The sequence below is a fragment of the Symphalangus syndactylus genome, chromosome 16 (genome assembly GCF_028878055.3).
Source record: "Symphalangus syndactylus isolate Jambi chromosome 16, NHGRI_mSymSyn1-v2.1_pri, whole genome shotgun sequence".
Lineage (NCBI taxonomy): Eukaryota > Metazoa > Chordata > Mammalia > Primates > Hylobatidae > Symphalangus > Symphalangus syndactylus.
Window position 1 is genome coordinate 13,278,203 of NC_072438.2, and position 71,740 is coordinate 13,349,942.

Here is a 71,740-nt window from a genome sequence, read left to right on the forward strand (position 1 = left end):
TTCCCTTCTCCTCTCCCTTTCTCGGCACCGTTCTGCTGTTTCTGGTGTTGCAGATCTTGTTAGCTTGGTGGCAGGAGGTGGAGGTGAGTGTGCTTGCCGAGGCTCTGGATAAGCCTTAGTCTTAGGTTGGCTGTGGCCCTGGTTCTTGGGATTGTGGCCTTCTCGGATCTTCTGCTCTTTTCCAGCCATAGTTGTGGGCTCAGTCCTCAATCCTGTCACCCTCCCTGAAGAGTGAAGTCCTCTTTCCCCAGTCTCCAATGCGTTTTCACGGATGTCCTGCTCAGGTTTAGGCTCTTGTACCTTGACGGACAGTGGGGAGAAGAGCCTGGCTGGAATTTCACACCCGTTCCATGTGGCTGCTCAACCTCTCTCCGAGGTCCACCGCAGTGGACAAAACTTGGGGATTTTTCCAGACTTTTCTGTGAGCATCCAGCGGGGTTTGTGAGACAGAGCCAGTAGACGATGGGGAATCCTCCAAATTCTGCAGCCGCAGGAGTCTACCCTGTCCTGCCAGCCTGCGCCTGCCTTCACCGATTTGCCTGCCATTCCTGCTGAACTCTTCTTACCAACGTGCTATCGTAAGTTCCCAGTGAGTGTGCTCAGTCTCCTCTCTGAGCAGGTGTGGGCTTGGCTCCAAGGGCCCTGCTGCCTGCTTCTGGCAGTGCCCGGGACGGTGCCGCAGCCCCTGCCCAGTGCCCAGAGAGCAACGCTGAGGTCCAGAGGCTCAGCCCTGTCCTTGTGAGAGCCTTCCACACAGGGCCTGCATGGTGGTCTCCGTTATTATGACCACTTTTGGGGCGCAGGAACCAAGGTGCAGAGAGGTTTAGGCATTCACCCTAAGGGCTTCAGCACTAGCCACATCTCAAGCCTGCCGGCTTGGCCCCAATGCCTTGTTGGCCTTTCCTACCTTCTCCTTTGTCCACACCATGTGGGAGGCAACAGCACATCCAGGAGCAGGGCCGGGCCGTCCCACCCCCCGCCTGGGCAGAGGGGTACCATGGAGCTTAATCTGTCTCGGGGAGGTGACCCGTACGTGGAATCTGTCGGGCAGCCCAGGGCTTGCCAGTTTAAGGATGCACGATTTTACTCCAGGTCAATCATCCCCCAGGCTGCCCGAGGCTTTGGAGCTTGCTGAACAAACTCCTGTTCTCTTCCCACGGACTGACTCATCTGGAAGCTTCCATCTGGGCAGTGGGCTGGGCTAGCTCTGGGAGGCCACGTGGCGTCACCCCAGACGATTTCGCGCAACCCCTACAAGGGCTGTGCCATTCAAAGAACACTCCTGAGCCTCTGGCTTCCTCCGAATAATGAGGCTGTTGTTACGCAAGGGCCCGGGTTAAATTGCCCCCAAACGGGGACTGGGATGCGCTTACTGCTGCGCTGCTGCTTGGTCAGCCAGCATCCGGGATGGGAGTGCTCCTGCATTTTACATGACTGCGGGGCCTGTTCCTTGCGCCTGTCTGGTCGCGTCACATCATGGAGGGTTTCTCGGGGCGGCCGGCCGCCTCTGAGCACAGCCGGGGTGGTGTTTGCAGCACAGCTGCTGCCTAGGCCTTGCTGCGGAGGTGCTGGGCCACGGCCCCGCGGAGGCAGAGCCGAAGGGCCATCGACATGTCCTTTGAAAACGGGCATTTCCCCAAGTCATGCAGGTGGAGGGGAGAGCGAAGCCAAATGGGACACCAGCCCCCACACACTGCCCCGGCTCCTGCATGTCCGGAGATGGAAACGTGGAGAGCAGCTGGGGATGGCACATGATTGCCTGAACCGTATGAAGGCTGGCACTGTATGTGTGAACGCATGTGTGGGGGAACGTGTGTGTGCCTGCACCTGTGTGTATGAATGTGCACATGTGTGCATGAATGTGTGTACCTGGACCTGTATGAATGTGTGTGCACACGTGTGTATGAATGTATGTGCCTGCACCTGTGTATATGAATGTGTGCACACTTGTGTCTGAATGTGTGTGCCTGCACCTGTATGTGTGCACATGTGTGCATGAATGTGTGCCTGCACCTGTGTGTGCACGTGTGTATGAATGTGTGTGCACATGTTTATGAATGTGTGTGCCTGCACCTGTGTGTATGAATGTGCACATGTGTTTATGAGTGTGTGCCTGCACCTGTGTGTGTGCACATGTGTGCATGAATGTGCCTACAGCAGTGTGTATGAATGTGTGCACATATGTGCCTGAATGTGTGTGCCTGCACCTGTGTGTATGAATGTGTGTGCACATGTGTGTATGAATGTGCCTGCAAATGTGTGTATGAATGTGTGTGCACATGTGTGCATGAATGTGTGCCTGCACCTGTGTGTATGTGTGTGCACATGTGCATGAATGTGTGTACCTGCACCTGTATGAATGTGTGTGCACATGCGTGTATGAATGTGTGCCTGCACCTGTGTGTGTGCACATGTGTGCCTGAATGTGTGCCTGCACATGTGTATCAATGTGTGTGCACATGCATGTGTGCCCACACCTGTGTTTATGAATGTGTGTACACTGGCATGGAGTGTGCATGTACACGAACGTGCGTGTGCATGCGTCTATGTGTGTGCATGGATCTGTGTGCATGTGTGTGGAGTGTGCATGTGCATAAAGGTACATGCATGTGTATGTACGTGCATGTGTGCACCCATGTGTGGAATGTGTGGGTATGCATGTGAATGAATGTGCACACACGTGTATTGTGTGCACGTATGTGCACAAGTGTATGGGTGTATGTGAATGTATGCGTGTGTGTGCATTGGGTGGATTTGTACATGTATGTGTACACTTGCGTGTGTGGGCCCACATGTGCATATGTGCATGGTGTGCATATGTGTTTGAGATGGAGAGAGAGCTTCTCATGGGCACTGTCCATGCCCAGCAGATTCCCAGCAAGTGAATCAGCGCTGGTCCCAGCCTGGCTGAGCGAGCATGTGTTCGCCCAAGACCTTTCCCCTCCTGCCCTCGTGGAGCCTCCACACAGAGTAAACAACCACTTCTGTGAGCCTTGATCTCCCTGTTTGTAAAATGCAGATAAAACGCCTTCCTAGCTGAGCAGTAGGATCGGGGGCCGCCCCCAGCTCAGCACAGGCCTGGGTGCAGGAACAGGAATTTTCTTTCTTCTGCTCTGTGAGCCTATCTTTTTAAGGGTAGGGTCCGTGATTTCTCCGTTTCAGGGTCCCTCACAGCATCAACTCTATGCCTTGCAGACAGCGGACACATAACACAGCCCCGCGGTGTGAACATGAGACCTCTTTTTTCCAGAATGTGCACGGTTTCCACGACAGTGCCCACCGCACGCCTGATGCCCTCACCAGAGAGGTAAAGCAGATGCCAAGAAACTTCCCACAAACGGGCTGGCTTGCTAAGCCCAGGACCGCCTGTCCAGCTGGGGCTGGGGGCAAGGATCCCATTTTCTGTGACTCTTTTTGCTCTGATGGTCAGGTTCGCCGGCCGTACGTGTAATCTGCAGCATTCGGTAGCGATCTAATTAAATGTTAACACATCATTAAAGTGATTTGCGATAAGCACAGTTAACAGTTTGATAAATCCAGTCTGGGCTGACTCCATGCTGAAAACAATCACTCCCAATCAGGAGTGGGCTGTTGACATCCGCTGAATGTTGAGGGGACGACCCCCGTACAGCTGCCATGTGCCCAGCCCCGGCGTCGGTGCCCAGGGACGCTGGAAGGGCTGTGTGTGGACGTGGGGTGCTGTGGTGGGGTGGGGGCAGCAGTTAATCCCAGGGCCGCTGGTGTCTGGGTGTCCCAGCAGCAGCCTGCATGCCTCGCATGGGATTAAGGAAGATCTTGGTTAACACTCTGTAATGAAGGCGGCCTCCCGATTGAAGGCTGTGAATTATTGCTTGTTAATGGGATTAATTGCCTCGGCAAGTAACTCTGCATTTCTGTGCATCTGGTGATGCGGGCAGAGGGATAGGAGCTATTTTTGTTTGAATATCAATACTGTGAGTTGGAGGCAGGAGAGAGATGGCACAGGAGGGAAGCACGTTTGCTCGGGGGAGACAACAGCTTCAGAAAATGCAAACGGCCTCGTAGCAAAGCTCTAAATAAAGGACACATAGAGAAGTCCTGGAAGAGCAAAAGGGGCCTGCAGAAGATCAGGGCCTGTGGGAGCTGGATGGCACTGAGAGACCACCTTAGTGAATCCTCTTCATTTGACAGCCAGGGAAACTGAGGCCCAGAAGGAGAGACAACCTCACTGTGGAGGTGGGGAACATTAGTGCCAGGGTGGGCCTGGAACCTGGGGAGCCATGTTGCTGGGGAGCAGGTGCAGGCTGTGTGTCCGGAAGGCTGGGTGTGGGGTTCAGCTGGAGGCTGGTCCGGGACTCCAGTGCCCGCCACCTGGTGGAGTGGAGTGAGCATGACAGGCGGTCAGTGCCCTGGGAGTCCCTCCCCCACCCCCTCCACGCGTGGTCTGGCCTTGCTGCATGATTCCAAGTTCCCGGAAGTGAGATCAAAGATTCCAATCTGATCTAAGGCTCACTTTTCAATCGCTAGGTCACTCGCCGGCGAGTTCAATTTGGCTGAAAGATAATTTACAGAGCACCAACCATGTGCCAGGCACCTGGGTGGGAGGGCATTCATGGTGCCTTCCTCTCTCATCTCCACTTGAGACTCCACTCGAGGGAGGGGGCACCACCTCACTCCCTCCTGGACTTGGCCGCATAGGTCTTGTAGCGGCGTGACCTGTGCTGGGACCACACACATCACTCCTGACACCTGGGAGCTCTGTACCCTCATCTCTCTGGCTCCTGCTCATTCCTCCTGTAGGTCACGGCTTCAATGCTGCTCTCCAGAGAAGCCTCCCTGACTCCCAAGGCTGGACTAGGTGTCCCCATGTGGTCCCCTGCAGCCTCCACACTTTACTTGGCCCCCTCCCCTTCATTTGCCCATGTCTTTCTTACCTGACTGTGCACCCCTGCCAAGGCTGCCCAGCCCTGAGGCCAGGGCAGGCTACTTCTGGAAGCCCCAGTTTCCTTATCTGTAAAATGGCAGGAGAATAGCCCCTACCTCACAGAGCCTTTGTGAGGATTAAATAAAATCATGCATGAGAAGCCCACAGCACAGTGTCTGGCACCAGCTAGGGCCCACCGATGTTAGCGGTTGTTACTGGTACTGTTCTTAGCAGAGATGGTGTCTGTCAGGTTTGCACAGTGCTATCCCAGGAAGGGAATTGCAATCAATTGCCACGTGGTCCCTTCTCTTGAGGAGCTCCCTCACAGTGAGAAGAACAAACAGACCAGGACAACAGTGTCAGGGCTGCGGGAAGGCAAGCCTGGGGTGGTGCAGAGCAGAGGAAGGAGACAAAAAGCTTTGTGGAGGTCTGTGCTCCCCTAATCTGGGCCTTAAATCATGAAGCAGGCAAGGGATATGAGAGTGTATGTGTGTGTATTTGGAGGCAGGTGGAAGTCAGGGAGGGGGATATTCCATGCAAAGGGAACAGCATGAGTAAAGATGCAGAGGCCTGATGTTCTACATAGCTGTGAGCATTTTGGTTTTTCTGGTGCACAAGGTGCAAGGAGCGTAGGGTCTTATGGAGGACTTAAGGTGGAAGGAGACCATAATAAGCAGGAAGTTGACATCTCTGCTAAAGAAGAGGAACTATATCGTATGTCATATACAGGATATGTGGTTTGTAAAGGATTTTATCCAGTCTGACAATCTTGTACTTTTAGTTGGAAAATTTAGTCCATTTACATTTTATGTAATTTCTGATATACTTGGATTATATTTACCAACTTACTACTTGTTTTCTATTTGCCCTCCCTTCTCTCACTTTCCTTGCCTTATTTGAATCAATCTTTTAAAAAAAATTATATTGTTTTCCTCTATTAACTTATTAGTATTAGTGGTAACCTAGAGATAAAGATACATATTATTCACCTATAATAATCTAATAGAAATGATTTCTGTTACTACTTCCCTGATGCTGTTAGAGCCTTGAAACATTTAGTTTTATTTACCCTTCCCATCGTTTACATGATCACTTTTCTGCCTTTTATTTATATATGTTTAAAACTCCATACTACATTATTATGATTGCTTTTTGTTTTTTGTTTGTTTGTTTTTGAGACAGAGTCTCACTCTGTCACCCAGGCTGGACTGCAGTGGCACAATCTCAGCTCACTGCAACCTCTGCCTCCTGGGTTCAAGTGATTCTCCTGCCTCAGCCTCCAGAGTAGCTGGGATTACAGGCACCTGCCATGATGCCCAGCTAATTTTTTTTTTTTTTTGTATTTTTGGTAGAGACAGGGTTTCACCATTTGGCCAGGCTGGTCTCGAACTCTTGTGGTCTCAAGTGATCCGCCAGCCTTGGCCTCCCAAAGTACTGGGATTACAGGTGTGAACCACCATGCCTGGGCTATTATGATTGTTTTAACAGTCAATATTCATAAGCATATTTATGCTTTTCTTTTGAGATAGGATCTCGTTCTGTCACTCAGGCTGGATTGTGGTGGCACAAACATGGCTCACTGCAGCCTCAATTTCCCCAGCTCAAGAGACCCTCCTGCCTCAGCCTGCTGTGTAGCTGGGACCACAGGTGTGCACCACCACGCCTGGCTAATTTTTAAATTTTTTGAAGAGATAGTGTCTCACCAACTTTCCCAGGCTGGTCTTGAACTCCTGGACTCAAGTGATCCTTCTGCCTCAGCCTCCCAAAGTACTGGGATTATACGCATGAGACACTGTGCCCAGTCTACCCCACTCTTTTTCTTTTTTTTTTTTTTTTGAGACAGAGTCTCACTCTGTCACCCAGGCTGGAGTGCAGTGGTGCAATCTCAGCTTTCTGCAGCCTCCACCTCCCGGGTTCAAGCCATTCTCCTGCCTCAGCCTCCTGAGTAGCTGGGATCACAGGTGCCTGCCACCACGCCTGGCTAATTTTTGTGTTTTTAGTAGAGACGGGGTTTCACCATGTTGGCAGGGCTGGTCTTGAACTCCTGACCTCAGGTGATCCGCCTGCCTTGGCCTCTCAAAGTGCTGGGATTACAGGTGTGAGCCACCACGCCTGGCCTGAGTATTTCTTTTGGTGCAAATATGCCAGTGACAAAGAAAACAACAATTGTTGTTTGTCTAAAAGAGTATTGCACTTTTATTTTAAAGGATAGTTTGTCCGGCTATAGAATTCAAGGTTGACATGTCATTCCTTTCAGTGCTTTTAAAAGGTCATTCTATTGTCTTCTAGTTTCTAAGGTTTTCTTGAGACATCAGTTTGTTTTCTCCTAACTGTTTTCCTAAAGGTAATGTGTATAATGTATTATTTTCCCTCCTGGACGTGTTTAAGATTTTCTCATTGTATTTTTTAAAAATATTTTTCTCTGCCTTTTTTTGTCTTTTTCTCCCCTCAGCAGTTTTACTATGATGTGTCTAAGTGTAGTTGGCTTCATTTTGTTCTTTTGTATTTCTCCTGGAAATACCAAAACAAAAAGGTTAGGATTTGCAGAGCCTTTTGAATTTGTGAGTTTATTTCTTACAACTAACTTAGAAAATTTTATGCCGATATTTTTTCAAATTCTCTTCTCCATGATTGTCTCAGTTTGCTTGGCTGGTGTAACAAAGTGCCATAAACTAGATAGCTTAAGCAACAGACATCTATTTCTCACAGTTCTGGAGGGTGGGAGGTCCAAGACAAGGTGCTGGCCCATTTGATTCCTGGTGAGGGCCCTTCTGGTGGTTTGCATTTGGCTGTCTTCTTGCTGCATCACCACATGGTGGGAAGAGAGAGATTTGTTGTGTTTCTTCTTATAATGGCATTAATGCCATCATGAGGGCTCCACCATTAAGATCTAATTACTTCTCAAAGGCCTCATCTCCAAATACCATCACATTGGGGTTTAAGGCTTTAGCATGTGAACTGGGGCAGGGAGACAATCCAGTCAGTAGCACCTATTCTCTGTCTTTTCTCCTTCTGGAACTCCAGTTACAAGTATATGAGACATCTGTATATTGTCCTCCATGTCCCCTATGCTCTTTTATGCATTTTCCATTATTTTTTCTCTATGTGAAATAATTTAGGTATTCTCTGTTGACCTGTCTTCCATTTCTCTAATCCTGCCTTCTGCTGTGTCTACTGTACTATTATTCCATCTATTGAATTACTAACTTTAGACTTTTCATTTTTAAATTTATATTTGTTTTTATAGATTCTAATTCTTTTGAAATATCCCTTTAAAAATCTATTGTTGCATAATGAACTCTTTTCAAGTATCTATTAATGATAGTTACTTTAAAATCTTTGACAGCCAGCACCAGTATCAGGATAAATGTTGTGTCTGTTTCTATTATGCTTCCCTCCTCAGCTTTCATTCATATCATTCTGTCTCTTGGCATCCTAATAATTTTTTATTTATTGGCAGATATTTTATATAAAGATTATAGAGGTTCCATGTGGGCTTTATTTTCTACCAGAAGGAGTTCCTCATTTCCTCTGCTAGGCAGATAGAGCGTGGAGTGGATCATCGTAGGAGCTAAGTATTAGGCTAGGTTCCAGATTTGGTGAGGTTCAGCCTGCCTCTGGTTCACCCCTTTCTCCTAGAGTAGCCCTCTGGGTCTTCACCTGAGAGCTTGCTGTGTTCACTGACTCACTCACCCTGGTGAATCTTTGCCCCTTTAACCTCAAGAATGATGGAAATTCCATTTTGCTTTTCAGAAGCCTTGGCCTGGCTTTTCAGCCTTTCTGCCCACTCCCCAGGCAGCTTCGGAACCCAGCAAATGGCTTGACTGGGGAACTGTCTGTGCTGGTGAAGCCCTAAGGCTTTTGATTTTGTCACTGCCTCTGCACACACACCAGAAGCTCTAGTAGCTTTTTGGCCCTCCCTGCCCCAGCAGAGCCTCCCTCCTGGGACATCTTCTCAGTATCTTGCTTCTGCTGAGAATCAGCAAATTCCCCTGGGAAAATGTGCTGGAGGTGGTGACCTGTCCATTACACAGGCCTCTGCTTTTGGAGATCACAGCCTTCTTAGTCCTGTTGCTTCTGTGCCATTCCTGTGCCTTCAGACAGATGACTGTGTACTGGGCCTGCCACAGACTCCTCCACCCCATGCAGAAACTGCAGATAGGCTTAAGCCAATGAGTTGCACCAACCGTTTTGGACAATTTGGATTTTTTTTTTCTTTCTCTCTTTCTTTCCTTTCCCCCTCCCTTCCCCTCCCCTTGACTCCCCTCCCCCTCCCTTTCTTTTTTTGAGACAATGTCTCCCTGTGTTGCCCAGGCTGGTCTCAAACTCCTGGGCTCAAGCGATCCTCCTGCCTTGGCCTCCCAAAGTGCTGGGATTACAGGCAGGAACCACCAACTTAGCAATCATTTGGTTTATTTACATGGTTTACCACTCTTTCACAAAAATGACCTCCTTGAGTCTTCACAATGACATTGGAGATGCTCATCTAGGGGCTTCCCTGGAATTCCCTTGCTCTGTGAAGCTTCCTTAAGGACCCCATTTAAAATTCCATGCCCTCCCCTGCCCTGTCTCCCTTTCTTGCCTTCTTCTTCCCCCGGCCTGTCACCATCTGATAGAACATACATGGTACCTATTTCTTTGTGCAGTGTCTCCCTCCAAGTTCCACAGGGCAGGAAGTTCTGTTTTGTTCATGGCTGACTAATAGACCAATGTCAGAACCAGGTATGTAATAGGTGCCCAGTAAATACTTGTTGAATAAGTGAGTATTGTTAAATCTGTTTAACAAAGAAGTAAACAAGGGCCAACTTTAAATAACTGAAGCCAAGTTCAAGTTTATCTCATCAATGCAACTTAAATAACTAAAAAGTTACTGTATTAATCCATGTTTATGCTGCTGATAAAGACATACTCGAGACTGGGCAATTTATAAAGTAAAAGAGGTTTAATGGTCTCACAGTTCCACGTGGCTGGGGAGGCCTCACAATTATGGAGGAAAGTGAAAGGCATGTCTTACCTGGCTGCTGACAAGAGAGAACTTGTGCAGGAGAACTCCCATTTATAAAACCATCAGGTCTCATGAGACTTACTCACTACGATGAGACCAGCATGGGAAAGACTCACCTCTATAATTCAATCACCTCCAACTGGGTCCCTCCTACAACACATGGGATTTGTGGGAGCTACAATTCAAGATAAGATTTGGGTGGGGACACAGCCAAACTATATCAGTTACACAGCAACAAAACCAGCGATTTCTATCTTAGACTAGAGAAACTGGATTGGACAGACTCTGGCCACTCTAGGATCCTTCCTAGTAGGTTTCTGCTCATTAACTATGCCCCTGATGTTAACATGTACTCTTTCATGTCTTTTCTTTCTTTCAAAAGTTGGGCTAAAATTTTTTAAAAAATCATTACTGGGATTAAGGACTCTGAGAACTAAATCAAGATGTTTAGTATAGAGAGATCCAAAACCTTCCAGCAGGTGGTTCAAACCAGTTGTTCATTAAACAGTTGTTAAGAGGACTGTGAGGCTCAGTGGGGTAAAGAGACTGGTCCTAATTTGCTGGGTTTGACATTAGGACATTAAACTATATGATGAGATGACACCCCATTCACAGAGCTGATAAGACAGTGCTCCTGCTTTGTTAGCTCTACTCAGAGGAGGTGGCGTCTAAGTTGGGTTTTGAAGGATGAATAGGAGTTTGCAGTTGAAAATGGGAAGGACATTTCAGGCAGAGGGGACAGCATGATGAGGATACCAGAAGAAGCGTAGCTAGATGGCAGGAACAGGAAGAGATGTGAGGAGAGATGGGGCTGGAGAGGGACCCAGTGCATTCATGACCCAGGGAGTTGGAGGATGGAAGATACTTTTGGTTTTAAGGATGGCAGAGGTGTGAAGTCAAGGAGAGTAGTTAAGACAGGGGTCCCCAACCCCAGGGCAATGAACCAGGACTGGGCCACACAGCAGGAGGTGAGTGGCAGGCAAGCGAGCAGAGCTTCCTCTGTATTTACAGCCACTCCCTATTGCTTGCGTTACTGCCTGAGCTCCACCTCCTGTCAGATCAGTGGTGGCATTAGATTCACAAGAATGTGAACCCTATTATGAACTGCACATGTGAAGGATCTATGCTGAGCATATGAGAATCTAATGCCTGATGATCTGTCACTGCCTTCCATCACCCCAGATGGGACCATCTATCTAGTAGCAGGAAAACAAGCTCAGGCCTCCCACTGATTCTATATTATGATGAGTTGTATAATTATTTCATTCTATATTACAGTAAAGTGCACAAGAGATAGAATGTACTTGAATCATCCCAAAACCATCCTCTGTGCCCCCTGACTCCCCACCATCCACAGAAAAATTATCTTCCAGAAAATGGTCCCTGGTGCCAAAAACGTTGGGGACTGCTGGGTTGAGAGATGGATGTCACAGCCAGTAACCAGAGCCCAGAGCAGGGCGACAGTGGTGGTGATGGAGGGGGACTGGTGTGGGGTCTGGGGCTGCCTGGCTGGGGTGGGGCACTGGGAGGGGGTATGGTGATGCTGGTGGTGAGGGAGTGAGATTGGTGTGGGGTCTGGACTGCTTGGTCAGGGTGGGGCACTGGGAGGGGGTATAGTGATGCTGGTCGTGATAGAGATTAATGTGGGGTCCGGACTGCCTGGTCAGGGTGGGACACTGGGAGGGGGTATAGTGATGCTAGTCGTGATGGAGGGGGCCTGGTGTGGGGTGCAGGGCTGCCTGGCTGGGGCGGGGCACTGGTAGGGGGATTAGCTTGCTTGGGCTGCCATGGCAAAGGACCACCAACTGCATGGCTTAAAGCACAGACATTGATTCTCTCACCGTCTGAAGGTCTGAAGTCCAAAATCACCATGTTGGCAGTGCCATGCTCCCTCTGTTGGCTCCAACGGGGGCTCCTCCTTTATGTCACCCACCTGGATGCAGTCATCCATCCTTGGCACTCCTTGGCTGGCAGCAGCACCACTCCAGCCTTTGCCTCTGCCCTCACTCGGACTTGTCTCCTGTGTATCTCTCTTCTCTTCCTCTAAGGACACCATCCAGTGTGACCTCATCTTAATTTGACGACATTTACAGAGACTGTCATTCCAAATAAGATCACATTCTTGGGTATGGGGGTTGAAGATCTCTTCTGGGGAAACTCAATTATCTTTTGGGGACAAGAACACAGTTAGCTGTCGCTGGGCCTCCCTTCACTCCCTGCAAGCTGTGTGCTGCTGGAGGATGAATCCGTGGGCTCTGACTGTGGGCCACCCCAAGCCCCACCCACACTGGCTGCTGTGGTCATTCCTCAACACTGAGTCCTGCTTCCGGGCACTGGGGACCCAGACAGGCTGAAGCTGCATAGACATTTGGAGGAGTGGTGAGTGCTTCTGGGACTGGCAGGGCAGGGCTCACCTTGGAGACGGGGATGCCTCCCCAGGAGACACCTCCAATGAAAGGGGCTGAGTCTGGAAGCACAAATTCCCCAGGGACGGAGCAGAGCTTTGAGCCGTGGGGGCTGAGGGCAGCGCAGCAAGCAGGAGGTGGAGTGCATGGTAGAAAGAGGAGGGGGCTGGGGGAAGGCAGGCCCGGGATGTCCATGGGGGTCAGGTTGCAGAGGGGCCACGTGCCTGGTCCCTGACCAGCACGACGGGTGGGCCCTTTCTGAGACCCCTAGTCCAGCACAAAGGAAATGCCGGCACCTTGGGAACAAGCCAGGTGCGTCGTGCGCCAGGGAGGGTGGCCCACCATGAGGGGCAGGCTGAGGGTGCAGCACTGGCCTGGGTGTGGGAGAGGGTATTGATCCGGGCGGCCGGGGCTGCAGGAGGCAGGCTGATGGATGGGGCACTCGGGCCCCTGGGTGCGCAGGCACAGCGTGCCCACATTAGGCTGCTGGCGCCAAAATTGTCTAGAAAGCCCATCACAGACGGCGGCACGCAGCGCACTAGAATGGCAATTATGGGCGAGTCATGAATTAAAGAAGACCAGCTTTTCACAACGACTCTCATGAAAACATGCTGCTGGTGCATCTGTTGATTCATTCAGCCTTTACTGAGTGTCTGTGAGATGGGAGTCGGAGCTTGGGCACGGAGGCACGGGCCTGGATTTGGATCCAGTGGCTCCAGCAAGAGACATGAGCTCTGCGAACTGTGGGAGCCGGCTGTGCCTACCGGGTAATACAGCACATGGAGGGCCTGACCCATGCTCACTCCCTTCCCCTGGGAGGAGGGTGGACGTAAGCAAGAGTCATGGCCTGCAAAGGACTCCGGTGCCATCAGGGACTGGGCAGGGGGCAGGCGGACCACTGTACCCGGCTAGCTAGGAAGGAAGGTGTGGTAGAGCTGGGGAGAGTTGTTTCTGAAGCTCAACCTGCACTTGCTGCCAGCTCTTCCTAAGGCTCAGCCCTCACGGCGGGACCACCCTCTGCTCCTTCAGAGAACCTAGCCCACAGCTGCAAGGCCCCAAGGCCCCAGCCCACTCCACCCTCCCCCTGCCCAGCCTGCACTCATAGGACCCATCCAGCCCCTGCAGTTGCTCACTGGGGCCTCTTTAGAAGGGGTGACACATGCGATTCTGCACCCCTGCTCCCCAGGTTCCTGCTCAGGGTCCTCCTGGGCTTCCCCACGCAGGCCCGTCTGGGAGGTGCTGCAAGCCCCAGGCTCCTCCTCCGTCTGCAGACATCTCTCCCTGCGCTGCTTCCTTTTCTCCCTCCATCCTTTCCTGCTTAGGAATGTTCAAAAAGGGCTTTCATAAAACTTTGTAATTTGTTTAGCTCTCAATTTTGTTTAGAGGCTTGAGACAATGGGGGGGGGGGGCGGTAACTGAAAACCTGGAAAAAAGAAAACCTCAATTTAACTCCTAAATCCAGCAGCAGGAGGTAAAACTGGCGAATGCCCATTTGGAGACTGCTCAGGAAGCTGGCACGGTGTCCGCCTGCTGCTGCGTCTAATTCACCGAGACTGCGTGCCCCGCCAGGGCCACACTGGAAGGCCACTTCACCGGCTTCATTAACAGCAAGCACAGAGGGAAATGCCAACGGAAGGCCTGGCATCGACTATGTCCAAGACATTTCAAAGCACATGTTATTCACTTAATTCTGTACAAAGGGCCCTCACAGTGCTAGGAAAGTAATTGATTCACCAGGAGGGGAAGCACGGCCCTGTGGAGCTTGAGATCAGCAAACACCTATTGGGAGGCTAAAAGCTTTGTTCAGCGGACTTCAGGGTGAGGGCCCGGCTCCCTGGGAAGATGGTGGGGATGACAGCCTGGCTGTGCTCTTGGTGCGCAGTTTCTGCTCTGTGACACCGCCTTTAGCCCCCTGCCTTAGGAAGCAACCCCGTGTCAGTCAGGATAGGGTGGGACATGCTCCACCTAGCAGTGCCCTCGGCACTCACATGGGATGGGAGTCTGTACTGTGTAGCTGTGCTGGACGTCAGCCTGATCTGGGTGCCGTCCTGGCCTGGATGATGCCAGAGAACAAGACGGGCAGCGGCTGTGCTCTGGCAGAACTTTCGTGCTTTGCGAAGGAGAAAGACAGCAATGAGTAAGCAAGGAAATACCTAGCAGTACATCGCGTGCATGGTTTCAGAGGGAGCGGTGCTGCAGCCGGTGGTCAGGGAGGGCATCAGGGGAGGCAGCGTGGCCAAAGGCCCTGAAGCTGGACCATCCACTGGGGGACTCAGCGCCCAGGCCTCCCAGTGCAGCCCCAGGGCCCAGCCTTCCACAGCTGCTCCTCTCTGGGGCTGGAAACACCGGTGGATCCCAGGCCCAGGTAAGAACATGCAGGAGGTGGGCCATGAGCTGGAAGGCGGGAGTTCTGGGCATGGCTCCTGGGCGCCTCCTCACTTCCTACCTCCCTGAGCTCCAGCCTTTCAGGACAGAGGCCGGGCTACTGCAGACCCTCATCGCCTGTCTGCAGGGTCTCGCCTGCCTGGCTGAGGCTGTGCTGCCTGGTCACTGGGAACACAGTCTCTGGAGCCACCCAAGCTGCTGGTGCTTGAGTCCAGCTCCTCTTGCCAGGAGATCTTCGACAAGTGACTTAGCTTCCCTTGGCCCGATTTGCATCATCTGTGACATGAAGTGAATGCCCCCAAGGCCCATCAGAAAAATAAACTGAGTCGATCTGTGCAAAGTGCCCTGTAGAGTGTGGGGCTCACAGCAGCCCCCAGCCTGTGTCTTCCCTGAATGAATGGGTGGATGAGTGAATGAATGAATGAGACCCTCTGCCTCCCGGCTACTGGGTGAAGGTGCCAGGTGGCCACCATTGGCCTGGCAGCCCAGCCCACTCTCTCCGCCCTGCCTGCAGGCCTGTGGCAAGGCTGTATTTCATCTGCTGCAGGGGGGGGGAGGGGGTGGGGGCGTAGCTGGCCACTGACTCCACCCACTGTGCCTACTCTGGGCTCACACCTGATCCACCCACCACAAGGACCCTCCCCGAGCACCATTACAGCAATTAGGAGCTAAGCACTCCACTTAACCACCAGGGCGAAATCCCCGCACTGTGCAGAGGGAGGCAGACGCTCAGCTGTCTCGCCAGCCTGGAGCCCCCAACTCATCTGGGCTGAGGGTGGGCATAGGTCCAGGTGGAGACACGCTTGGGTTTGAACTGCAGTCTGGATGGGCCCGAAGGGCTCTGGTTGAGATGGAGGAGGTGAAATGTGCTGGCGCGGCCACAGGGCTGGGCTTCCTATTCCCACGGCACGCATCTCCTGGGGCTGCCACAGCACAGTCCTGCAGATGGGGAGGCCTACGCCACAGAATGCACCATCACAGTCCAGAGGCTGGAAGCCCGATGTCCAGCTGCCAGCAGGCAGAGCTGGTTCCTCCAAGGCCTCTCTCCTGGCTTGCAGATGCCACAGTCTCCCCGTGTCCTCCCTTGATCTTCCCCGTGCATGCCTGTGTCCTAATCTCTTATGAGGACTCCAGGCAGGTTGGACCCGAGCCCACCCTTCTGACCTCATTTTAACTTAATCACCTCCTTAAAAACCCTTTCTCCAAATGCGATCACATCCTGAGGTCCTGAGACTTAGGACTTCCACATGCGAATTTTGGAGGGATGCAGCTCAGCCTGAAACACCCACATTTCTGGGCCTTTTGGACACGTCTCCCGGACTCATTCCAGGTCCCACTGCTCCCGAGGCCGAGAACAGCCCTTCCTGCCTCCTGCACCCTGACCTCCCCTCCAAGCTTCCGGATGCCTCAGAGATGCGGCTACCACCCAACACCGAGGCAGCCCTGGGCAGAACCTCCTGTGACAATGCAGTGATGGCGCCTGCACCTTATGGCCTCTGCATCCCCAGAATTCAGCCCAGTGCCTGCATGATGAATGCCTGTCAGTTTGATGTGATGGGGAAACTGAGGACAAGCAGACATCTTTCCAAGCTGGAAGCACCCTCAACCCAGGCTGCTGCAGTTGTTTCTGGACACCTGACGGCTCTCATCCTCCTCCGTGCTCCTCGGGGATGCCTCCCAGCACTTTGGGAGGCCGAGGCGGGCAGATTACTTGAGGTCAGGAGTATGAGACCAGCCTGGCCAACATGGCAAAACCCCGTCTCTATCAAAAAATGTAAAAAATTTGCCAGGTATGGTGGCGGGCACCTGTAGTTCCAGCTACGCAGGAGAGGGAGGCAGGAGAATCACTTGAACCCGGGAGGTGGAGGTTGCAGTGAGCCGAGATAGCACCACTGCACCCCAGCCAAGAGCAAAACTCCATCTCAAAAAAAAAAAAAAAAAAAATTCCACTCTGACGATTTCAGTCGGAATTTCCCTGCCCAGTGTCTCAGCTCCAGTGAGAAATATGCAAATGTCCACGCGTCCTGGCCACACCCCCCAGGTCTCAGCCAGGAAATCGCCTCTTTAGGAAACAACATAATTATATGCAACTATTTTCGTCTGGCCCGCCAGACTGCAGGATTTACTCTGCTATTAACTCTCTGAAATCTGTCTAGACAATATGGAAGAGCCCCGGACAAGACAAATTCATTAGCCGGCCTGAATAATTCAGATAGATTTGGAAAGCAAATGAGCAGCAAGGTGTTCCCTCATGGTCTCTGCACACATAGATTTTCCTTTAAGAGGCGGAATATAAACTAATAACAGTCTGATTGTCCTTAATAACACAGGCAGTGCCCAGCCGCGGCTCCCAGATAGCCACACATTAAGGAAAGCATTCATTTCCTTCCCCCAGACGAATTGGTTGGTTAAGCTCTTGGAAGCAGCCCCATCGCATTGGTCAGAGATGACCACTCCAATTATGAATCGCACAGCCATAAGGTTCTGCAGCGGAAGAAGAGATCTGCTCAGAAGTCGCTCTATCTTGGGAACTGTCTTTGGGGCAACAGGAGAAAAATCCACATCCCCTTTCCATACCAACCATCGGGTTCTAAATGAGTGAATGGGACAGGGTGTGCCCCTTTCAGGGGAAAACCAGCTTCAGAAAGAGCAGCCCCCTCGCCCCGGACACCCCCAAAAGTGGGAAATCTGGCATGGGTAACCCGGCGCTCTTGTCCTCCCGACAATGCCAGCTGTCTGTGTGTCTCGCAGCCCCTTGGCCCACCTAGGGCTTCAGTTTCTGTTGCTGAACAGTTCCCCTGCACCCCTGAGGCTCAGGCCTGTGAGCTTACTCTGGTCATAGAAGTCAGCCTGGCCCACTTGCAGGGCAGGCCAGAAAAGCTAGGGAGTTTGTTCCTACAAAAGCAACCCTCAATCACTGTTGGAGAAGACTAGGTGAAGGAAGGCCCCATGTAGGAACAGTTCTGGGGAGGGCTCTGCACTGTCTCTCTGAGGACCCCCAGTGCCCAGGAGGGCTGAGCTCCAGTTGTCCATGGAGGCCACTCCCTCATCAATGCACTTTTCTTGGCTCTCCTCACCTCTCTGTCTCCCTTCCCTAGCCCCATGACGTGCTTCCTGGGATCACCCCCAAATAAAGTACATGCCCATATATAGGTGAAGTCCTAGGTCAGATGAGTGGAGCCCCGTGGAGGCCAGCACCATGCATTTGGGGCCCTGGTAACAGCTGAGGCACATTCCAAGGGGCAGCTTCTCAATGCACACCCCTCTGTCAGTGACTCCTGGCCCGGCCCCCTGCCAGGACAGACCCTTTCATGACTGCCCAATGTGGAACTGCCCTTCAGAGCTCTTTCAGCATTTCTGGTAGGGGGTGCCTCTGGTTCTGACAGCAACTCTGAAAGTTCCAGATTGGTGTGGCCAAAGGGGATGAAAAGCGTGCCAGTTCTTTGAGGTCTCTTGCTTCCTGGGACCTGCTGAAGATTTCTGGTGGGGGGTTCTAGAGCCTGGGATGGTAGAATGCACATTGGGGGTTGCTATGCAAAACAGCCTCTCCCTGACTGTTGTCAAGTTACATCAACAACAGTCCTCGTCCCAGGACTCTTCTGCTCCAGACCCCGGACTCCATACTAGGCCCTGGGGAGAATGAGGTCTCTGGAGCTGGCCCAGGGCTCAACACTTGAAATAAAACAGAAGCCAACAGATGAAATCTCTCAACATCACCATCAGAGTGGTGGAGGCCAGGGTAGTGAATGTGGCTGAGAATGAGAAGGAAGCGGTCCAGGAAGATGTGCCTACCCAGCTCCAAGCAGCCCTGACCAGGCCAGGCCTCTGCTGGCAGCCTCTCTCAAGGGGAAGGTCTCAGCTAGGCCAAGTCGTCTCAGTTATTTTTCCCAGATCTGCCTATCATGGGAGTCACTCCACCTTCCTGGAGCAGTGAAGAGCAGGAATACATCACAGATACATTCTCCTTCATGAAAACCAGGAACGGGGGAAAGGCATCCAATTGGACCCAGCCCCAGGCCCGCAGAAAGAAGCACAAATTAAGGAACTAACACGTTATTTGAGAGGGGCAAACCCAGGGTGATGAGGATGGAGGAAAAAGGGAAGGGGCCAAGGAAGGATGTACAGAAATGAGACGCAATGTGCTCCCTGCTGGCTGCCTTCACAACAGGCTAGGCAGATGCAGCAGTCATGTAGCAGATCATACCCAGGGGAGCAATGAAGAAAGGAGATAAATGTTAAATCAAAGTAATAAATAAACTCTTGGATCATCAGATAATCCATTAATAAATGGGTCACATGAATACTCTAGGAAAATATTTAAATTTCCTGCTGATTTAACACAAAACATTTGACATCACAGAGAGTAGAAAGCTCACAATATTCAACACAGCAAGGACATTGGTGACCAACTGGTTGAGGTATGTCATCAATTCAAAGAGCGTCCAACATGCGTTATGTCCAAGAGCCCTGGAAATGCCTTGATACTGCACATCTCAAGTATAGAAGCAATTTGATGAGGTTTCCCCAAATTTGACAACTGTTTCATAATTTATATAATATGACAAATAACAAATAGTAAAAGGGAAACTTCTTTCAAATGTCAACACTTGAAAACAAGCTTTGACCAACCACAAGAGATTATCTCGATGGAAAATACTGCCAAATTAGGATCTTATGGAGAAATGGAGCAAGCATGTGGCCAAAACCTGTGGGTATAAAGTAAATAGTCACAAGAATGTTCCTTAGTAAAATTGATGTAATTTTTCTGGAGTTTTGAAGTTTGTTGTATTTGTAAGCTATTTTAAGCTTGAAATGTGTTATTTCTTTTCTCATTTTAAGTAAATGTTCACTTTTATAACTAAATTTGCATTTATAATTTTGTCATTTTGTATTCTTTTTTCTTTTTTGTTTTTCTCAAGATGGAGTTTTGCTCTTTTGTCCAAGCTGGAGTGCAATGGCACAATCTCGGCGCGCTGCAACCTCCGCCTCCCAGGTTCAAGTGAGTCTCCTGCCTCAGCCTCCTGAGCCCCAGGCTCACACCACCACACCTGGCTAATTTTTTGAATTTTTAGTAGAAACAGGGTTTCACCATGTTAGCCAGGCTGGTCTCGAACTCCTGACCTCAGGTGATCCACCTGCCTTGGCCTCCGAAAGTGCTGGGATTACAGGGGTGAGCCACTGCACCCGGCCTTGTATTCTTTTTCTTAAAAGCCCTCACCCCATTATATAAACTTCAGGCCCCAATAAACCTATGTCCATCTCATATAGCAGCAGTCCCCAACCTTTTTGGCACCAGAGATTGGTTTTGTGGAAGACAATTTCTCCACAGACCAGGTTGGGTGGAGGGATGATTTTGGGATGAAACTATTCCACCTCAGATCATCAGGCATTAGATTATCATAAGCAGCATGAAACCTAGGTCACTTGTGTACACAGTTCACAATGGGATTCATCTCCTGTGAGAATCTAATGCTGCTGCTGATCTGACAGGAGGTGGAGCTCAGGCGGGAATGCTCACTTGCCTGCCACTCACCTCCTGCTGTGAGACCTGGTTCCCAACAGGCCATGGACTGGTACCAGTCCAGGCCCAGGGGTTGGGGACCCCTGCTCTATAGGCCCAAAACTACCCAAGGGTGATCTCTGGGGTAAACTGAGGTGCTGGGCCCCCATGGGAGTCCTAGAGGCAGAGTACAGAGTGTCCCCTTCCTCTTCGCAGCTGGAGGGTCTGACCATGCCCTGTCCTTGCGGGGCCAGCAGCTGCAATGCCCAGATGTCAGCTGCCTGCTGAGGCTGAGCCCTTCTCCTTAGGACAGGCTGTCCCAGAGTCAGGCAACCCCAGATCCCTGTAGCCTCCCTTTGAGCATTTTCAGGCCTCAAGATATGGGGGTGGATGTCAGGGAGTGAAAGGGAAACCCTGCTGTATTAGTCTGTTCTCATATTGCTACAAAGAACTATCTGAGACTGGGTGATTTATAAGGAAAAGAGGTTTAAGTGGCTCACGGTTCTGTAGTCTGTACAGGAAGCATGACTGGGGAGGCCTCAGGAAACTTAGTCATGGCGGAAAGTGAAGGGGAAGCCGGCACATCTTTCGTGGCTGGAGCGACAGGAAGAGAGTGAAGCGGGAGGTGCTACATGCTTTCAACCAATCAGATCTCGTGAGAAGTCTATCAGGAGACAGCACTGGGGGGTGGTGTTAAATCATTAGAAAACACTCCCATGGCCCAGTCACCTCCCACCAGGCCCCTCCTCCAACACTCAGGATCACAGTTCAACATGAGATTTGGGTGGGGACACAGAGCCAAACCATATCACCTGGCCTGGGGGCACCCAGCACTCCTGGGCTTTTAATCATGAGCCTACTGTGCTGTGAGAGGTTACAGCCCTGCAGGGCTTGTGTCAACATTCCCTTTGCACAGATGAGAAAATGGGCTCAGAGAGGTGGTGATGCTTGCCCGTGGCCACCCAGTCAGAACGGACAGCAGGCACTGAGGCCCAGGGCTGCCTCTGGTCACCACAGGACACAGCTTGCTGGGTAGGACTGCCTTCTTAGGCCGGCCACATCCAGGGGTGGCCACAGGCTCCTCACTTCTCCACACGCCCCCTGTACCCTCTAATCCAGATGTTTCAATGAATATTTGCTAGGCAGCGTCTCCGGGCCAGCTGTCCATCTGGCTTGATGGTGGCACACTGACCCTGGCTTGTACCTCTCCAGTGCTGGGGAGCTCACTACCATGAATGTTCGCCCTGCATTGGGCACCGCCCCTGAGACCCCCTCCTCCAGTGTGGAGGCCGAGCCTTCTTTGGGCTCTGCTGCCAGTGACAACCCTTCTGAGATGTGGAGAAGGTGACAAGGTCTACCTGTGCCCCTGCTCCCTGCACACAATGGCCTCAGTTTCTTCAGCTTTTGCCTGGATTCTGAGGTTTTCCTCCACTTGGCTGGCCTAACTCCTTGGTCTCCCATTCTGGCCATGGCTGACCAAGAGGAGGGAGAGAGGGCCCATTCCATCCTCCATCCATGACACTCCATATCCCTTGTGGCAGCTCAGCCTCCCTCAGCCTTCTGGGAAACAGCGTCTAACCCTCTGTGGTGTTCGTCTCCTGTGGCTGCCACAGTAAACACCATGGACCTGGCCGCTTAGTACTCAGTAATTATCTCACGGTCCTGGAGCTCAGAGTCCAGCACGGGGCTCACCGGGATAACGTCAAGGTGTCAGCGAGGCTGCGCTTCTTCTGGAGGCTCCAGGGGAGGAGCCAGTCCTTGCCTTTTCCACCTCCTAGAGGTGCCCACATTCCTTGGCTCGTGGCCCCGAGCTCCCACCGTAAAGCCATCCACCGTGGGTGGAGGTCTTCCTGCAGTGAGTCACTCTGGCCCTGCTTCTGCCTCCCTCCCCTGCAGTGCAGGACCTGTGTCATGATCCAGGATCATCTCCATCTCAAGCCAACTGGCTTGAATTCTGGATGTCCCGGGGCCACGAAGCCTAAGACAGTCACAGATTCCTGGATTCCAACATGGACCGCTTTAGGGGCCATTTCTCTGGGGCCACGCCTTCCTCCCTGGTCTTGCCCAGCCATGCTGCCTCCTGGTGGAGTGCTGCTTGGACACACACACCTGTCTCCCAGGTGAGCTATTCATATGCTCACAGCCAAGAGTGTGGACCTCGACTTGGGCAGACTTGGGCTCAGAGGTCAGTGCTAGGCACGACCCTGGGCAGGTTTCTTGTTGTGCCCAAGCCCCAGTGTCCTCATCTGTAAAATGGGGACAAAAGATCCACTTCTGGCTGGGCATGGTGGCTCACGCCTGTAATCCTAGCACTTTGGGAGGCCAAGAAGGGTGGACCATTTGAGGTCAGGAGTTTGAGACCAGCTTGGCCAACATGGTGAGACCACGTCTTTACTAAAAATACAAGAATTAGCCGGGCATGGTGGCATGCGCCTGTAATCCCAGCTACTCAGGAGGCTGAGGCAGGAGAATGGCTTGAACCCGGGAGGCGGAGGTTGCAGTGAGCCGAGATTGCACCACTGCGCTCCAGCCTGGGTGACAGAGTGAGACTCCATCTCAAAAAAAGAAAAGAAAAAGACCCACTTCTCAGGCTTGGCTGAAGTCTAAGGGAGAAGGTGTATGTGATGCTCATGGTAGATGGTCAAGAGATGCCGCCAGGTTCCCTCCCTCCCCACACACTGAGGGCGCTTTGAGGGTCCCGCAGGAACCTTCTCCCTGGGCTCCAGGTTAACGTGCCTGGTGCAGCCTGGGAGTTCTCTCCAGCAACTGGCCACCCACTGTGGGCACAAGTTTAAGGCAGATGACTTATAAGGGCTGCCCATGGGAACACTCCACTGTTAGATAGCAATTAAGTCCAATACTTGGAGACATAAATGAATTTACTAGTATAGGTGGGTCATAGAACCCCAACAGTGGATATGTGATTTTAATGAACAAGAAAGTCTGAGCAAAGATCACATAAGGTCAGGGGACCTGTCCTGGCTCGGATATGACCCAGTTTACCAAATAGTCCCTGAAAACTTCCCACTCGCACGAAGGGACCCTGGGTTTGTCCCGAGCCTTCTAGCAACCAGGGCAAGGGTGAAAAATGAATCAGTTCCTACATCCACCATGCAAACACTCTGTGGTTTTTGAAAAGGCCTTTTGGGAAGAAGCACAGCTCTTCTTGGTCTGAGGTTAGAGGCCGACCCGAGGGAAGGGGCGCCAGGTGAGGAGATGACCAGGTGAAAAGGTGTGAGATGGGGCTTTCCTGGCCTCTCTCTGATCACAGACCTTGGCAGCAGCATCCCCTGACCCTGTCACCTCCGGAACCTGCGAAGGCCCCCACCCCTGCTCCTTCTCATGCTGCCGCAGTCACAGACTCAACTTGAGAGCTGGTTCTTGCTCAACACCTTCCTTTTAGAAATGGGCAGGACCTCGGCACGTCACCTACATCACCACGTGTGTTGACTTGCGCAACATTTACACCGCTCTGTCTCCAGGCCAGGCCCCATTCCCTGCAAGCCTCCTGCGTCTCTATCTACCACCCTCCACCTCTCCAGCAGACATCTCACCTGCATAGCAAACTCAACAGCTAGGCTACACCTGAGCTGCCGTCATCCCACTGAGACCTGCCCCAAGGCCCGCATCTGCTTGGGGGGTGTATCCAGACTTCCCTTGTTTCATCTAGTCCTGAACCTGAACATCATCCCCCACGCCCCTCACGCCCCAGCCAGGCCACCAGCAATGCTGCCTCCACCCTCTTTCCAAATAGGGTCCCCTTCACAGGTACCAGGGATTACAACTTAGATCTGTCTTTGGGGGACATCTGAAATACGGCTTGACCTGCTCAGCCCCAGCGAGCGAGCATGCTGCACCTCGTCCTCTTAAAGGATCAGTGTCATTGGGTCGTGCCCCTCCTGGGCTCTGAATGCTGCACAGGATCCCCCTCCCACTCGGGGTTAAAGCCCATGGCCTTGGCAGTGGTCACCCAGGTACCATGAGCTGGGCCTGCAGCCCTGGCCCCAGCTCCCAGCCCCTCCCCCACTCACACTGACCCAGCCCAGCCCCGGTGCACCCCTTAGGCCTCTGTGCCAGCTGCTCCCTCTGCCTGGAATGCCCTTCCAGCAGGTTGTCTAAGGGTCTCTCTTCACCCCCTCATGCTGCCTCTCCTCCACGAGGCCCCCATGCAAGGCCCCCCTACTTGAGCCCTCCCATGAGGGCCCCCTTCTCCATCAGATCTCCCTCTCCATGAAGCCACCTACAAGGGCCCCTTCCAGACCCCCCGCCACAGGCCCTCCTCTCCATGAAGCCCCCCACCTGAGGCTCCCCTCTCCATGAGGTCCCCGTGCAAGGCCCCCCACTCCACAACGCCCCCACTCCATGACGCCCCCTTCCGTGAGCTCTGGGCCACTGTCTGAAGCTGCACCCAGCCTCCCTTCCTGCCCCAGCCCTTTGCATCCCCTTCTCCGGCTCTGTTTGTTGCTGTCCCCCAGTGTCCATCTGTCTGTCTAGCAGACAGTTGCCTGCTGTCTTTGTAGTTTATCACCCATCTCCCTCCCCCACGCCACCTCGAACACGACGGGTAGGCAGCAGCTGCCTCACTCACTGACACATCCCAAGTGCCCTGCACAGTGGAGCTTGATCGGTTTCTGTAGAATGAGTGCATTCATTTGTATTATTCTAAAGAAAGAAAACTCCATCTTTTCATACAGTTAGCAAATATGAAGACCGCCAGGCCAGGCCAAGCGGAGCGTGCACGTCCCGGGGTGTCTCCGGCCTGCAGTGCCACTGGGGGGCTTTTCCTGCATCCACTCTTTCCATCTCACAGCACCTGGGGCAGCCGCCAGCATCGCCCTCTTCACAGATGAGGAAACAGAGATCCAGAGACGCAAGATCTCCTGCCCTCCTGCCCAAGGCCACCCCAGGCTCCGGGTAGAGATGGATTTAAAAGCTACGGCCCACCCATTTCCACCCGCCTCTGCCCTGGGGGAGGACAGGGATCCTAAACTTTCTTGCAGGGAGCATGAGGTGAAGATGTAGGCCCCTCTCTGGCTCACAGACCCCAGATTCCACCGTCTCCCTGGGAAATTCTGAGCTACAACAAACTCTGAGGACTCAGGATGTACCAGCCAAAGGCACCTACTGCACACAGGAAGCCGAAGCCTGGGGAAGTGGCCCAAATCCCTACTCCACCCACCCTGGCGGCCACTCAGCCCCGGGCAGGAGGGAAGCGCTGAGGAGATGGCTGCCGAGTAACGAGCCCACACCTCTGGGGGCCTCCCCCCAACTCCTTCTCCCTCAAACTCCATCCTCTCAATCCAGCACTGGCAGGGGCTACTGGGCTCCATCAGCAGCAAAGCAAACCAGTGCACCCTCTGTCCTTCATTGAGGACTCCATGCTGGGTAGACCCTCTCTCCCAGGCCTGACTCCAGTGACTCAGCCTTGTTCAGAACGGGACAGACCTTCCCACCCTCTTCCCCGCAGGCCTTTGCTAGAACCCTTCCCTCCAGCCTCAACCCCAGCTCCCTCTTCTTGGTGCACCCCTCACCTCCTCCAGGAAGCCTTCTGGGCTTACCATTCCCACCAGGTCCTTGTTAAAGCCCCTCCTCTGCTCCAGGTTAGGGGTTAACCCAGGAGGCCACACCTTCTGTACTCCTGCAGCCCCCACCCATTGGTCAGAGAACAATTCTGTCTGACCGCGGTGTGGGCAACTGGACACAAGCTTTGCTTTGGGAGCGGTGACCATTCTCCAGAATGGAGGCCAGTGGGGCCGAGCCAGCAGTTGACTGTCTGCACCCGTTGGTGGGGGACAGGGTTGCTGGCGGCCCCTGCTGCAATACCCACATGTAAATTTGCGTCCAGTGTCTGCCCGGCAGCCCAGGGTGGCAGGAAGAGTCATAGTGAGGGCCTCAGCACCTCCAGGAAGCAGCTCAGCCAGGCCACCTCTCAGTTCCTGTCTCCCGAAAGCCTGAGCTGGTGGAGGGTCCTGAGCCCTCTGACTCTACAGCTTTGTCTTTGAGTATAAGCCTAGAAAACAGTGTGCTCTGGGGTGAGCAGTGCCCCCCTAAAAGAACACATCTAAGTCCTACCCCCCAATACCTGTGAAAGTGACCTTATTTGGAAATAGGGTCCTTGCAAGTGCAATTTACCTACGTTAAGATGAGGTCACACTGGAGTAGGGTGGGCACTAAATGCAATGACTGGGGTCCTTATAAGCAGAGGAGAAGAGACAGACACGGAGGGAAGCCGGCCATGTGAAGGCGAAGGCAGCGATCAGAGTGACACATCCGCCTGCCCAAGGAATGCCAGAGCAGTCAGAAGCCAGGAAGAATCAGAGAATGACGCCCCCACCCTGAAGCCCCCGAGGAGCCAGCCCTGCACACCATGACTTCAGACTTCTGGACTCTAGAACTGGAGACATAATTCCTATTGTTTTCAGCCACCCAGTTTGTGGTACCGTGTTATGGCAGCCTGGGAAACTAACAAACGGGGCTGTTCATCACATAACTGCCAGCACAGGCATCTTTCTTTTGGTAAACATTAAATAAGATCGTAAGTGTATGAATAACCTGCAATCATTCATTCATTCCTTCACTCATTCAACAAATAGTAACTGGATCTTAATCAGGCCACCTATCATTTATCAGGAGTTACTCTAAACATTAGGATCATGATTGTGACTGGCAGTGTGCACGTATACACGGTCCATTGCTGCAGGAGCGAGCTCCAGGCTGGGCCCCGGGAAGAACTTCAGAGCAACACCCCCGAGCCACTGGGCAGGGGAGCTGTGGCCTCTGCTCTGGGCACCGTTACTCTGTCGGTGGAGGGACCACTGGGAGGGTGCAGAGTGGGCGGAGGGAGGGGACAGCTTCACCCTGAGCATCCTGCAAGTGGCTGTCATATGCACAGGGAGCCTTTGGCTGCAAACAGCTGAAGACTGGGGGAGGCTGTTATTTCCTCTGGGCCTCCCGGGGCCGATGTCAGAGCATTTGCTTAGTCATTCAACACACACCTGCCTGCCCCAGCCGGCCTGAGCTGGTAATTCTCCTGTGCAGCTGCTGTGAGGGTGGTGATGGTGATGATAACAGCAGGAGCAGCTGAGTGGTGGGGCCTCCGCTCTGCTCCGTGGGCTTCATCTGCATTAACTCTCCCAATTCTCCTTCCCACCTGGGGAGGTCAACCAGCAGGAGATCCACAGCTGGGGGCAACAGGGCGGGGGCTGCCCACCCCCAGGTTGCTAGCTCTGAAGCCCTGCTGGTGACCAAGTGCTGACTGCTTTACTAATGAGGTTGCCATACACATGAGGACCCCCACAGCAGCTGTGCCTGCACCCACCCACCCCCCAAAATACAGGCGGATTCCACCCCCCATGTCGTGTCCTCAGAGCAGGGAGCCCTGTCCATGAGCAGACAAGGACAGACACCCCAGGCATCACAGGGCTGTGAGTGTGACCCCAAGTGACAGTGCAGACACCCCATACCTGCCTGGAGTCCATGGGCCCAGGGTCGTCTGTGAGACTTTGAAGGGCGGGGAAGGATCAGAAGCCATGGGGGCTTCAGCAGCCTTGATCAACGGCCTCCCTCCTGCACTCTCACGGTCCCACACCGGGGTCAGGGTCGCTGTCCCTCCACACGGCTTTGCTCCAGTTTTGGGGCAAAGTAGACTTTAAAGCTCCATCTTTTTAATAATTAAAAAAATCGGCCGGGCGCGGAGGCTCACGCCTGTAATCCCAGCACTTTGGGAGGCTGAGGTGGGTGGATCACGAGGTCAGGAGATCGAGACCATCCTGGCTAACACGGTGAAACCCCCTCTCTACTAAAAAAATACAAAAAATTAGCCGGGCGCACTGGCGGGCGCCTGTAGTCCCAGCTACTCGGGAGGCTGAGGCAGGAAAATGGCGTGAACCCGGGAGGCGGAGCTTGCAGTGAGCCGAGATTGCACCACTGCACTCCAGCCTGGGAAAAAGAGCGACATTCCGTCTCAAAAAAAAAAAAAAAAAATCACCAAAACAAAATAGAGAGGACGGAGGGGGTGAGGGGGATCCTTCCCCAACAGGGACAGTCGGGGAGGCCAGTGGGGCCGAGCCAGCAGTTGACTGTCTGCACCCGTTGGTGGGGGACAGGGTTGGTGGCGGCCCCTGCTGCAATACCCACATGTAAATTTACGTCCAGTGTCTGCCCGGCAGCCCAGGGTGCCAGGAAGAGTCAGTGAGGGCCTCAGTACCTCCAGGAAGCAGCTCAGTCAGGCCACCTCTCAGTTCCTGTCTCCCGAAAGCCTGGGCTGGTGGAGGGTCCTGAGCCCTCTGACTCTGCAGCTTTGTCTTTGAGTATAAGCCCATACCTGCCTGGGCTTCTGCTCCGTGGGCTTCATCTGCATTAACTCTCTCAATTCTCCTTCCCACCTGGGGAGGTCAACCAGCAGGAGATCCACAGCTGGGGGCAACAGGGCGGGGGCTGCCCACCCCCAGGTTGCTAGCTCTGAAGCCCTGCTGGTGACCAAGTGCTGACTGCTTTACTAATGAGGTTGCCATACACATGAGGACCCCCCACAGCAGCTGTGCCTGCACCCACCCACCCACCCCCAAATACAGGCGGGAGGTGGCTCTTAGGGAGGCCGTGTAGCAGGGGTTTCCAAGCTTCACCGTGGAGGAGGCCTACTGGATGGCAGGGCAGCCCCATGAGGACAAGTGGGTGGCTGAGGAGAGGGCCAGGAGGAGGGAAGATTCCTCTAGGTCTGGGCTGGGAGTGGGTGGTGTTGGGGTGTGCCTGTGTGTTTATGGAGCACGTGGGGCTTTGCAGTACTGTTGGAGAAATGGATCCCAGGGAAGCAGGACCTCTGCCCCGCCCCTGGCCCCTCCACCTCTGCCTCTGTCTGCCCTGTGGCTGGGTGATGAGAGGTGGCTTTGAAGGGGAAGCGGTGGCCAGGCCAGGAGCCGGCTGTGGGGGAGGGCAGGGGTCCTGGGAACACTTAGGCCCTTATCACTGATCAAAGCCAGGAGGTGCCGCCGACAGGCGAGGTGTGGCCCCACCTGGCTCTCATTAGGCGCTCACAGCCTTGTTCCTGCCAGCTCTGCTCTGGCTCACAGGCGCCCCAAGACCAGCTGCCCTGTGGCAGCCCGGCCATCACACCTGGCAGAGGGACTCACAGGCCACACACCAGGCACCAGCGAGTGGACTCCGCAGCCCTGCACATGGCCACATGCCTGGGCCCGGCTGCCTCTCCCTGCAAACCTGGCACTGGTGGAAACTGAAGGCAAAGAGATTGATCCTGCAGCAACCCAAGGGCCGGGTATCCCCAGGGCACCATCCCCAGGGTGCGGCAGGAAGCTGCGAGGAGGGGGGAGGGGGGTCTCCTGTCCACAGCGCATTCTTCTGGACATTCTCCAGGTGAGCTTCAGCATGAGGAGGGTGGCGGGACTTGTCTTGGGTTCGTACCCCAGCTTGCCCTCCTGTGTGACCTTGGGCAAGTGGCGCAGACTCTCTGGGCTTTGGAACAGTGTGCATCCATGAGAACCACATTGGGAGGAAATTTACCAGCTGTAGAGTCCCACACATGCATGTCCGTTGTTGTCTTTACTCTCACCAGGGGGCTTGTGCTGGGGGAGCAGGCGCATCTGAGAAGACCCATCCAGGGAGAAGGGGCGGGCCGGGGGGACGTCCACCCTCGGTTGCTCAGCTTTTGGATGTGGCCTCTTGTTTTCCTTTCCCCTCCCTGACCGTGGCCTCTCAGTCCCCCAGTGGCTCCTCCTGTCTCCTGACTGGACCCTCTCTTGGCAGCCTCCTCAGGAGCCCTGCTCGTGGACACCCCCTCCATGCTGCTCCCGCCTGGGTCTGCCCTGAGCCTGGACCCTCGGGCCAGCCACCCACCTGCCCCTGCCATCCCCGGCCCTCCCACCTGCCCTATCGTGGGGTTTAGTGCTGCCAGCACCCTCCATTGACAAATGACATCCAGGATCGCAACACCTGTCCCCAGCCCCACCGAAACTCCCAGTCCGTCTCTCTGTGTCTCTGTCTCTGCCTCTGTCCCTTTCTCCAGGTCTCTGTCTCTTTGTTCCCCTCTCTTGGTCTCTCCCTCTCTCTGTCCTCCAGGCGTCCTCTCTCTCTCTCTCTCTCTGTTTCTCTGGCTCTCTCTTTTCCTCCTTCTATTTATTCTTCTATTCCTCCTCCTTCTCTTCTTCCTCTTTCTGCTCCATCTCTCTGCTCTGTCCTGGGAACATTCTAGAACAACTCCCTAAGGAAAATCCACAGTCCTAATTGGAGTTGAGTCTCGGTCCCTCCTTCCCCCATGGTTCTTTTCAGCCTGATTGACACAAAAAGGGAGGCTTGGTGGCCCCACTGGCTACAGCCCCAGAAGGGAGGAGAACCGGCCAGCCCTCTCCTCTGCAGCGCCCCTGCTGTCCCCGCCCCCTCTTCTCTGCAGGGGGAACGGCATTCGCAGGAAGGGCCACCACCAAAGAGGAAACTGAGGCACGGATGGGCATCTTGGGCTGGGCCCAGCTTTGCTGTTGGTATGCTCTTGTGTGAGGGGGTTGGGCAGTGACCACACCTATCAGGGCACGAGATCGGCTTCAGCACCGCTCCAGCCAGCTGCCTGAGAGTGGCCACCTAGCACACACTCAGCAAGGCCTCAGCAGACCTGATCCAGTTCCCCAACACGTGGAAAGCACGTGGAAGCTCCACGGCTTACACCCATGGGACCCAAGCCAAGGCTTTCCACACCAGCCCCTTCCCCAGCCTGTTTCTGCTCCTTTGAAATGGGCATCATCCATTCCTGCTCTGCACAGCTGAAGGCCCAGTCCCCAGAGGAATCGGGAACACACCCCCCGGCAGTGTCTGTCTCCTGGATTCCCTGAAGGCTAATTCAGAGGTACAGGCCCTGCCTAGGGGCCTCCTGGCTTCGTATGTCTGTCCCCTTCCCCACTGTTCACCAGTTCGAGGCTCCTTTCAACACAGCGGCTGCCTCTCAGCACCCCTATGTGAGTCCTCCTCTGACTGCTTTAGGCTGTCCCCAGGTTCTTGGGTGCAGCTGGTGGAAAGGTATGAGCTTCAAAGTTGAGTGTGACCCCATCATTTGGGGGTGGAGAACAGGTGGGTGGGTGTGGCTGCGCCCCCCAGGAAGGGTACCTCTGGCTGAGATGGAGTCCCTCCCTGTCTCCCAGGCTTGAGTGCAGTGGTGCAATCTCAGCTCACTGCAACCTCTGCCTCCCGGGTTCAAGTGATTCTCCTGCCTCCCAAGTAGCTGGGATTATAGGAGCACACCACCACACCCGGCTAATTTTTTTGTATTTTTAATAGAGAAGGGGTTTTACTATGTTGATCATTAAATTATATTCTAAATTAAAAGTTAGAGTCTTTCAGGAGAGTTATGGATCAGTTTGCAACCCTGAGAAAATGCGAGGTAAACAAATACAACCCCCACTTCCCCACCAAAAATAATCATATTCAGATGATCAACCAAGCCATAGTAGCTTCTTTACAAATATCTAGAAGAAGCCCAGAAATGATTGCCACATGCCATCTATCCTTGATTAAGCCAGTGCTTTTCAATCATCCTTCATTTACATCCTGACCTCCTAGTTTCAAGACAGCGCCTTGAGGGCCAAGGTGATGGAGCATTTTAGAAAATGCCTGCATCAGCACAGGCACAACTGGTAAGCAGCTCCGGGTGCAGCGGTGGTCAAGAAATTGGAACAAATGTTTAGTATTAAAGGGGTCTAAGTGATGGGGGGAATTTCATATGTTATGATTTATGCATCCATCATTCCAATCATCTTAAATAAGAAAAATGTTGGTTCTCAGTTGCCACCGAGAAGTATCTGTTCTCTTTTAGATGAAGGCGAGTCACACAGAGTGACGGCTCAGCTCTGCTGCAAAGCTAACACTTGCCTTATTATGTACCTGATAATTCAGACAAGATTTAATCAGGCAATTCGTTTCTAATACCCATTCGGTATTGGCTTTCTGTTTTGAATTTGCCTCTATACATGTAATATCCAGGAAGACTATCTGTCTTTTGTTAAATGTTTTTAAGTTCCACATTTTCAAGTTACATACAAGAGATAATCCAATCAGTAAAGTTAAACCAATGGAAACTGGTAGAATTATCAGATTTTTTTCCCAGCAGGGAGGGAAAAAATAAATAATGTATTTATATAGTGTATATCTATTCATCTATGTTATATATTTATATATGTATTATATATTATATATTTATAGGTCATATATATTAATCTATAATTTATTAAATAATAAATTTATGTATGACAAACTATATAACTGTTGTATATACTTATATATAGATATAGATATCATTTTACTATATGTTGTGTGTTATTAGATTTGGATCCAAAAAGCTCTTTACAAAAAATTATTCACTCACTTCTCTAGATTTTGTAAAACAGGACACATTTCCATTGAAATGGGTAACATGGTCTGTGGTGTAAGCTTTACAGTAAGCTTTACTGTCTCATTTAAAGTGTTCAATAGCTCCTTCCCCAGGCCTCTCTTGGGCCAGGCCGTGGTCAAATCCCCATCCTCAATATGAATCAGGCAGGTCCAGTGAAAGGACACAAGGAACTTTCACTTCCATGGGAAAGAGCGGTGGAGATGGGGCAGGGACGAGTCAGCTCAGGGGGTTCCTCAGGGAGGAGTTTGCTGGGTGTAGGTGTGCTTAATTCAGTCTTTATTTCCATTTTAGGAAGCACCTAAACTCCTTTTCTAGGCTCCCTTGCTGAACCTGCAGTTTTGAAGGTTATCCACTCATCTATTTATTCAACAAGTGTTTATTGAGCATCTATTATCTGCCAGGTAGCAGGGCCAATCTTGGCCCTAAAGTTCTGAGCTGGGAGTAAAGAATACTGAGGGAAAGCCTATGAAATGTAAGGTAAGAGCTGTTCTTGTTTTGTTTTTTTAAATGCAATAGGAATCATCCTGCTTTCAAAATCATTTTGGATCAGTCGAGTTGTATTCATTGTATACATTCAATGTATTCATTGATTCTTTCCTGGCTTTATTTGCCCATTCAAAAATATCTGTTGAGTGACAGATACTAATACAAATAAAGAACTGCTTCAAATCGGTGTTATCTGCTAAAATCTTGTGTGTCTAGTCACTGTCTCTGGGCTTTAATTTCCAAGCTGGAACCCTTGGTGAAGGTTCTTTTTGGAAACCTCCCAGCTACAAAGACAAATGAGGGGTTGATTTTATGGACAGTGAATATTCGGCGCAGCTCCAGAGCATCTGGGCCGTATGCTGCCTGTTCTGAAACACCCTGAGAGATGGGGGCACCTTTGGACATTTTTAAAGTGTTCTTCTTCTAAACTTTTTATAAGAACCGGAGACACGGAAACAAAACAATATCTTGCCCAATTGGATCCAGAGACTAAAGAGACATTCCTGCAGTGTTTCCAGCTGTCTTAATCCAAGAAGCTCAGCCTAACTTTTCACAAAGTGGAAGGGAACTAGCCTTATTTGACGATTTGTGTATTTGGGTTTGGGGTAAATTCATTTCTTTTCCTTCCTGCTTTACCTAACTGGAATATCTGTTGCACTCCCCTCACTTAAATTCATAGATATTTGTTCAAAGTTTTCATTCCCTTAATTTGCTTTGACCTGGAGACCGACTTGAATAGATTTTGAATAATCTAATGACATAGCTTCCTGGGGCGTGGGGGACTCACCTGTTATCAGCTTTGATGGGGAAATTAACTATTCCTGATTTATGGATCCCTCATACTGCCCAGGAGAGAAACCTGTATGATGAACATTTTTTTTTTTTTCCCAAGGAGAACAGAGGAGAGAGATGAAGCAGGAGATCATGTCTGTAGAAGGCTGTAGTCCCTCGTGCAGAGGGCACCAGCCTAGGGGCTTCACGTATAGACGCCTTTTCTAGGTCAGCAACTTTGTTTTTATTTATTCGTTTATTTTTGAGACAGGGCCTAACTCTGTTACCCAGGCTGGAGTGCAGTGGTGTGATGACAGCTCACCACGGCCTCCACCACCCAGGCTCAAGCAATTGTCCTGCCTCAGCCTCCCTGGGTAGCTGAGATCACAGGCACCCACCACCATGCCTGGCTAATTTTTTGCATTTTCAGTAGAGACAGAGTTTTGCCACGTTGCCCAGGCTAGTCCTAAGCTTAAGCAATCTGCCTGCCTCGGCCTCCCCAATGCCGGGATTACAGGCATGAGCCACCGCACTCGGCCGGCAACTTTGGATGAATCACTTGATCTGTTGAAATCTGAGTTTCTTCATCTAAGAAAATAATATTGGACCAAAACATCTTACAGGGCTATCATGAGGTGCAGATGAGGCTGTGGATGTAAACATGCTTTGAAAACACTGAATACTACAAAATATGGGGGATGAGCGTTAGTTAATTATCATGGAAATTTATGTGATTTGTCAAACACCTACTATGTGCCAGATTGGACCCATAAATATACATTTCCAGAAGAAGGAATTTCAAGCTTAGTTAATAGTGAATTTGTTGGGATTTTCACTTCTGGGATAACAGGTACTGGATTTTCCCTCCCAGTGTAAATAATGATGAAATGGTAGAGAACATGTGAGGCCACTGTGCTCAGATATTGGGCAACAGCCAGAGCAGGTTCGTGGTTCCCCAGAGAAGAGGAGCAAAGGAGGTGAGCTTTGTCTGCCCTCTGCCTCCTGGAGCCCACACGGAGCTCTGAATCTCACTGAGCTGAAGAGACAGAGACTGGAGCTTGAGCTGCTGAATTTGGGGGGCAGCATATCAGACGAGGGAGACACACAGATGAGCAGCCCCAGCAGCCCCGTGAGGTCAGTGCAGATCCTCATCTCAGGCTGTGCTGCAATGAGCCACCACAGTGATAAGCCACCACAATGATCGTCCGTCCAGTGCTTAGCTGTGTGCTACGCTGGGTTTCCAGAGGCTGTGAAGTGCAGGGAGACATGGGATTCTGGATCAGCTAGAGTGCCAAGAATTCACTGAGCACTTGGACATTCGGTTGGGACCCATAAAGGCCATGCCTTTGGAGTCAGGATCACACCCTAGAGGAAGGACCATGCCTTAGAATTAAGATCAAACTGAAGTACACCCCCCCAACAAAGAATAAAGCTAAGCCCCATAGAATAAAAAAAGATTTACCAGTAATTTAGCTGCCTACCAGAACAATGCTCAACATCCTTATAACATAATCCATATTATTTATAATTTTATAATGTCCAGCATACATTAAAAATTACTAGACATACAAAGAAGCAAGAAATTATGACCTATAATTTAAAAGAAAGCATTACTAGAAAGAGATCCTGATATGGTTCAGATGTTAGAAATCTAAAGCAGGTAATATAGCTATGTTTCAGTCTATCTCTGCCTTTTATATTTACATTTAATAAATGTATACTTAATATAATTATTGATATGGTTAGGTTGAAGTCTGTCATATTTTTCTCTTTGTTTCATTGAATTTTTTTGTTCCTCTGTTGTTCTTCTGTTTCTCCTTTACTTTGGGCTAACTAAATATGTTTAGTATTCTGTTTCAATTTTTCTCTTGGCTTTTATTTATTTATTTATTGAGATGGAATCTCGCTCTGTTGCCCAGGCTGGAGTACAGTGGCATGGTCTCAGCTCACTGCAACCTCCACCTCCTGGGTTCAAGCAAGTCTTGTGCCTCAGCCTCCCGAGTAGCTGGGATTTCAGGTGCCCGCCACTGTGCCCAGCTACTTTTTGTATTTTTACTAGAGATGGGGTTTGCCATGTTGGCCAGGCTGGTCTCAAACTTCTGCCCGCTTCAGCCTCCCAAAATGCTGGGATTATAGGTGTGAGCCACAGTGTCTGGCCTTTATTTTGGCTTTTAAAAAAGGGTCCTTTTGTATTATTTTGAATCACTTCTCGGCCTTTTGGCTAAGATCAAGTGTTGTATTATTTTGAGTGATTTCTCTGGGGATTACAATATGCATCATTAACTTAATCAGAATCTACTTGGAGTTGATGTTATATTGTTTCATGCACAGTGTAAGGATCTGACCACTGCCCAAGTCCATTCAGCTTCCCTCTCCTTTGTAGGACTGCTGCCATTACCTTACCTCTGTACACAGTATGATGCCCCCACTAATACAATACTATTTTTGTTGCTTTAAATCTTCACTGCCCAATATAATAGCCACTAACCACATATAGTTATTTAAATTTAAATTAATAAAATGAAATAAAATTAAGGATTCAGTTTCTCCATCACTCTCGCCATATTTTCAGGGCCCAGTGGTCACCTGTGGCTATTGGCGACCCTGAGGGACAGCACAGATGTGGAACATTTCCATCATCGGAGAAAGTTACCGTGGACAGATCTGCTTTAAATAGCTCATTGACTTTCAAAGAAATTGATGAGTACAAGGTAGTCTTTCTTATTTATCCACAGATGTAATCTTTCTAGTGATCTTTCTTTCTTCCTATAGATCCATGTCGTCACCCACTATAATTTCCCTTCAACCAAAAACAAAACAAAACAAAACAAAAACCTTTGTGTAACATCCCTTGGTGTGCAGCTCTGTTGGCAACAGATTCTCTTGGGTATTTTTGACCTGCAAATGTCTTTCTTGAGGATATTTTTGATGGATATGTAATTCTGGGGCCATAGTTCGTTCGTTCATTCTTTCTTTTTCTTTCTTTTCTTTCTTTCTTTTTCTTTCTTTCTTTTCTTTCTCTTTCTCTCTTCTTTCCCTTCCTTCCTCTCTCTTTCTTTGTTGCTTGCTTGCTTTCTTTTCTTTCTTTCTTTCTTTCTTTCTTTCTTTCTTTCTTTCTTTCTTCTTTCCTTCCTTCCTTTCTCTCTCTCTCTTTCTCTTTCTTTCTTTTTCTTTCTTTCTTTTTCTTTTTCTTTTTTCTTTCTTTCTCCCTTCCCTTCCCTTCCCTTCCTTCTTTCTGTCGCTTCTTTCTTTCAGTTCCTTAAAGATGTTGCCCTTATGTTCTGGCCTCCATAGTATCTGCTGAGAGATCATCATTGACTCTTATTGTTGCTTCCCTGTAGTGATGTACACTTTTTGTTTGGTGCTTTTAAGATTTTTTCTTTCCTTTTTTTCTTTTTATTTTTTGGATTTTTCTGTTGTTTGCTTGTAACATGCTTAGGGGTGGTTCTCTTGGGCTTACCAAGCTTTTGAGATCTGTAGACTTTTGAGATCTGTAGACTTTTGAGAACCTACACTTCATTTGTAGGTTCTTCATTAAATTTGGTAAAATTTCAACTGTTATGTCCCTATTTTTTTCTGTTCTATTTTTTTTTTCTCTTTCCCCCTCTGGAACTTCAATTGCACATATGTTAAACCATTTCTATTGTTTAGAACTGATGCTTTGTTCTTTTTTTCAGTCCTTTCAATTTCTGTTTTTATAATTGGATAGGTTTCCCTCACCTGTATTCAAGTACTCTAAACTTTTCCTCTGCAGTCTCCACACCGCTGCTAATCCCATCTATTAAACTTTTCATGCAGGAAAATTATACTTTTAATCATGGTATTTCCATTAATAACTGGAGAAAAGATTCATCTATATCTATATCTGCATTTTTTTTTTTTGAGATAGAGTCTCACTCTGTTGCCCAGGCTGGAGTGCAGTGGCACAATCTCGGCTCACTGCAACTTCTGCTTCCTGGATTCAAGGGATTCTCCTGCCTCAGCCTCCTGAGGAGCTGGGATTACAGGTGCCTGCTACCATGCCTGGCTGACTTTTTTGTATTTTTAGTAGAGGTGGGGGTTTCACCACGTTGGCCAGGCTGGTTTCGAACTCCTGACCTCAAGTGATCCACTCGCCTTGGCCTCCCAAAGTACTAGGATTACAGGCATGAACCACTGTGCCCAGCCCATATCCTTTTTGTTGTTTTTTTTCTGAGACGGAGTCTTGCTCTGTCACCCAGGCTGGAGTGCAGTGGTGCAATCTCAGCTCACAGCAAGCTCCGCCTCCCAGGTTCATGCCATTCTCCTGCCTCAGCCTCCCGAGTAGCTGGGACGACAGGCACCTGCCACCATGCCTGGCTAATTTTTTTTTTTTTTTGTATTTTTAGTAGAGACAGGGTTTCACCGTGTTAGCCAGGATGGTCTCAATCTCCTGACCTCGTAATCCACCCGCCTTGGCCTCCCAAAGTGCTGGGATTACAGGCGTGAGCCACCACGCCTGGCCTTTATTTTATTTTATTTATTTATTTATATTTATTTATTTATTTATTTATTTATTTTTGAGACAGAATCTTGCTCTGCCACCTAGACTGGAGTGCAGTGGCATGATCTTGGCTCACTGCAACCTCTGCCTCCCGGATTCAAGCGATTCTTCTGCTTCAGCCTCCCAAGTAGCTGGGATTACAGGTGTGTGCCACTATGCCCAGTTAATTTTTGTATTTTTAGTAGAGACAGGGTTTCACCATGTTGGTCAGGCTGGTCTCGAACTCCTGACCTCGTGATCCACCCACCTCAGCCTCCAAAGTGCTGGGATTACAGGCATGAGCCACCGTGCCCGGCCTATTAGAAAATATTTTAATATAAATTATCATGAAAATATTTCAAAATTTGTGGAATATAACTAAACATTCTTCCTATAGAATTAACTTTTTAAATACCTATATTAGAGAAGGAAATGGTTTAAAAACAGATCACTGATTTTAAACCATTTTCCTTCTCTAATGTAGGTATTTAGAGCAATATTATTTCCTTTTACTACTTACTTTAAATTTACTTCTTCTTACCTATGTTACTTCCTTTTTCTACTTACTTTGAATTTACTTCTATCTCACTGAGATTAAAAGATAATAAGGGAATATTACAAATAACCTATGCCAACACATTTGATAACAGATGAAATGGACAGATTCCTTGAAAACTGTAACTTATCAAAACTGACTCAAGAAGAAATAGAAATTCTGAAAAACTCTATAACTACTGAAAAAATTTAATTTGTTACCAAATATCTTTCTACAAAGAAAATTCCAGATCCAGATGGTTTCACTGGTGAATTTTATCAAATTATAAGAAGAAAATAATATGAATGTAACAGAGATTCAGAAAATAGAGGAGGAGGAAGGGGGAATGCTTAAAGCTTATTTTTTGTGGCCAATATTATTACCCCAATAACAAAACTAGACAAATAAATTACAAGAAAACATTATGCCAATATCTTTCACATATATATACACACACACATACATATATGTAAACACTCAACAATAATTAGAAAATTGAATTCAACTAAACATAAGAAGAATAGTATATGAGGACTAATAGGGTTTATCCTAGGAATGCGAGGTTGGTTCAAGATTTAAAAATAAATCAATGTACTTTGCCACATTAACAGAATAAGGAGACAGTCATATAATCATTTTAACAAAGGCAGAAAAATCATTCTGCAATGCTCGTTCTTCAAAACTCAATTCATAATAAGAACTCTCAGCAAACTAGGAATAGAAAGGATATTCCTTAACTTGATAAAGGCTGTCTATGAAAAACTTATAGACAACATAACACTTAATAGTGATTGACTGAATGCATCCCCCCTACAATGATTGAGAATAAAACAAGAGATCTGCTCTCACCATATGTGTCTATTATCGTACAGGAGGTCCTCGCCAATTCAATACAGCAAGAAAGAGAATTTTTTTTTTTTTTAAAAAAGCATGCATTTTGGAAAGGAAAAAAAGTCTTTATTTGCAGCAGCATGGTTGTCTATATAGAAAACCATAAAGAATCTTCAAAAATCTTCTAGATTATAATGAATGAATTATAAATATATAATTTATATACTTGTAATTTATATACAAGGTGAGTTTACAAAAGCTCGATAGTATTTCTCCATACTAACAATGGTTTGGAAGTTGCCTTTAAAAAAATGGAAATTGGCCGGGCGCGGTGGCTCACGCTTGTAATCCCAGCACTTTGGGAGGCCGAGGCGGGCGGATCACGAGGTCAGGAGATCGAGACCATGGTGAAACCCTGTCTCTACTAAATGTATAAAAAAAAAAATAAGCCGGGCGCGGTGGCGGGCGCCTGTAGTCCCAGCTACTCGGAGAGGCTGAGGCAGGAGAATGGCGTGAACCCGGGAGGCGGAGCTTGCAGTGAGCCGAGACTGCGCCACTGCACTCCAGCCTGGGCGACAGAGCAAGACTCCGTCTCAAAAAAAAAAATAAAAATAAAAAAAATAAAAAAATGGAAATTGAAATTAAAACATTGTAAATACCATTTAGAATAATACAAAATAATTCAAAATAAATTTAATAAAAGTTATGTAAGTTATAAAAACTCAAAACATTGCTAAGTGCAATTAAAGATCTACACAAATGGAGAGATATACCATATTCATGGATTGGAAGACTCAATATTGTTAAGTGTCCCTTTTCCTCCAATTGATATTTAGTAGAGGTTGGTAAACTATGACCATTAGGCTGACTGCCTATTCTTGTAAATAAAATTTTATCAGAAAATAGCTATGTCCATTCATTGATGTATTGTCAATGGCTGTTTTGTACTTCAACGGCAGAGTTAAATACTTGTGCTAGAGACTATATAGTTCTCAAAGACTAAAATATTTACTATATGGTCCTTTAAGAAAAAGTTTGCCCACTCCTAATCTATAGATTTAATGAATCTCAAACAAAATCCCAGAATTTTTTATCTATTGTATCATTGGTTTTACTTTGTCAAGGTTTATAAAATTTATGAATTCTGTAATCTTAATTCATATAGTTATTAAAGTGTATACATCTTAATTCATTGCTTACCCTCAGTCTTTTATTTAACCAGAACTTCTCTAATCTCATGTTTTTAAAAACTTTAATCATTTTTTAAAATTTTTATTTTTAGTTCTGGGGTACATGTGCAGGATGTGCAGGTTTGTTACATAGGTAAACATGTGCCATGGTTGTTTGCTGCACCTATCAATGCATCACCTATGCATTAAGCCCAGCATGCATTAGCTATTTTTCCTAATGCTCTCCCCCCCACTACCCCATCCCCTGACAGGCCCCAGTGTGTGTTGTTCCCCTCCCTGTGTCCATGTGATCTAATTGTTCAGCTCCCACTTATAAGTGAGAACATGTGGTGTTTGATTTTCTGTTCCTGCATTAGTTTGCTGAGGATAATGGCTTCCAGCTCCATCTATGTCCGTGCAAAGGACATGATCTCATCCCTTTTTATGGCTGCATAGTATTCCATCGTGTATATGTACCATGTTTTCTTTGTCCAGTCTATTGTTGATGAGCATTTCAGTTGATTCCATTTTTTAACTAGATTTTTTTCAAAAAATTATCTTTACCACAAGAAGAATCCTAAAGGTTATATTTTATGAATTCTTGCATACTTGAGAATGCTTGTGCTTTGCCTTTATACCCACGGCCATCTTAACTGGGTATAGAATTTCTTGGCTACATTTATCTCTCCCTTAGCCATTGTAGCCATTGCTCTACTGTCTCCTGAAATTGAATGCTACCTTTCATCACAACTTTTCTTTCTTTTATCTTTGGTTAGCTGGACTTTATCAAGTATTTTTTCTGTATGCCCAGAATTAGTTCATGTTTGAGAATGTTGGTCTGTTGCCTTTATACTTGAACAACTTGTCTGTTTTTATTGTCATACTTTTCCACCCACAGGTTCTTACCTCCAGAAGTTTGTGTTGTGATATTGAATGAAACTGTGGAGTCATCTGATAATGGCCTAACTTGTTTTTTGCTGCCTGGATGGCTGAAAATGTCTCTTTATCTTCAAAGTTCAATAATTTGACCAGGATTTGTATCAGTGTGGCTCATTCTCCATCACCTTACCCTAGAAAATTATTTGCTGCTCATTTGGCAAATTAGTCTTTCCTTTATATCAAGGAAATTGTCTTCTGTTACATCTTAAAATATAATTTACGTTCCATTGTTGAGTTATCCTCTTCAGGGCCACCAACTACCTTTCTCGAATCATTTTGTCCCTCTATTACCCTCTCTCTGATTGTTTCAACATCTTTGCCTTTTTACTCTGATTTACTTGTTTCTAATTCCTTGGTTTTAGCCATTTTCTCAAATAAGCAGGAGACATTTAAAAAGGTAAGGCCTGAAAAACTTCGTGTGTCTCTTGAAACCCTGTGTCCCTTGTTCCCAAGGGGTCTTTCCTAGGATGTCCACCCATACCCTTTTCCACCATACCTTAAAGCAGCATACTTTCACCAGTTTTTATGTTTTGTTGTTGTTTGCTATACTCACTGGTTGATTAAGGGAAGGTCCAATAAAAATTACAAGGCATACTAAAAGGCAAAAGACAGTTTGAAGAGACTAAACTAGCATCAGAATCAGAGTCAGATATGGCAGGAATGTTGAAACTATCAGACCAAGAATTGCAAGAACAGATGGCTAATGCAAGCAGAGATATGAAAGATTCTGAGAAAGAATTTAAAAGAAATACTAGATATCAAAAACACTGTCACAGAAATGAAGAATGCCTTTGATGTGTTTATTAGTAGGCTGGACATGGCCTACTAATTCTGAGCTTAAGGATATGACAATAGAAACTTCCAAAGCTGATAAGCCTTCGATGGATGTGCTCAGGATTCTGTCAACCTGCCCTCTCCCCACAATACGACTTCTGCCATGCAGAAGTGTGTTCAGGAGCCATGCCATGACTCCCGGGGATCGGTTTCCCTTGCTTACTTCAGTGAAAATATAAGCATGGCAGGCAGCTATCCCTCTAAGTCATTGCCTAGATGCTGCTGCCAGACTCTCACCAGTTTTCATGTTTTGTTGTTGTTCTCTGTGCTCACTGGTTAACAAGGGGAAGCCCAGGTCCTTTCCATTCCACCACATTTACCCGGATGTCCCAGGGGCATTTGAAACTGTCCCTGCAGCAGCAGTGTGGACTAGATTACAAGGAGGTCATGTGGCTAGGATGCAATGCTTCCAGGGAGGTGAGGAGACCATGGTGGGGAGGAGACGGTCTGGACATAGAAGAGGGAGCCCCAGAGAGGGAGCAGAAGGGACAGGAGGGCTGTGTGGCACTGATTAGGCTTCCATCATTCCCTGTCTTGGAAACATCTCTGTGACTGCCTGGAGCTGTCTCTCAGATCTGTTGCTTTCTTTGACCCTTCATGTGCTTGGGTCCTGCTTCCCCGGTTGCACTGCCTGCTTCTGGGGGGCAGGGTGGGGTCTTGGGGTCTGCTCTTTCTGAAGGCCCCAGCCCTGACCTTATTGGTGGTTAGAGTGGGACACTGGTCAAAGTTTGGACTGGCTTTCATCTCTGACTGCTGCAGACCACAGGCCCGACATGGCTCTGGGATGAGGGCATTTCCGAGACACATGATGTCTGTATGTGCTCCCTATGAGGACCTCCCCCCACCCCCAATGGTGGCCAAGCTCCACATCTGTCCACGTGGTCTCCGGCTGTCTGCTCCACTCTGCCCTGCTCCTAGCAGGGACTGAATGCCCCTGGGCTGCAGGAGTGGGACTGGCACTTCTCACGGGCATAGAGGACCAACTTTCCATCCCACGATCAACTTAGCATGGGCCATGTATTTCTACATAAATTAGTCTTGGACATCTGTGAGAGTGATAGCTCAGTGGCATCACTCCTGTGTTTGCAACAGTGAGATTCTTTCATGCACCCAGCATTGCCCCACACCTACTCTGGGTGGGGCTCAGGTGTGAAGGATGCAGAGATGTGAGAGCCCAGGTTCCTGCCCTCAATGCACTGTCCACGTGATATGCAGTCCATACTGGGAGGGTGACTCTTGAGTGTGGCGCTCCTGTCCCCGAGCTGAGCAGGAGTTGAGGGGTTGGGGGGGGTGTGGCAAGGGGTGAGGCAGGAGGGGTCTCTTCTCCCCCACTGCCCTGCCTCCCTGTGGTCTCAGCCCTCCCTGAAGGTCTCCTCACTCCCTGTGGACATGGTCAGTTCACCCACACCCCCACGCCCACACCACATGCCCTTACCCCACGCCCACACCCCATGCCCTCACCCCATGCCCTCACCCCACGCCTTGACTTGGGCAGCTGCCCTTGCCAGGTGGCTCTCTGCTCTCATCCCAACCTGGACAGGTCCTACCACCAGGGAATGCCCAGTTCAGGTTCTGCTTCCTGCAGGAGGCCTTGCTGCACCAGACAGGATTTTGGCTGCAAGCAATAGAAAGCGGTTCCAATTAATTTAGGCAAAAAGGAGTTTCCTGCAAGCTGCTGGGGCACCATGCACGCCTAAAGGAAAGCCGTGCTGCCAAGCCTTGGGAAGGAGACTCAGCCCAGCACTAGCAGCCCCTCTCCCCGGCCCACCGGAGGGCCCAGTCTCCAGAGAAAGAACCTGATAGGTGGGTGCTGAGCCACACCCTGTTCCCAGGCAGTGGGGAATGGGGAGAGGTTGTGGAATTGCTAGCCCTACCCAGGGGCAGAAAGGCCAGGAGGACAGGGCAGCTGGGGAGGGAGTAAAGTGACATCTGCTTCCTCCTGTGAGCCTGTGACCCTTTTGGTGCTGTCCCTGCACAGGCGTGGGGTGCTAGAGATGCCCCCGAGTCCTCTCCTGCCTCTTCCTGTGAAGAAGGCCTCCCGCTGGCTGCACATTTCCTCGCTGTTTGCTGGGAGCGGCTGTGCGATTTCCCGCTGCGCCCGTCCCCAGCGCTGTGCACAGGAGCTCCGTGAATGCTGGCTGGTTAACCGGATAGCTTGACACTCGAATCAGTACGAATTCACCTTCTCAACTGAGAGGTTAGGAAAGTGTGGAAGGGGAGGGCTCTGGGGTGCCGCTCCCCACACACTGTTGTGTGGCCTGGGAAAGCTGCTTCACCCCCTTGTGCCTCGGTTTCCTCATCTGTGAAACAGGGTAATAATAAAGTGTCTCTCAGAGTGGCTGCGAGGATGCCATTGATGAATCCTTTTAAAGGGCTGAGGTGGAGCATCAGCCACCACGCACCCAGCAACAGACGTTCCCCTGTGTCCGGCCGGGTCCAGCCTGCATTTTTACTGAGTTCTTATTCCCATTTGCCAAAAGGGATGGGAGGGGCTGAGTCGAGTGAGGACCTTGTGCCAGACCTGGGGCTCCATGCCCACAGCACAGGAGATGAGAATCACAGGAACTTGACCTCTGGTCTTGGCTCTGGCTCTGGGGGGCAATCTTGGGGGGACTCTGTCTTGGGGCAATCTTCTCTGTGGGGGGCAGAGCCCGTGCTAGCCTCGGTATCTCCTGGATTCATTTCCTGGGGTTGCCATAACAACCACAAACTGGGGGGCTTCAAACATCAGACACTGATCCTCTGCAGCCCCAGGAGCCAGAAGTCCAGATCGTGGTGTCAGCAGAGCCCCCCTGAATGGCTGAGGGAGGCTCCTCCCTGCCTCTGTGGCTCCTGTCACCTCCAGGCATTCCCGGGCTGTGGCCACAGCACCCCAATCCCTCCTCACCTCTTAGAAGGATGCCCGTCACTGGACTTGAGTCCACCCTACTCCAGACAGCTTCATCTCTATCTTCACCTTCATCACAGCCACAAAGACCCTATTTCTGAATAAGGTAATATTCTAAGGTTCCAGATGGACATGGATATGTGGGGGACATAATTCAATGCACTGCACCTCCCAACGCTCACACAGCCCACGTGAATGTTCCCTTCTCTGCTCTGTCCCATCCTGAGAGGCTGAGGGCCTGGCCTTCAGCCTGGGCATCCTGAACCCCCAGGGAAGCTGAATCCTGTCCGCCCCTCCTGGGTCCCAGCCCTGGCTTGGCCACATCCTGGGAAGCGGAATGTTCAGGTTCCCGCCGGTGCTGAGTGCTCAGAGAGTGGCAGCAGGGTGGGCGGGAGAGTGGGAGACCAAGGTCCCAGGATGCAGGGCGTTGTGGAGCATGGGTGGGAGGGCACAACAGGACCTCAGGACAGTGCCGTCACCTGCAGAGGTGCACTGGGCAGGCCACCCTGACCATCAGCCAGGACCTGGCCTAGTGCCCGCCCCATCCCAGGGTTCCCACCTCGGGGCTGTGCTCTTCATCTGCAGGGTGAATTCTGAGGTCTTGGACAGCCCTTTTGTTTGAGACTGAAGATTCGTGTCCCCCCACAATTCATCCATGAAAATCTAATCCCCACAGTGACGTATTAAGCTGTGAAGTCTTTAGGAGACGATCAGGTCATGAGGACGGGCCCTCATGAATGGGGTCACTGCCCTTTTAAAGAAACCCCAGAGAGCTCTCTTCCTACCACAGGAGGATACTATGAGAAGGCAGCTGTCTGCAACCTGGAAGAAGGTCCTCACCAGAGCCCAGCCATGCCGGCACCTCAGTCTCAGACTTCCAGCCTCCAGAACTGTGAAAAATAAGTGCCTGCCGGTTCTAAACCACCCAGTCTGTAGGACTTTGTTATAGCAGGTGAGCTGACACCTTTGCAAGAACTAGGTGGTTTTGTATGGTGCTGAGGTGTACAAAGGCCACGCCCCCCGCCTCCTAAGTTCATTCATTCTGGATTCATTTTCTGAGGCTTTCAATAGGGCTCCCTTTCAGCTGACCTCCGTGTATGATAGGGGGTTCCCTTTTCCAAAACCCTGTGAAGTCTCAGGGCATGGGAACGGGCCTCTTTGGACACACGGCCACCTGTTTACACTCAGGGACCTCAACCGTGAGTCACAGCAGACCATGGTCTCATCCCATCCTCACCACCATCCACAAGGGAATCACTGCTATCCCCACTTAACAGCCAAGGAGACTCAGGCCCAGTGATTTGCTGCTGCCAGCCAGCAAGGTGTGGTGAGGCCAGGGCTGCCCTCTCTGCTCAGCTCCCTGCACTGGTGTCTGTGGTGACACTGTGCCACCATCGGCTCCTACGCTCCTCCCTGTTCCAATGCCAAACCTCAGAAATGTGGGCTGCTGGAATCACAGGGCACACCTGAACCCCATTTCTTAGTTGCCAGTGCTTACCAGCTTGGCAAGGTCCTCGGGCCTCCCAGCTCTGGGTCCTCCTGGGCGCTTGGCAACATTGCTTTCTTGCCCTCCCTGGGAAGAGAGGCAGGAGGCGACTCTCCAGACCCGAAAGCAGAGCCACTGCCATGGTAGCCGCCAGGGGATGGGCCACGGGGCCAGCCACACGGGCCTCCTGCTGCAGACACCATTAGGCCTAATTGCTTGGTGCCGGCTTTGAAGGACACAGCCTCATCCTGCGGCTCAGGCAAGGCCTTCCTCGACCTGTCATCAGTAATTGAGGGTAAATTAATATTTACTAAGCAGAGTCTCATGGAGAGGGGTGGGCATGAGAAACCGGGGGGACGTGTGGACCAAGGACCTGCGGCCCCTGCTCCGGGCCTTCTTTTCGGTTGACGGGGCCCGTGGGACTCCGGGCAGAAACCTGATCTGCAGCTAATTGCCAGGGGCGGCCTTTCTCAGAGTTCTCCTGCCCCCGACTCCTAGGCTCAAAGTGTTTCATGTGCCCTTGGAGGCAGTTGTACACATCAAAGGGAGCCGGAGGAAGCCTCTTAATACCGCATTTCCCTTGCACGCCCTACCCCCACCCACAGCCAGCGCAGCACCTCCGGGTCCCGGCAGGGCTGGAGGAGGCTTCCTACTGTCTAAAGCGTCTCACCCATTCGCCGTGTGCCCCTTCTGCATTTTGTTTCGTCCCCACGGCCCCCTGTGAGGGACGTGCTGCATCAACATTTTTTTGACCAGGGGACTGAGGCTCAGAGAAGTTCTGCAAGTCCTGCAAGGTCACACAGCCGGTTTCGTGGCAGAGCTCGGATCCCAAACCCGACTGCATTCGTTTCCTGGGGCTGACAAACAAAGCATCCCAAACTGGGTGGTTTCAAATAATGCATCCTGGAGGCTCCAAGTCCAAAGTCAAGATGCGGTGGGACCCCGCTTCCTCTGGGGCCCTGGGTGGACTCCTCCCACGCTTCTCTGGCTCCTGGCGGTTTCCAACCATCCTATGCCTCCCTCCAGTCTCTGCCTCTCTCAATGCAGGGTCTCCTCCCTGGGTCTCTGCTTCCAGATTTTCCTCCTCTCATCAGGACACCTGTCATTGGACATGGGACCCCCTATTTCAGGATGACCTCGTCTTAATGACATCTGCAAAGTCCCTATTTCCAAATAAGGTTCCAATCACAGGCATGGGGGTTTAGGACTTGGACATGTCTCATGCCCCAACTTTCTGGGAAAATCACTTACTCTGGGCGTGTTCTTGTCTCTAGAAGAGGAAGGCAGTGAGGGATGCTGAGAATTAAAATACGCTTCCCCCACCGCAACCCACCACCTTCCTGCCCCTTGTCGCAGCCTCGGGGGGCTCCACTGCCATTAGGGCCCTTCCTTTCCCATGTCCGGGACTGAGGGCCGGGGTGGAGAAGGCAAAGCTACAGCTTTGGACCTGGGTGACATCTGGCACCACTGCCGAGACTCCCTCTCCTGAGCGTGCTCCTCAGGCAGCATGCGAAGTGGGTGGCCTCAGACCCTTTGAACTGCAGCGTCACAGGGCCAGGGGTTAAGTGGCCGCCCCAGGGCACACAGAGTCCTTGGTGGCAGGCTGGACAGGAACAGGGGACAGCTGACCCCAAGCCAAGACCTCTTTACAAAGCAAATCCAGCAGAAAGCCGGCGACCCCCGCACCTTGTTGGCAAGCCTCAGCAGTCGCAAGAAGCCTCCTGCCAGGCTGAAGTTTTGCAGAGGGGGCACCCCCTGGCTTATCCAGCACCCAACTCCTGCCCATGCAATATGGGAGCCACATTCAGAGGCACCTGGGAACCTGGAGCTGAGGCTGGGGTGGTGGGCTAAAGAGGAGGGCCTCGGGGGCCAGGAACTGCCTGCGTGGTGCTGAGGGGAAGCTACGGGGAGGCAGCTTTGAGCTCTGCCTGGAGGACATTTTAACAAGCAGCGTTGTCTGGGGATGGGGGGGCCTCAGAGAGCAGAGAGCTCCCTGCACTGCAGACCTCCAGCAAGTGCCCTGGAGCCGCTCACGTGGACAGAGAATGCGGTGGGGCCCCTTCTAGCTCAGACCGCCAGGGATCCTGGGCTACCTCTCCCCAACCCAACATTGCTAACCAGCTTCCCTCTCTCCCCAGGCCACCCTGGGGTGGGCCCTGAGCCCCAGGCCATCCTGGTCTCTACCAAGCAGCCGGGTCCCCAGTGCCTGAGCTCAGGCCACTTCCTCAGCCCCTCCTGATACACGTGTCAGCACCGCGCCCTAGGGACCAGACACTGGCGGGGTCTGTGCTTTATGAAACAGCAAATCAGATTAAGTTAGAACCAACCTGGCTGCGTGGGAGATGGACAGACAGGGGCTGATGTCATCTGATGTAGCGTCTGGGGAGGACAGTGGGGAGGCGTCCTGGGGTCGGAAAGCGGGAGGTGCCAAGAAAGAACGGCCAGGCCCCCTCACTGAGCACACGGGGAAACTGAGGCACAAGATCTCTCAGTGCTTAAGGTCATGTCCATCAGAGTCCCCATCACCCAAGGGTGCTTAGGTTCAAGCTTCTGGGCCCAACTTTCCAGGCATGGCCTCCACTGATTCCTCCCACAGGCCCCCTCCCGCCAGCCGCGGTCCTCTGCCCGACCCAGACAGAGTAGCCAAGGCAGCGCCCCCGCCCCGGGCAGGTTGCAGCAAGTGGTGCCAGGTCTGTCAGATGCCAGCCCCGAGTTGGCCGCGGGTCCTTCACTGACAGGACCTGTCCTGCCGCACTGTCCCTGTCTCCTGCCAGCCGTGATCTTAGAGGGGCCAAGTCTTGTCTGCACTGCGTCTCCACTGCCTGGTCCCAGGCCCAGGCTTCCCCCTCTGCAAGGCACAAGGGGAGGGACACAGATGTTTTGTTACTGTTGTTTTGTAAAGAAATTAACCAGTGGCTGTGGGCCGCGGGCAGCTGGCCACTGATGCTTCCGTCTGTCTCTCTCTGTGTCCGTCTATCAACAAGCATCTATAGTTGGCTCATTTAGAACAAGGGAGCAAAGGATGGCAATAGACAGAGGTGACCTAAAGGCTACGGGAAGAGTGGAAGCCACGGGAGAATAGGACCAGGAGAAAAAGCCCCCAGTAAGCTGTTTGGCCTCACACTCCTGCTAGTGGGGAGCTGAAAATGTGGCTCTGAGGTCCCCAGCAGCCAAGGCAGTACATCCACAGGAGAAACAGCAGCTGCTCAGCCTCTTCTGACCCTGACACCCAAACGGGAGACACAGAGGCCCCTGTGGTGCAGGACTCAGGTAGTGGCCACCAGGGCAGAGAGAGTCTGAACCATCATTGGTCATGAAAAATGTCACCCGTCTCAGCTCCACAAATGAACAGAGGGCCGGAGAGGGGGCCTGAGGGGTTCTTTCCTTTGGTGGGAAGGTTGCTTCATGAGTTGGAAAGGAGGTATGTGGAGTGGGGAGAAGCATGGTTCAGGTGCTGTGTGCTGGCCAGGCGGCCACACCTGTGCTCTCCTGGGCTGAGGTCACATCTCCCAGCTGGAGGATGAGCCAAGGCCAGTGGGTCCCCTCCTCTGCCAGACCTCACTGGGGACATCCCCACAGACAGGCCTCTCCCAGACGGGGACACAGGGGCCTGGAACACTTGGGCTCACTTGAGATGGGCCAGGCTGGCATCTGAATTTACCCCACACAATTCTCAGGACGGTCATTTGGTGTGAGAGTTTCATTTCCATTACGCAGATGAGAAGGCTGAGGCATCACCATAACTGGGCCAAAGTCCTTGTCTGGCTGCCTCCAGAGACAGCATTTGGGATATTTTGTGAAGAAATGAACTTGAGCATTACGGGGAAAACAAAACAAATCAACCCAGAGGGAATCTAACGCTGAGATGAGAAAAGTGTGCAGGCTGCCTGGGCGTCTTCATCAGGTCTCCCTCCGCCGGGCCTGTCCGGGGCAGTTCAGTGTACCTGGCCCCTCCCGGGGGCCTGGCCAGTCCCTGCTGTGTTCTGGGGTCTGCAGCATCCCCACTTGTGGGTGGTAACTGGAGCTGTCTTCCTGGAGTCTCTCTGCCTCTCCTGGGACCCTACGGCCAGCAGAACACCCCCTCCCTGCCAGCTCTCGGCTCCCCAGCTCTCTGCTCATTTGCAGAACAAAGATGACTGTCTCTAAAGACACATGCACACGTATGTTTATTGCGGCACTATTCACAATAGCAAAGAGTTGGAACCAACCCAAATGTCCAACAACGATAGACTGGATTAAGAAAATGTGGCACATATACACCATGGAATACTATGCAGCCATAAAAAATGATGAGTTCGTGTCCTTTGTAGGGACATGGATGAAACTGGAAAACATCATTCTCAGTAAACTATCGCAAGGACAAAAAACCAAACACCGCATGTTCTCACTCATAGGTGGGAATTGAACAATGAGAACTCATGGACACAGGAAGGGGAACATCACGCTCCGGGGACTGTTGTGGGGTGGGGGGAGGGGGGAGGGACAGCATTAGGAAATACACCTAATGCTAAATGACGAGTTAATGGGTGCAGGAAATCAACATGGCACATGGATACATATGTAACAAACCTGCACATTGTGCACATGTACCCTAAAACCCTAAAGTATAATAATAATAAAAAAAAAAAAAAAAAAAGATGACTGTCTCTCCCGCCTTTCTGGTCACCAGCACTGCTGGATCCCCAAGGTGGCCCTGTCATCCTCTCAAGAGTCCCTCCATGATAAATGTATTCTGCACCCACCAGAACCTGCCTGGCACCCAGAGCAACGGTATCACTTGGACTCTGTCATGAGTAATGCCAACCCCCCTCCTCTGAGGACACACAGCCCTTAATCTCAACTCACTGGGGCCAGTATTCTGCAGCATGGGCTCAAGTCTGACTCCCCGACCCGGACCGTGAGCTGCTGAGGGCAGGCAGTGTGTGTTCCCCATGGCTGTGTCCCGGGAGGAAGAAAGGGCTGGAACTCATGAACATCCATGTACCATGTACTCATGGGCTCAAGTCTGACTCCCCGACATGGACTGTGAGCTGCTGAGGGCAGGCAGTGTGTGTTGCCCACGGCCGTGTCCCGGGAGGAAGAAAGGGCTGGAACTCATGAACATCCAGTACGCTTCTCACACAGTGGTGATTGAAGCTCACCCACTGCAGCCGCGGTGAAGGCGCTAAGATCGCCCCATGACACACTTGTTCCCGCAGCTTCCGCACGCCAATGAGCGTCTCTTAGTTCCTAGAAGAGGGCGGGCTCTCCCTCGGCCCAGCTTTTCCATTCCCTCTGCCCTTCCTTGTTCCCACCTTGAGGCAGGAGATGCCTGCCTGTTGAGTTAGGTCGAGCTGCCTGCCGAGTCTCAACTTGGGGGTCGCGTCTAGACCACTTGGCTTTCCTGGTGTGGCCCGCGCCAGGGCTTCGATGGTGGGCCCAGCACACCCTCTCCCAGCACCTGTGTGTGTCGGACACTGTGTGTTCTGGGGATGAGCAGGGCAGGTGTCTGGTGAGGAAACTTGGCAGGCAAGTCTTAACCAGAAAACACTTCCTGTCCAGACACCCTACCTGGGTTCACCCACACTTGTCTCGCTCTCAGAGGAAGACAGCCTCCTCCCAGTCCCTCGCCACCTCTTTCCACCTTCCCTCGCTGTGCAGCCCCTTCCCACCTCCCGGGGTCCCCACCTGTCCATTCACCCTGCCCTCTCCTCTTTCGCCTGAGCTGGGACCCAGACCCCAGCACTGGGCTCTCGCTCCTGAAATTGCCTGGCTCTGCTTGGAGTTAAATGGGAAGACTGGCCGTGTTGAACATCCCTACATCCGACGAGGAGATCTGGGGTACACAAGGCAAGAAGCCTGCTGTCAATTCAGCAGCCACAGGCAGGGGGCAGGAGGAAAGGGGCTTGGCTGGAGATCAGGGGCCAGTTCTTGTCTCCCTCACTCAAAGAATGAGCCCGAGGGATCTTGAGAGCCCTCCTTCCTGGACCTCAGTTTTCAAGTCTGAGCAAGAAGCACGCGGAGTGAGAGCAGGGCTTCTCCAACCCAGGTCTAGCACGGAGACTGCTCATGATCCCCGCAGAGCCAGGCATGGCAGAGCCCAGGCTGGACGACGGTGCAAGGTTTCAGTGTTTTTGCAGGCGTGGATTTAACTCCAGAACTTTTTCTTCATGCTCATCCAAAAGAGGACAGAACAAAGGCACCAGCAGAGGTGAAAATGCACCAAACTCAGAGGCAGCGGCTCCTCCCTGGCCACTCCCAGGCCAGCATCCGGCTCCCTCGGGGCAGTGGGTGCCCCTGGAAGGTTTGTGAGGGATCGCTCATGTGTCCTGGGGCTGTGCTGCTGGGCAGTGCCACAGGGCTGCACTGAGTCCACTGCAGTGACCTCTGACCTCCGACCTCTGACCTCCAACCCTGGTTAATGACCAGTGCCTCGGGCACTTTGCAGGGGTGTCTCTAAGTGCTCAGCCACCTCCTGGGAGAGACTTCTTGTCTCCAGAAGCTGAGAGCGTGTCAGAGCTGCCCAGGCCACACCTGCAGGGGGTGGGAGAGCTGGGGGCTGCACCTGGCCCCCACCTCTGAAGGGCGTCTGCACCCGGCTCCTCCTGTTTTCCCTCCCCAGGCCTGAACGGAGCTGCTGGAGGCACTGGATCCCCATGCGCAGAAGGGGCAGGTGCTGGGTGCTCCCCATGCCTGGGACCCCACTTGGGTGGGGAGAGAGGGAGGAGGGAGGGGACTTTTGTTTCCAAGAAGAGCGCAGTGATGTTCTTCAAAGCCATGTCTGACCTGAAGTCAAGAGGGGGGCTGCTAAAGTGGGGCTCCCCCCCTCTCGCCACCTCACCTCATCTCATCTCCACCCCATACCCTCAAAGTCAAGGGAGGCGGTCCAGAGGCCCAGCTGCCTCAGAAACGAACTCCTCTGACCAAACCTCAAGACGTTCCCCCAAAACATGCCTCCTCTTGGGGTTCTGGAGTGGGGGCAGGAGGTCCAAGGGCATCTCTTAGGGACTGGGGGGCAAACTTGGAAGTCGGCAGGGAAGCGGCCCTTCCCTAATGCTCACCTGGCAACGCTTTCTCTCTCTTTCTCGTTCTCTCTCTCTCCCTGTCTCTCTCTGTCGCGCACACACACACACACACACACACACACACACACACACACACACGAGTTGCCTCTTTCAAGACAATCATTTTAAGGAAAATTCTGTATAGAAGAATTTATGCTGCAATGTGCTTTGACGCCATCAGACAAGATATTTTCTGCCTCTTCCTCTCCTCCCCACCCCCAGTTAGGTCCACAGAGAGGTGCCAGGACCCCTCCGGGCAGCGCCAATGCCCCCACCATGGAGGGGGTGCCGGGGTAGGAGCCGCAGTGAGCGCAGGCTTTGCGGGGTTAATGCAATCCCTGTCTCGAACCTGCCTCCCCCACCCCAGCGCCCAACTGGGCTCCTTCTCAGAAGGAGGCATTCGACCAAATGTTAATCTTCTCCACATGTAGAATGTTCCAGATAGCCCCGAGCTCAGGGTGCCTTTTGAACTTGTGAACAGAAATTGATTCAAGGTGACGAATTTGTAATCAGTTTATGATTGATGGGCCGTGCTTCCAGAGAGGCAGCTTCATGTCCCTTCCTCCCGCCCGGGGAAGCAAATGTGTTTCACTTTATCTCCCCTGTCCCGGGACCCGGAGGACCGGGAGAAAGAAAATAAAGTCAACTGCAATATTTAACTTGTATTAGAACAGATGCCAGTTAATTAAGGGATCAGTGGGAAGGAAGTGCCAAAATAGAGCTTTGGCTGCTCCTCCTCCCCGGCTGGACAGAGGGCAGATCGGATGTTAAACTATTAGTGTGATTAGGTGAATAATGACTTTGGAACTAATTTCGCTGGGTTGGAAAGAGAGCAGGACAGGGTGAAAATAGAAACATCTGCTGAATATTCTAATTTCAAAGGATAATTGCAAAGTGCCTGCTCAGGTTCTTCCCCCCAACACCCCACCCTTGCTTTTTTCCTTTTTTTTTTTTAATAAAAAAAAAAAATCAAAACTACCTTGAAGTGACTTTGAGTTCAGCCCTAGCAAAGTTCAGCTGGGAGGGTTCTCAGGGTGGGAAGGCTGGGAGTGCCAACCAGATGCAGGATGGGGAAAAGCCAAAGAGAGGCTCGGGCCTGGCAGCTTCAAACGGTGAGGAGGGAGGGAGACGGGGTCCCAGCGGCAGGTCTGCGGGTCACTGCTGCTCAGTGAGCGGTTGGCTGCCTGGCAGTGGGCGACACCTGTGCCTTCCCTGGGTCAGGATGCCTCTGAGAATCTGATGGAAACTGACCCCACCCCTTATGATGACAGAGTGCGCACCCAGCAGCCTAAAAACCTCTCTGGCAGGTTCACAGACCCCTGAAGTGGCGCCCTTTGAGGCCCCCTGCCCTGCATTTGGCCGGCCCTCCCTTCCATTTCTGGGCAGCAGCACACTGGTGAAGCTACACCCGGGGACACGAGAACCCTGGACGTGTATCTCTTGCCACTGTCTGTGGTGTAAACCCTCTCCTCAGGGCCGAGGCCCAGCTGCCCACGTGAGGCCATCCCTGCGCGAGGGGGACCCACTCAGCTCACGCCGGCTGGTCTGCACTGATGCCCGCATGCCGTGGTGCCGGGCCTTCGACCCTACTGTTGCCCCTGCCTGGACCGTCCTTGCCTGAGAAATGTCTGCTGGTTCTTCCAGGGTCAGTGCCTTGGTCCCGGGCTGTGTTGGGGCCTCCTGAGTCATGGACTCCTCTGCTGGGCTGGGGGCTCCTCGGGCCAGAGCTTTGCTGCCTTTGTCTTGCCCCACAACTGCCTGGAGGGAGACCCCCGCTTGGGGCAGCTCAACGAATTTCCAAGCCATCTGCGCCTCTGACACTCTTCCCTCCTCTTCTTTCTCTGTCTGTTCATCCAGCAGCCCTCTTCTGAGCGCCCACTCTGTGCTAGACACTCTGCCTGGACCCTGTGCGAGGCCCCAGGGATCCTGGTGCTAGGGCAGACCCACCTCCGGCCTCATGGATGAAAAGATGCCCTCACTGAGGGTTGGCAGGAAGGGGCCCTCCTGGGCCTGATGTAGAAGGGGGCGGCTGAGAAATGAACATTCCCGGGCTCTGATCTAGGGCTGGGGATCACAAAGCCTGCCAAGGGGAAGCAGGTTCGGGGGGAGCCAGACAGCAGTGTGGGAGTATGCTACGGGCAGGCCAGAGCATGTGCCAAGGCCCTGGGGTGAGCTTGGATCTGCCTTGAAACCAGACCCCTGTGGAGCATGGGGTGGGGATGCAGGCTGGGTGCAAGGACCCCAGGGGGCAGGCATGCAGGCCACCTCAGCCTCTTTCCATGTGTCTGAGAACTGGGGGCCCACATGGGGTGCGAGTGGCGTTTCCAGTGCCCCCTGGCAGGGGAGCTGCTGGTGCAGCTGGAGGGTGGTGGTCAGATCTGCGTCCTCAGAGCAGGGCAGTAGCCCTGAGCCAGGAGGGACAGGCAGGGGCATCGGAAGAAGGGGGAATGTGGAGAGTGACAGAGGAGGATTAACCAACGGCCACAACCCTCCTGACCAGAGTGGAAACTGAGTCCAGGGCCACTGATCGCCCGTCCGCCTCAGCAGGCCTGCAACCAAGGCCGCGCTCCCCTGCCCTCCTCTGCCTCCCGGTCTTACCACCATCCTGCCCCCGACATGTGCCTCAGCCCGGCCTCTGCCTCACCCCCATCCCGCACACGCTGTCCCTGAGTGCTGCCCGGTATATGGCCAGGCCGGGCATCTAGGAAAAGGCATCTGAGATGCTCCCCAGGCACTAGTCTGAGGAGAGCAGTGTGGGTGCCCCTCTCACACCCAGCAATGCTTTCAGGCTGGAGGAGACAGAAGGGGCCCTGCAGGCTTGTTTCTGCTTCCAGAAGACCAGCAAGTATGGAACATGCAGGGGCCTGACTCCAAACTGGCCCCGAAGGGGAGACAGGAGCAGGAAACACCGTCTCCACCCTCTGGAGCAGAGGCTGTCTGAGGAGGAGCCGGTCTGTGGGGTGCAGAGAGGCCACTGTGGACAGGTGGACCCGGGAAGGATCCAGACACGCCCAGGGATGTGGCTCCGTGTCCAGGGCCTGTCACTAAGTTGCTGCGTGGCCCTGGACAAGCCACTTCACCTCCCTGGGTCCCCAGAGCAGCATACAATGCATCTCTAAGGCCCTTCCAGCCATGGGATGGAGGCACCTTGAAGGCAGTCAGGCCTGAGAATGGAGAGGTGGGGTGGGGAGCAGCTGGTCCTGCTCAGTGGCAAGTGCCTCACAGAGGCCAGGGCAGTGGTCAGGGGACCCAGGAGCGGGAGAAGCAGGAAGGACTGGAACCAATTGCCAACCTCTCCTACCCACTGGGTACAAGGCCAAGGTCCTCGAGCACTGCTTTCTTTTTCTTTTTTTGAGATGGAGTTTTGTTCTTGTTGCCCAGGCTAGAGTGCCGTGGCATGTGATCTCGGCTCACTGCATCCTCTGCCTCCTAGGTTCAAGCGATTCTCTTATGAGCACTGCTTTCTTAATTGCAAAACTTTTGTTTTTATACAAGAGAACAGGTGCTGCCACTTAGGAAAGCATAAAGTTGCCCTATGACCCAGCAATTCCGCTCTGAGCATGCTCCCAAGCAAAGTTAAAACAACTTCCCTACCAAAACTTGTACTTGAATGTTCATAACAACATCCATAATAGCCAAGAAGTGAAATGGCCCAAATGTCCATCATCCAATGAATGGATACACAAATTGTTGTCTGTGCACACAGGAAGACTATTTGACCCCAAGAGGAGGGCAGCACTGACGCCTGCTCCAGCACGGGTGCAGCTCACGACAGCATGGAAAGGGAAAGGGGCCGTCACAAAAGACCACATGCTATATGAGTCCATGTATATGACAGGAACAGAACAGGGGGTCTGCAGGACAGAAAGTAGATGAGTGGTTGCTTCAGGCTGGGGCAGGGAAGGGTGGAGAGGTGATAGCTCAGGGGTGGGGGATTCCTTTTGAGGTGATGAAAATGTTCTAAAATGGACTGCAGTGATGGTGGCATGTATTTGTGAATATAGCGGTGTTACCCTTATTCATGGGGGATGCGTTCCGAGACCCCCAGTGGAAGCTTGGAATGGCACTGAAGCCTACGTACACTGTGATTTCAATCTGATAACTGAGGTGGCTTCTAGATGATGGCTGGGCAAAGTAGCATGTACAGCGTGGAGATGCTGAACAAAGGGAGGATGTCCTGGGCAGAACGGAATGGGGTTTCATCACACGGCATGGAATGGCATGCAACTTAAGACATGTGAATTGTTTATTTTGGGAATTTTCCATTTAATATTTTAGGACTAAGGTTGACCACGGGTAAGTGAAACCTCAGAAAGCAAAACTGTGGGTAAGGGGGACTGCTGTATACTAAAGCCATTGATTTGTGTACTTCAAAGAGCACACTGCTCTCCGTTCCACTTTCCAGCTGGGGAGGCTGAGGCCCAGACAGGTGACAGTGACTTGCTGAAAGCCCCACAGCTGGGAAGGGGCGGAGCTGAACTACTGCTCAATGCCAAGGACATGGGGCTGGCTGGGGAGCGAGCTTCTGGGCCAGGGAGGTGCACGGGCTGAGGGGTGGGCAGGCCTCGTGGAAGGGCAGACTGGGGTCCCTCCTGGTGGCCTCCTGCAAAGCCTCCTACTCCAGGCCCAGGACCTGCAGCTGCTGCAGATGCTCCAGCCAGTGAGCGCCATCGTCCACGGACTTGAGTGTCTCCTAGGACTGTCTTGTTCTTCCCCATGGCCCAGAGACCAGCACAGAGCCTGGCCCAGCACTGATGGTGATCACATCCTGGGAGAGTTATGGAGGAAGTGGCAGTGTGGGGAAGCAGAGTGTCCGTTGGATCTGTCATCCTAATGGGGATGCTATTAACACATAGGCTGGGGCAGCTGCAGGCCACCAGTCCTGCCCTGAGAGCATGGGGATGTGTGGTCATCCTGGAACAGGAAGGAGCACTGGGCCAGGAGTGCAAGGGAGGGGACTTGCCTGGAACAGTCCAAGAGGACTTCCTGGTGGAGGCAGTACTCGACCTGGGCTCCCTGGGGAAGCAGATCCGGGGATGTTGGAGTCATCCCTCTGCTGCTGCCTCCATTGGAGGGCAGTGTCAGGAGGAACCCAAGCTTGTGGCTCTGCCTTAGGAGGAAGCCACAGAGCCTGAGATGCACAGGACAAAATGCAAGTGCTTCCCCGTCTGGCCCGCCCACCCCAGGGCTGCAGCTGATTAAGTGGACCATTGATTTTTTAAAATAGGATTTTAAGTGGTTTAGAAAAAAATGTTTCCTTTCCTTCATTTTGAAAGTGTTTGCATTAAGAGTGGAGAGAGGGACTGGGGAAGAGGCCTGGGCTGCCAGGGACCAGCGACAGGGTCAGGGTATCTGCAAAGAAAGGAGACTTTCCTGAGTGTGCAGGTGCGGATGTATGTATGTGTGTGTCGGTGTGTGCATGTCACAGGTATAGGTCTGGGTGCAAATGTATGTGTGTACCTGTGCGTATATCAGCGAATGTGTGCATGCTCTGTGCTATCTATGTGCATACACACATGCCTGTACATGTGGTGTGTGGATGGGAAGAAATCTGAACACATGCACCCTCCCTCCTCTGGGAGTGGCCGTCCTTGATGTCTCCGTAACTCTTGCACTGTTTGCACACAGGCGGCAGCAACTCTTCACACGTGAGCACAGCCCTTAGCAGAGGTGGAGACTCCTGCATTTGGCATCTCACGAGGTAGACTAAGCGGATGTTATTTTCCTTCACCAATTTTTGGAGAAGAGAAACCACAGCCAGGCAAGAGCAAATCACCTTCCCGGTGTCCCACGGAAGCCGGTGAAAGGCGGGCGGGAGCCATGGGACCACAGATGCCTGTGCTGCCCCCACCCAGGGAAAACCTTCCCTTGGCCCTGGACCACTTCACAACCAGAGGCCAATGCCATTCTCAGGAAGGGGCTTCTCACCCCTTTCCTGCCTGCAGCCTTCCTGGGCTGTGGCTCCTCCACCCAGCCTCAGGGCCCTTTGAAGTTGGCCCTTGAAACCTGACCAGGTGTGACCCGCCTCCACTGCCCTCTCCCTTCCAGGGTCCTGGGGCTGCTCCTGCAGCTCAGAGGGCAGGTTCCCGGGGCAGGAGGGGCCCCTGGAGGACCGGCATCCATAGGAGCTGACGGCAAGTGCTCTGTGATGTTGCCGGCTATGCGCGGGTCCTTGTCCGGGTAGCCTTGGCTCAGGGCCCCCACAGGCAGCCCAGGTCTGCTCTCTTGTTTATGGGGCACCCCCATCCCCTGGCCACTCCCTTCTCAGGTGACAACACTACCAACTTCAAACCTGGCTCCTGGCCTGGCCCACCCCGTTCCGTGTCCTGAGGAGGGGAGCCTTCACCTCAGGGGAGCCCTCTGTGGCAGTTCATTCTGTCAGTTCCTACTCCTGCTGGGAAACGCTCTCCTCCCTCCCTTTCCCAAAGCCCCACCTTGTCCTGGTCCCCCTCCCCTGCTGCTCCTCCTCACTCTCCCTTCCTCCACCTGCTCTCCCTGCTCCTCCTACTCTTCCTGCTCACCTGGGGCCAACTCACCCTCTCTCCAGACTTCACCTCCCTCCTGAATTCTGCTGAGCTTCAGCTGCCTCCCGGGCTCTTCCACCCGGGTGTCCCACTGGCCCCTCGAATTCATCGAGGCTGAGATAGCCTGCATCACCCCTTTGCCAGCACTCCAAAATTCCTGCATGGTGTCACCAGCCCCGCCTCTCCCCTTCCACATCCCCCGAGAGCACCCGACACTCCCGTCTGGGCCCCAGGTCCTACTTCTCCTTCAGTAGCTCCTGTCCCCACTACAAGATGGGGGATAAGAAGAATCTAGAAAGACCAGTCAACAGCACTGGCAGAACTGAAAAGTCTGAAAACAGAAATGAAGGACTCGATCGATGGACTCAGCAGTTCTCACAGTGGGCAGAGCAGGAAATGATAATGGAGTGGGCGCTGGGGGTAGAAAATATTGAGGCAATAACAACATAAATGGACTAAGAATAAAAATTAGTGAGGCTAAGATGAGGAGAGCAAAAAGAATGGAAAATACAGACCAGAGAAAAAAATAATAAAAGTATGGGGCAGGATGCGAGGGCGAAACATACACGGACTGTGGTCTCAGAAGAGAAGAGGGGACAGAAGCAGGATTTGAAGAAATCACGGCAGGGAATTTCCCAAAATGGAAGAAAACATATCAAGCTACCAATTCAAGAACCATAAAAAACCTTAAGAAGGACACGAAGAAAGCCACACATTAGCAGTGGAGCTGCTGATAACAAAAGACAGATAAAATGTTAAATGCAGACACATTCCGTTCCAGAAGGAAGGCATATCAGCCGGTCGTGATGTCACGCCTGTAGTCCCAGCACTGTGGGAGGCCGAGGCGGGTGGATCATGAGGTCAGGAGTTCGAGACCAGTCTGGCCAACATGGTAAAACCCCGTCCCTACTAAAAATACAAATTTTAGCTGGGCGTGGTGGCATGTGCCTATAATCCCAGCTACTCGGGAGGCTAAGGCAGGAGAATTGCTTGAACCCAGGAGGTGGAAGTTGCCGTGAGCCGAGATCATGCCATTGTACTCCAGCCTGGGCGACAGAACGAGACTCAAACAAACAAACAAACAAGCAAACAAACAAACAGAAGGCATATCACACGGGCAACAAAAGGGGAAACCAAAAGATGACAGTTGACTTTAACAAAAACAAGGTCTAATGTAAAGCAATGAAGAAAAAAACCCCTGCAAGCTCAGAATTCTATACCCAGCAAAAGGTCCTCACAATGAAGCAAGATAAAGACATTTCCTAGTAAACCAGGTTGGAGAGACTCAGCTGTGAGTCGACCTGCAGAAAAACAAACAAACAAACAAAGAAGGCTTCAGACAGAAGGGAGATAACCTCAGATAGAAACAAAGAAAAAAAAGCGTTGAAGGCAACAGAGAGGACAAACGTGCAGGTGGATCCAAGTCAACATGGATTGCACAGACAATGGTTACTTTTAAACTACATGCCAAATTCAGATGAATAACAATAACACAAAAGGCTGGAAAAGGTTAAATGGAGTTGACAGGTTCTGAAATCCTAGCAGACTGGGAAGGGGTGAAAGCACTTGTTTGTATTTGACTTTGATATACCAAGAATGATACCAATCATAAGATAACCAGTGAGTTAAATAACTAATACGTGGGAGGCAGGGGAAATTGACCTAAAATAATGACTCTAAAAGAAGGCAATAAACAAGTGGGGGGAAAGGAACAAAACAGGTTGAACAAATAGAAAACAAATGTGAAGGTGGTAGACATAAGTAGCTCAGTAATTACATTAAATGTGAATCGATTAATACTCAAAAGACAGGGATCAGCAGACCATATTCAAACACAGACACCGCCTGAAGAGACACACTTTTGGGCTGGGTATGGTGGCTCATGCCTGTAATTCCAGCACTTTGGGAGGCCGAGGCAGGGGGTCACCTGAGGTCAGGAGTTCAAGACCAGCCTGGCCAACATGGTGAAACCTCGTCTCTACTAAAAACACAAAAATTAGCCAGGCATGGTGGCATGCCTGTAATCCCAGCTACTTAGGGGGCTGAGGCAGGAGAATTGCTTGAGCCCAGGAGGCGAAAGTTGCAATGAGCTGAGATCACGCCACTGCACTCCAGCCTGGGTAATACAGCGAGACTCTGTCTCAGAAAAAAAAAGACACAATTTTGTTACCAGATGGAAGTTCTGGACTATGAGTTGTCCAGGTTCTCGGTGTGTTGAACAAAGAATTGAATAAAATGCACAAATAAAGCAACAAGAGAACAAAGCAACAAAAGACAAAGCAACAAAAGAAAGAGTAATGAAAGTGCAGATTTATTGAAGAAGTGAAAGTACAATTCACAGAGTGGAAATGGGCTCAAGCAAGCAGCTCAAGGGCCTCTTCTATTGTGATGTTCCCCAGGGTGCCCCTTAGAGGCCTCCAACTGGTTATACCCTATGAAGGATTGGCTTGTGACCAATCAGAGGTTGAAGTGGAGACTTGGCCCGTGGTCCATCAGAGGCTGTGGGCAACTTCTGTCTTGTTATCGCAGGAGTGAGGATGTGGCCTGGGTGCTGCCCAGTCCTGTCTGGAACCAGCTGCCCCTGCAATTCTCTGGCTTACATGAACTGGCTGCACCTGCTATTCCTTTGCTCATGCCCCAGCCCTTGGCAACCCCAATTCCCCATTCTCCTGCCTCACTTTAAATATAAGGATCCAGAAAAGGTTAGAGTATAGAAAAAGATACACCACACAAACACTAGCCCGCAAAGCTGGCGCAGTTATACTAGTATCAGACAGAAATCTTTGGGGCTTTAAGATTTGGTAGCATAGCTCAGTGCACAGCGATTGCCAGGCCACTCCACCCGGGATACAGGGCGACTTGTGTGCTTCACAACGCGGCTTCAAAACATAAAGAGCAAGAATTCACAGAACCGAGAGGAGCCACAGCCCAGCCTCAACCGTAGGGGGTATCTGGGCACAGCTCTGTCAAAACCCAACACAATGAGCAGAGGACACGTCACCAGGACAGGAAGGGGCTGAGCAGCTGCTTCATAAACCCGACCCCATTGATGCGGGCACAGTGCTGCACCCATCACAGACCTCATGCTGTTCACATTGATGTGGGCACAGTGCTGCACCCAACGCAGCAGACCTCATGCTCTTCACGTTGATGCGGACACAGTGCTGCACCCAATGCAGACCTCATGCTCTTCACGTTGATGTGGGTGCAGTGCTGCACCTAACGCAGCAGACCTCGTGCTCTTCAGGGGCACATGGAGCTTTCCTAAAGCTTCCAATCTGTCCTCCATGCCAAGGCAGGGCTTGTCCCAAAACGGACCCCCACCTGGTCCTTTTCTGCTGACAGCCCTAAGTTCCAGGGCCATCCTCCCTGCCTGGGCCAGATGCTGTGGCAGAGCTGTGAGCTCCAGGCCCTGCAGCAGGGCCTCAGAAGCCTCCCCTGTCAATACAGTCACACAGTCACTAAATGCCAGGTGAGTACATCCCTGCTCTTTAAAGTCCTGCCATGCCTGAGTTTGGAGAAAGACCCAAAAGTCACATGTTGGCCCAAAGCCCTGCATGATCTAACCCCAGTTGCCTGTGACCCAACTTCAACCCCCTCAAGAGGACCTGCAGCCACACGGCCATGGCATGTCCCAGAACACGCAGCACCACCTACCCCAGGGCCTTTGCTGCTTCTGCCTGCAACACGTGGCCCCAGGTGGCTCCCTGGGTGACCAGAAGTCCTTGCTCAACTTGCACCCTGCTTGCCTGCCTCAGCCCTGCAGCCTGGCCCACAAGCTCCTGACTCCTCTGCTGGGCTCTTGCCATCATCCCCTCCCTTCCTGTCATATCTACCGTGGCTGCAGTTTCCGTCAATCACTTGTCCTGCGATAGGAGGCAAGCCCCACACAGGCAGAACCCACTGCCCTGTTCTCGAGAGTGTCCTTGTGCCTGGCACGTGCTCAGCACCCAGCAGGGGTGCAACAGCGCTTACTGAATGCGTGGAAGGCGAGACCAGAAAGCACACTGGGAGCTGTCGAGCTCCAGACACGGGGGCCAGCAGCCCCTCCCCTCACAGTGGGTATTGACCCCAAAGTCTTCCTGCTTTCTACTTTTTTTTTTCAATCAGGCCTGAGAACATTGACATCTAGGCTCATTCCCTCTCTCTCTATGACTGTCTGTCTGTCTATCTGTGTCACCTGACCATGAACACAAACACTGACACCTAGAACACAGGGTTGCAGACTTGGCCTCTTCCAACCACTTAATTTTGCAGATATGGGCACCCCGGCCCAATTCAAGAAGGGAACCTGTTTGCCTGGTGTCCCCAGGTGTCCTGCCTTCTGGTTCTGTGACCCATCGTACCCCCAGACTCCACCTGTGCAGCCAGTGGGCCCAGGGGAGGAGAGCACTGGCACCCACAGTGCAAAGGGACGGGTCAGGCACGCGTGCTCCAGTGTTCCAAACGGGGACAGAGACTGTGGGCCCGGGGTCCTGTGTGGCTATGAGGCCTTTGCTGGTAACTCAGGAAGATCACAGGTGGGCAGGACAGGGGTCAGGGGAATGACCTCCATGGAAGGTCTGATTCATAAAGCAAGCTACAGCTGCCGGGCAGAGAGAAAGTGGGCTGAGCCATGCCTGTGAGAGGAATAGTACCATCTTGCTCCCCATTCAGGTGAGATCAGACAATTATTTGGGGCAGGGAGACAGCAAGAGGTGGCTCCTCCCTGCTGGGGCCTCCTCGGACCCCATGCCCAGCACTCCATAGTTTACATTCCTTCCAGATGCCAGCCCTATAGGGAGCGATTATCATATCCGTTTTACAGATAAGGAAACTGAGGCTCAAGGTGTTTAAGGATTAAATCTGTGGTTGCACAGCTGTTCAAGATGAAGCCAGAGCCCACGAGCTGAGGGTCCACAGGGCATTCCGCGGTCAGCCCCCATCTCTCCAGCCAGGCCCACCCTCCACCCCAAATGCACGCACTTGCTCCCTGCACCCGGCAAGCCTTTGTCCAGCCTTCGCCGATGCTCTTTCTTCCTTCCCTGTCTACTTGGTTCTTTACCCTCAGCCATCCTTTGAGATTTGGGTCTCGTATCCAGGATGCTTCCCTGGCCTGCTGGGATGGGTCGGGGCCTCTCATGCCCCTCTGTGCTTTCCCCCACCTCAGGGTTGCCAGCAGGGGTGCCACCCCAGATTCCTCTGTCTGTCCCCTACAGGTGACAAACACCTCCTTGGGAGCAGAAGCCTGTCTCGTCATCTTGCCTCCAGTGCCAGCCCCTGGCCCAGCACATAGGGGGTCCTCAGCGAATGTTTTGGAATGAACCAGTCTTTTAAAATTAAATTTCTTTCCACGGCTCATGAGCTCAATGAATCCAGCCCTCTGCCGCCTCCTCCATTCTCTGCACACACGTGCGCAGCAAGCCCCGCCTTTGATTGCAAGCTCTTCCTTCGAAGGAAGCAACAGGAGCTCTCTCCTTACCAATGTCACTGGTTGGGTTCGGTCTTGCCATTGTTCTGGGGATGAGCCGGGCACCTGCACCCTCCATCCAGTCTCAGACTGCCTTCCGGGAGTCTCCGCAGAGAGCCAGAGCACGGGCCTGTGCACTCCAGGGGCACAGCTGGGAGAGGGACTTGCCCGGCGCCACCCAGCTGGTGGTAAACGGAGCAGGAATGGACCCTGGGTTCCGCCCCCGGCCCAGTGCCTCAAAGATCAACAGCACCCTCCCCGTGAGGCCACACAGCACACGAACATTCATGCAATTGTTGGAATGGGAAAGCAAACATAATTTCTTCATTAATAATCTCTTCCTAAGGGGATTTTCCACTGCTAATCTTTTTCTAATTAGAGAAATTATAGAATGTGTTGAAAGCAGGGCCTGGGAAGATGTCACCGGAAGGGAAGGATGATGGTCGCGCATTTCCTGTAAACTCCACTGCGCGAGGCGTGGACGAATCCCCGGGCTCGGCGCCGGCCGTCCCGCCTGGGGGACAGGGCGCCATGCAGTGGCCTTGCGGGGAGCTGCAGGCCAGGCCTCCGGGGAAGGGACGGAAAAGAACCAAATACCCATTGACAGCAGTGTCCGGGAGGACCTGGGCGATACGGGAGCGACACTCAGAACAGCTCCCGCAGAACCCCCTGCCTCTTCCTCTGCAATTCTTTCTCGCTGCTGCCCTTTCCCGTGCCTCCGTGTGAGTGTGTTGTACAGAGGGACACTCTACAATCCAGAGGCGGGAGAGACACAGCACACTGTTGGGCGGGACGGCTGGAGATGGCCTGCGTCTCCCCACGCCACTGGAGGGCCATCCTCCCTGCCCCACACATCCCAGGAAAGACAGCACAGTGGGAGCAGGTGGAGTCTGTTGTTTCCCCCACCCCGGTCAAAAGGGGATGTGGCCCTGGACCCCCAGCATCACCTCTCAGAGCCTGTTTGCTCAGTATAATGGGTGCAAGAGTCTCTGCTATGCCAGGAGCCACAGAAGCAGCGGGACGTGGGCATAATTGAATTACTGCACCAGAATCTTTTGTTTTTTGAGACAGAATCTTGCTCTGTCGTCCAGGCTGGAATGAAGTGGCACGATCTTGGCTCACTGCAACCTCCGCCTCCTGGGTTCAGGCAATTCTCCTGTCTCAGCCTCCCGAGTAGCTGGAACTACAGGTGCCCCCCACCACGCCTGGCTAATTTTCGTATTTTTAGTAGAGATGGGATTTCATCATATTGGTCAGGCTGGTCTTGAGCTCCTGACCTCGGGTGATCCACCCACCTCAGCTTCTCAAAGTGCTGAGATTACGGGCATGAGTTACCGCGCCCGGCAAGCACCAGAATCTTTTAAATCAATTTCCGTTGTGACAAATACTCGTTATTGCAAATGGTTGTTTTCAAAATCAGTGCCCTGTATCTTGACTGTGGCAGTGGCCATTTGAAGCTACACATGTGAAAAAAATTGCACAAGATTCAGCACACACAACACACACACCAAACCACACACACACACACACTACACACACCACACACACACACCCCACACACCACACACACACACTACCCACACCCCACACATACCACACACACACACCACACACACACACACCACACACAATACACACACACCCCCACACAGCACACACACCACACACACCACACACACACACACACACACCCACACACCACACACACACTACCCACACCCCACACACCACACACACACCACACACACTACACACACCACACACACACCACACACAATACACACACCACACACACACCACACACAATACACACACACCCCCACACAGCACACACACACAATACACACACCAATACATACCCCACACACACACTACACATACCACACACACACACACCACACACCACACACACACACTACCCACACCCCACACACACACCACACACACGCACGCACACACACACACTGCCATGCAAAACCGAGAATTGGAATAGGGTGATGGACTGTCTCCTAGCATGTTGATTTCCTGGTTGACCTCCTCCTAGCTATGCAAGCTGTTACCATAGGGAGAGCTGGGTGAAGGGTACATAAGATCTCTCTGAATCATTTGTTACCACTGCACGTGAATCAACAATTATCTCAAAATAAAAAGGATTTTAAAATCCTGATAAATACATCATGATAAAAACACGAACAACATGTAGATGTTTCTGGCTCTACATCCCTGTTTCCTGAATGGCTCCTTGGAAGGGAATTGCTAGGTCTAAGGGCCAGAACTTTGAAACATGCCCGGGTGCTCAAGACCATACCATACTGCACTCTAGAAGGGTTCTGGTTGACTCTCTGGGCTGCCGACTCTGCACCCAGGTTGGTAGCAGACGCCGCCATCTGCAGACTCATATGGGGTGAATTCTCAGATTCAATGCACCTTCACAACCCTGTGCCTCCATTTCCCCAACTTTAAGAGAGAGACTGTCACCTGTCCCAAAGAATTCCTTGGAGAATAAAAGGAGAGCATACCAGCGTTTCCAGATTTACTTGATTTTCAGAGCCACTGAGGCAGCATGTGAAAATGCAGATCCCAGATGCACAGGGGGCCCAGGCATCAGCCCCCAGAGGAGGGACAGGGACATCCCTCCACTGGCAAGTTGTCGGGGTGATTCTAACAGTCACACTGTGCCCCTGGGTCTCCATAGGTATGCCCTACAGGTCCCTTCTCCTGTTCCCAATATATGCGACAGGCTCGGCCTCAGCAACCGCCTCCCCGCCCCGCCCCACCTCTGTGTCCCACCCAGGCCACTCTCAGCTGCTGGTCCCTCTCTGCTTCCCAGAATGGATACATGGGAAGTCCTCTGCTGGAAGGTCAGGTAGCGCTGGCCACTGCTCCTCCCCACCCAGGAGACGCAGGACCAGCTTAAACGCTTCTGGCAGATTCACTGGTTGCAATTTGGCCAGCCACAAGAGGTGAGTATCATTTGGTCTAAGGTAAAGGTCAGCAAACTATATTTGGCCTGTGGAGCAAATCCCACTCATTGCTTATTTTTGTAAATCAAGTTTTATTGAAACACAGCCACATCCATTTATTTATGCATCATCTGTGGCTGTTTTTTTTTTTTTTTTTAAAGAGACAGGGTCTTGCTATGGTGCCCAGGCTGATCTTGAACTCTTGGGTTCAAGCAATCCTCCCACTTCTGCCTCTGGAGTAGCTGGGGCTACGGGTGGGCACGGGTGTGCCCGGCATGTGGCTGCTTTTGTGCTACAATCTCATGGTTGAGTCAGAGATCATATGGCTCCCAAAGCCAAAACTATTCACCATCAGGCCCTTTACAGAAATAGTTCACCGATCCTTGATGTAAGGTCATGGCAATTCAATCCCTTCCAGAAGGGCTTGTGATTCAAGTCAGGACAATGAGATGTGGGACATCTGGGAACGTTTTCTCTCCTGAGCAGTGAAAGGGAGAGGTCCCTTGGCCAGAGCAGCAGTCCCCCTTGCTTCCTGTTTGGTTGCTGTGGTGTGACAAGATCGGGGGAGTAGAGGTAGCCATCATGGAACCACGAGGAGAGACATGGTGGCTGCACTTAGGATCAGAGACTAGGTCCCCATGCAGCATGGAGTGGACTAGCCCCGCCGAGACCACCCACCTGGCTAACCTGCAGTCATCCTGTGAAGGACGCAAGACCTGTCCTAAAATGCACTGCCCATTATGGGACAGGCATGTCGTTACTGATTCCGTGCTGCTTAAGGTCCTTTATTTAATGATCATGATAGGATAACCTGTTAAAAGAGTGTCATCTTGGCTGGGCACTTTGGCTCATGCCTGTAATCTCAGCGCTTTGGGAGGCCAAGGTGGAAGGGTTGCTTGACACCGGGAGTTTGAGACCAGTGTGGGCAACACAGTGAGACCTTATCTCTAAATTTTTTTTAATGAAAAAAAAATGAAATGAAAGAGTGTCACCGTATGCAGCCATTACAGCTCTACTCATGGTGGCTGACTTCACAACACCCTCCCGGGGAGGGGTGGCTACTACTGTCCCCATTTTTCACTTGAACAAACGGAGGTTCAGAGTGATTGTGCTGGGCGGCAAATGCATGTTTTATTGCTACTGTGTGCCAGATTAGTCAGCTCAGGCTGCCCTAAGAAAATTCCACAGACTGGACAGCTTAGACAAACAACAGACGTTTATGTCCTCACAGTACTGGAGGCTGGGAGTTTGAGGTCAAGGTGCCAATTCAGTTCCTGGCGAGGAGGCTTTCTGGCATGTAGACAGCCACCTTCTCACCGTGTCTGCACATGGCAGAGAGTGTGCATGCTCTAATGTCTCTTTTATTCCCATAAGGGCATTAAGCCTACCACGAGGACCTCACCCTCAGGACCTCATCTAAACTCAGTTATCTCCCCAAAGCCCTACCTCCAAATATAGTCACATGGGAGGTTAGAGCGTTGACATATGAATTGGGGTGGTGAGGGAGGAGGACACAATTAAGTCTGTGGCAGTGAGGCATGGACAAAGGCGAGCAAAGAGACAAGGCCCCTCATTCTCCAAGCTGACATCTGGGGACTTGCCCAAGTCTACAGTGAGAGAAAGTAGTTTGGCCAAGATTCCAAGTCTGATTCCAAGTTTCTGTTTCTTCTTATGACACACATTGTCATCCCACATGACTCTCAAACCGTTACCTTGTTTTACCCCAAGAGGAGAGCAGGCCAAGTCTTATGACTATCCTTCTGTCAATGAGAACATCATGATCCTTTCTTCTTTAGAGCCAAAGCAGGGTGAAATTCATCCTTCTAGCATCTATCTATTCAACTATCCAACTACATATCCATCCACCCATCCATGCATCCATCCACTCACTCACCCACCCACCCATCACCCACCCATCCATCCACCCATCTGTCCACCCATTCATTTATCTATCCATCCATCCATTCATCCACCCACCCATTCATCCATCCATCTACCCATTCATGCATCCATCCACCCATCCATCCACTCATCCATCCACCCACTCATCCATCCATTCACCCATTCATTCATTAACCCATATATTCATCCATCTATCCACCCACCTACTTATCTATGTACCCATCCATCCATCTATCCGCCCATTCATCCATCCATCCATCTATCGGCTCACCCATCCATCCAGTCATCTATCCACCCACTCATCGATCTATCCATCCATCCATCTATCTACCCACCCATTTATCCATCCATCCATCCACCTATTCATGCATCCATCCATCCATCCACCCACTCACTCATCCATCCATCCACTCATCTATCCACATACTCATCCATCCATTATCCCATCCACTCTTTCATCTATCCACCCACCCACTTACCTATCCACCCGTTAACCAATCCATCCACCTACCCATCCATCCATCCACCCACCCATCCATCCATCCACCCACCCACTCAGCTATCCACCCATCTACCCATTTTCCCACCCATCCATGGATTTATTCAACAAAGATGCTCTGAGCAACCACCAAGGTCAAGACCCTCCCATTCCTTCACCAGGTTAATTCCCGCCCTCAGAATCCTCATTTGCTGCTCTGCCAAACCTCTCAGAAACCTAATGGAGACCTGGCACCCGGGCTCTGCACATTACCATGCAGCTGGTGACCTGAACTGTGCTGAGGCCCTGCAGAGCCATTCTGGGAGCTCCTCCCATCTGGGAGCACCCTTGTCTCC

General features: G+C 51.6%; 1 long non-coding RNA gene across 1 annotated transcript; it reads right to left on the reverse strand.

The window, feature by feature from the left end:
* Positions 1-6,440: 6,440 nt before the first annotated feature.
* LOC129464765 (uncharacterized) lies at positions 6,441-20,810 on the reverse strand. Its single transcript, XR_008651721.2, has 3 exons — positions 11,750-20,810; positions 9,534-9,678; positions 6,441-9,055 (listed from the first exon to the last, which is right to left on the reverse strand). It is a non-coding gene; the product is annotated as an uncharacterized lncRNA (long non-coding RNA).
* Positions 20,811-71,740: the final 50,930 nt, after the last annotated feature.